The sequence below is a fragment of the Cynocephalus volans genome, chromosome 10, assembly GCF_027409185.1.
Source record: "Cynocephalus volans isolate mCynVol1 chromosome 10, mCynVol1.pri, whole genome shotgun sequence".
Lineage (NCBI taxonomy): Eukaryota > Metazoa > Chordata > Mammalia > Dermoptera > Cynocephalidae > Cynocephalus > Cynocephalus volans.
In genome coordinates this window covers 58,192,149-58,264,237 of record NC_084469.1, presented here as the reverse complement: position 1 = coordinate 58,264,237, position 72,089 = coordinate 58,192,149, and the positions used below count along the sequence as shown (strand labels likewise).

General features: G+C 44.0%; 1 protein-coding gene across 1 annotated transcript; it reads left to right on the top strand.

Annotated features, from left to right (window-relative positions):
- Window positions 1-35,732: 35,732 nt before the first annotated feature.
- LOC134386905 (cytochrome P450 2B4-like) lies at window positions 35,733-63,347 on the top strand. The gene is made up of 9 exons (XM_063109046.1): window positions 35,733-35,903; window positions 54,613-54,775; window positions 54,918-55,067; window positions 55,687-55,847; window positions 57,335-57,511; window positions 58,138-58,279; window positions 59,528-59,715; window positions 59,899-60,040; window positions 63,166-63,347. Exons 1-9 carry the CDS (start codon window positions 35,733-35,735, stop codon window positions 63,345-63,347), a joined length of 1,476 nt encoding a protein of 491 aa, XP_062965116.1.
- Window positions 63,348-72,089: the final 8,742 nt, after the last annotated feature.

Below are 72,089 nucleotides of genomic sequence, written 5' to 3'. Positions count from 1 at the left end.
CAATGTGGTTTTGATTTGCATTTCCCGGATGCTGAGTGATGTTGAGCATTTTTTCATACGTCTGTTGGCCATTTGTATATCTTCCTTAGAGAAATGCCTCCTTAGCTCTTTTGCCCATTTTTTAATTGGGTTGCTTCGTGACCACCGTTTTTAATCATTCACTACAGCATGGTCCTACAGTCTAATCACCTCTTCAAGGCCCCACCTTTCAATTACCATAATAGGATTTCCCACCCTCAACAGTTACAGTGGGGATTAAGTTTTGGGGGGACATTCAACCCAAGGCAAGCCCACAGCTCTTTGTGTGTTTAGAAATTTTCCATTCTTCCCATTTTCCCAGCCAGAACCCTAGTTTCGTCCTTGACTCACCTCCCTCCCCCAGTGCCCATCTGCAACCCATCCCCAAATCCCACTGATGTTATGTCCTAAATATCTCTTGAATGTGTCCATTTCTCTGCATCTCCACCCCGTTATACTGTGAATTGTGTCTCTCCCAAAAGACTTTGAAATATTAGCCATCAGTACCTGTGAATGTAACCATATTTGAAGGCAGGGTCTTTGCAGATGATCAAGTTAAGATGTGGTCATTAGCTAGACTCTAATCCAATACACTGTCTTTATAAAAAGGGGATATTTGGTGTTTTTTTTTTCTGAGTGTACTCATTCTTTTTATTTTATTTTATTGAATCATAATTGATTGTATATATCTGTGGGGTACTGCATTCAATATCAATACCTGTGTTCAATATGTGATGCTCAAATCAGGATAATTAGTATATTTAACATTATACAATGTTACTGTTTTTTGTGGCCCTTTATCAATTTCTCACTAACCTCCTTCCCCCTCCCCCTTTCCCATCTCTGGTAACCTCAGTTCTGTTCTCTCCTTTTGAAAGTTCAACATAGTATTGTGATTGTTATATTTGTCTTTCTTTTTCTAAATTTATTTATTTATTTTTTTTAGCTTCCACTTATGAGTGAGGACATGCAGTATTTCACTTTCTGTGCCTGGCTTATATCACTTACCCTAATTTTCTCTAAGTTCATCCATGTTTCTGCGAATGGCAGAATTTCATTCTTTTTTTTATGGCAGATTTGTACTCCATTGTGTATAAGTACTCCATTTTCCTTATCCAGTCATCCATCGATGGACAATTAGGTTGGTTCCAACTCTTAGCTATTATTGTAAATAGGGCTGTGATAAACATGGGGGTGCAGGTATCCCTTCGACATGATGATTTCCATTCCTTTGAGTATATACCCAGCAAGGGAATTGCTGAATCGTATGACAGTTCTATCTGTAGTTGTGTGAGGAAACTCCACACCGTTTTCCATAATGATTGCACTAATTTACATCCCACCAACTGTGTAGGAGGGTTCCAAAAGGAGAAATTTGGACCCAGAGACCTACACAGGGAGAACACCATATGAAGATGAAAGCAGAGGTTAGGTGATGTATCTACAAGCCAACAAACACCAGAGATTGGCAGCCAGAAGCTAGGAGAGAGGCATGGAGCAGATTCTTCTCCACAGCCCTCAGAAGGAACCAGCAGCCCTGCCAACACCTTGATCTTGGGCTTCTGGCCTACAGAAGTGTGAGACAATATACTTCTGTTGTTGAAGCCCTCAGGCTGTGGCACTTTGTTAGGGCAGTCCTAACAGACTCATACAATTACTGAAGTGTGGGCCCCTACCTGGCTCCCACACTGGTTTCCCACTTGTCCCACTCGTCACAGCAGCCACACGCCTCTCAATAAAACACAGGTCTTGGCTGGCTGGTTAGCTCAGTGGATTAGAGCATGGATTTGAAACATCAAGGTCAAGGGTTCGGGTCCCTGTACCAGCTAGGCACCCCTCCCCTCCCAAATACAGGCGTGATCATGTCCCCACCTTCTGCTCTTGGGATAAAAGTCCAAATTACGGACAGGTCACTGCTGGGTCTGCTTTCTTTCATGTCCAGTCTCCTGGCATTTTTCTGAGTCATGACCTTAGTGTCTCCAGGCTGCTGCTCACACATCATCCTCTGTCCTGACTGCCCAGCTAAAACAGCAGCCCCACCCTCTGTCTGTAGGGGAATTGTAGGGGAATTGTAGGGATTGTAGGGGGATTGTAGAAAAATGTAACTTTAATATACGCAGTTTTGTAACAAATGCTTGCTAAAAACATTTTAAGTAAAGCAGCTTCTAAGGGGCCATATAAAGGTCAGGCGAGCCCGAGCACACTAAACATTCCAGGAAGGGAATGACCCCCACCTGGTTCCAGGAACTGACTAGTTCCTTATCTAAAGGCCACCTGGCCAGACCCCGGGGAAGATAAATGATTGAGAAATGCACTGTTCCTTATCGGGGTACCAGCCTGCTAAAGCCCACCTGTAAATCTAAAAGCGCCACAAAATCTATCAGGGTACCAGCCTGCTGAAGTCTACCCATAAATCTAAAGGCGCCACAGATAACCAACAACTCATCCTGTCACTAAGGTCTGCCCAGAAAATCTGTATAAAAGGTGCTTGGGTTGTAAACTTGGGGTCGCTTCTGTCCAGAAGACTAAGTGACCCCAGCACGCTGGAATAAAACTCCTCTTGCCTGATTGCAGCGGTCTCTGTCTCATGGTCTTCGTGGAGTGGCCATCCCCATGTGTGTGGGATTTGTGCATGGTGCACGGGTCTTACATGTCCTCTTGCCCAGCTCTATTTTTCTTCATAGCACTTACTGCTCAACATGATGTTACATAGTTGTATTTTTATTTACTGAACTAGAACGCAAGCCCCAAGAGGGCAAGAAATGGATATCGATGTTTGTGGAATAAAGGAAGGAATGTACGGGTGAACTCAAGTGGCAATCTGTGAAGAGCCTCTGTGTTAGTCTGCCCTCTCTCTGTGTCCTCACATGATCCTCTCTCTGTGCACCTGCATCTCTGGTGTCTCTTCCTCTTCTTATAGGAACACCTGTCAGATTGGATTAGGGCCCATCCAAACAGCCTCATTTTAACATAATTACCTCTTTAAAGCCCCTATTGAAACAGAGACAAAAAAAAAAAGGGCCCTATCTCCAAATACAGTCACCTTGTGAGGTACTGGGAGTCAGGGCTTCAACATATGGATTTCAGGGGGACACCACCATTCAGTCCATAACACCAATCCTTCCTCTCCTCTCTTTTTCTCTCTAGTTTTTGCTGTGATTCCCCATTAGCCAAACACAACTGGAATCTAGGACTGAAACCGTCCATGCAGGCTGGCCTCCCGGGCCCTGAGCAGGTGGAGAGTCACCTTCTAGCTGAAGTACTTTGGAGGTTTGCAGTGGAGACAACAGCCCCAGGTAACACTGAGGACACAAAGGAATGTGCATTTGACCTCATAGCCTCCTTCCAAGAGGAATTTCTTCAGAGATGAAGGACTTGTTGTCCAGGGTGCTTATTTGCCTTCAAAGGAATGTTCAAACAAGGCCTACGCACGGGAATGTCAACTGAGAAGGGGTCTCTGGCATTGGCCCTTTTCTCTATGCCTTTTTTGGGTGAATTTGGCTGTACTTCTCTGAGGTGCTGGATTCTGGGGAGAGCTGGGGGTGCTGGGGTGGGCCAGAGCCATATGGAGAGATGCTCAGGGTAGTGGTTATTTGCCAACCAGCCTGGGAAGTACTTCAGTATTTCACCGATATTACAGTCATGCCAGCCTTGTCCCCCAGATCTTAAAATGCTGCAGTTCCATAATTTAAGGACTCTATAGCTCTATGTGTCCATGTAGCAATAACAGGTAAGAGCATGGACTTAAAATTCAAACAGACCCTGAATTCTGCCCCTGACCATTCCTTTACCTCATGGAGTGTTTGTTTTGCCATGTGTGAAATGAGGTGATACCTGACACGTCTGACCACAGGATTCGCACAAAGTAAATGATCATTAGGTGGGAATTGTTGCTGGGTTATTTGGGAGGCAAAGCAATCCTATGGTTAAAAACCTGAGCTCTGAGGTCAGACAGACCCTGTTCAAGTCTCAGGTTTGCTGCCTTCCAGTTACATGACCTTGAGAAAGAGCCTCCTTTATTTTTGTCTCTTATCACCAATTGTGATACTGTATATTTTGCTTGTTGGTTTATATTCTGTTTCCAAACAAACCTTGAGAGCAGCGCTTTTCATTTTTATTCACAGCTATGGTGCCAGGTATTATAGCGGGCACTGAGTATTTGTTGAGTGAGTGAGTAAGTGAATAAAACTGAAGTGGGGCTCATGTTACCTCTCCACAGGTTTGTCATAAAGCTTTAATAAGGTGGTCTGTGGAGGGGTCTTGATCCAGGGAACACTCAATAAATACCTGCTGCGATTATTATTAGAACAGAATACTAAATTGTCATGATTCTGACTGGAGAGACAGCAGTGTTGTGATGCAGGACATCATAAATCCTGACTCTCCCCACTTACCAGCTGATAACCTCTGTGCCTCAGTTTCCTCATCTGTAAAATGTAACTAACTGTACCTCCCTCTTAAAGTTGTGGAAAGATTAAATGAGCTACGAACTGCAAAATATTCACAACATTGTCTGGCACAGAGTAAGCAGTTAATAAAGGCCAGCTATTTTTGTTGTTTGAATAGTCCACAATTCTATCATTCACCCTATTTAGGATGTTATTTCCTGTTTGAAGATTAGAAATCCATTTTTTTTTTTTTGGAGATAACTGGACTGTAAAATCAAAGTGGATTGAAACTAGGAGACCATATAATTTACCATCCATACCGGGATTATTTTGAGAATTAAAGAGGTGCTGTTAGCGCACACCCAGAGCTGTGATGGAAGCCAGCCCCACACCTGGGGGGTCCTGGGAGCCCAGGGATGTGGGCCGTAGCTCTGCCCTTGCCAACGCAGCTGCACATCCAGGCCAGCAACAGAGACAGCCTGATGCCTGGAATCCTGAGAAACAGGGGCCAGGACAGCCCTGCCCCCGCCTGCAACCAGAGCCTGGAATGTACGGATTAACCACAGGTATTTCTCTGGGTGTGTGAATTTGCTCATGTCCTTCATCAAATTTCAGCTTAGATTTTTCTCGTTCATTTTCAAGAGTACTTTTTGCAATAAGGATATTAATCTTTGTGTGTTTAAAAAAAGAAAGTAGAGAATAGAATAATGGTTACCAGAGGCTGGGAGGAGTGGGGAGGTTGGGCGGAAGATAAGGGGTGAATTAATGGGGACAAAACTATGCTATCTGCCCTAAGTGAATCATTGTGCAAGATATGCAGGTATTAACACAACACACTGCACCCCACAAAAATAAATATAAATACAATTGAATTAAAAAATAAAAGTAAATAAAAAAAGAGTCAATTTAAAAAAAAAAAAAAAAAAGAGGTGCTGTTAATAATTAAGCCAGGACAAGAGGTGTCAATCAGTCTGAATCCAGCAGATCCGATCTAAACAATCATCTTTGCTATAAAGTCACCACTCCACAGGGTGCAGCAGACAGCAAGGTCCTGGGCTGATGTTACAAAACAGGGTTCTTTGAGTCACAAAGAGAGTTCTTATGTGCAAGTTCCCTTTGCATAATGGGCCTTACTCAAAGACTGGGAGTTATGCAAAAGCCAGGTGAAAGCACATGATCCCTCTCTCCCTTACATTCTGCAGCTCAGAGCCAAGAGTATGGGTGGGAACCCAGGCCTGGCAACCCGCTCTTGTGGGGACTGTGTGGTGGCAGGGGGGTGGGAAAAATGATCTCTGGGGCCCCTCCTCTGCCTCCATCTACCTCAGAGAAGACAACTGCCAGGGCCGAGATAGGTGTGCAGTTAGAGGAATCTTTTTAAAACATCAGTCAGATCAAGTCCCTTCTCTGTGCAAAGTCCTTCCATGAGTTTTGTCTCTATTATTTCTCTGTCCTCATGTCCCACAACTCACTGGCTTGCTCGTTCTGTGCCAACCACACTGGCCTCTTGCTTCTCCAAACTTCAGGCACATTCCTGACACAGGGCCTTTGCACTGGCTGTTCCCTATGCCTGAAGCTCTCTTCATTTAGACATCTGTGCCAAGCACTCTCTCATCTCCTTCAAGTTTCTGCTCAAATGTCTTGTTCTCAGTGAGATAGTCTCTAACCACCCTATTTAAAATTACAAATGGTCCCATCCTGCACTCCTGCGCCCCCTTACCCTGCACTGATTTTACTTTCCCATAGCTTTTATCACCTTCTGGCATCTGATACAATTTAGTCCTTTCTTATGTCTCTTGATAATTATTTATCCCCTACCCCCTGCCCTGCCACAAGTGAATGTCAGCTCCACAAGTGCAAGGAGTTTTGTCTGTTTGTTCCCTGTGGCATCTTCAACTCTAGAACAGTGCCTAGAACAAAGTAGGTGCTTGATAAAAATTTATTGAATGAAGACTAATAATGGTCCTATGAGGCAGGTAGTTTTATTAACCAATTTTATAAATGAGGAAACTGAGGATTGACCAAAGTCACACAGTTGGGTGTCAGAGCCAGGATTCATTTTAAAATTTCATTTATTCAGCAAATGTCTATTAAGCATCTACTGTGTGCCAGTTGCTATTCTAGAAACTGAGGATACAACAAGAAGTGTTTAAGGGAAGTTCCAAAGCAAAGGATCATACTTGGGGCCTACATGTGGACCCAATAAAACCTCCGTGTTGTGCACGTAGGGAAACCGAAGCTAGACCATGGAAGGATGGCTCAGGGTTATAGCCAGGTGATGGCTGATATTAGGGTGGGAGATGGGCTTGGGTCTGTAGGCACTCTCGTGGTTGCAGGATAGTTGGAAATGTTACCAACAGGTCAGGCTCGGCTTGCTCTCTCACCTTAAGCAAATGACCTGAAAGTCAAAAAGTTGATGCAAGGATTGGAAGGTTTATTTAGGTTATCGGTACTCAACTAAATGTCTAACCAAACAAAGAGAAAAGAGGAGCAGTGGGGTCCAGTTTAGCCTAGTCCCAATCGGTGGGGCCAACCTATTCCATTAACAGTAATTGATAAAAACAGTTCTCCTCACTGTTTTCAGCATAAAGAAGAAAATTACCGACTAGATTTAAATCAGAAAAGCACAGCATAGCCAGGAGCCCTCCAGGGTGCACCTATACAGAAGTGGATACAGTCCAACCAAAGAGAAGAAGGCTCAGAAAATCAGAGAAAGGTAAAGAGAGTAAAGCATTGCCTTGTCAGAATTTAGGCCAGGGACTCCAGGAGAGATCTACCAGCAGCAGAGACATGGGAGCAAAACAGTCCCAGTGGCCACTTGCCTCTTACATCTAGAGTCCTCTCTGGTGCCCAAAGCTTTCCAATTTTTGCCAGTGATTAAATTAGGCTCTCAGATTCCAAAGTCATACAAATGAACAATGTACCCAACAGTAAAGCAAGCAATGCTTTATTAAAAGAGGAGATAGACTTATGCATAAGGGGGTAGCAAGAGTAAAGCTAGCCCCCCGAAGGGAGCTGTTCAGGGTCTTTTACAGAGAAAGGAGTTAAAGGGTGGCAGGCCAGTGTCACTAGAGGTGGTCCATTCTGTTCTTCCTGGTTGCATCGTGGGCGCATTCTCAGTAGTTCCAAAATGGCAGTGGTATTCATCATTGTCACCCCAGGAGGGTCATTGTAGCAGTCACCTTGATGCTCTGTGCACAGGTGGGAATTCCTAAAGGGGTCTTAAGGTTAATCTGTAACTTTTACAATTATAGAAAACAAGCCTTGGGGAGGGTTTTTGCAATTCAGTAAATATCTGTTTCCTCTTTTATCTCAGTCTATTTTGTCAGGGCAGCCATGGGGTAATCATTTGCCCTGAGGGGTCTCATGACTGAGAAGTGGAGGGAAAATGGAGTCAGTTTGGTTCACAGGCCTAGCCTTACTCTGTTTCAGAAAAGCGCCGGTAGATTCCTGAAGCTGCTGTGCTGGGCTGCAGGTCTGGGCCTGCAGGAGGCAGTGGCGAGGTGGGTGAGAAGTTCTGTAGCACCCACATCAGGCAGAGAAAGAGCTCAGCATAGGCCATCTAGAGACTCTTGGGCATGCACGGCACCCTGGGGGAGTAGGAGATATAGAGATCAGTGATGAGGAGGGGAGATAGAGAAGGGGGTATTGAGATGAATCAGAGATGAGAAGAGACAGAAACAGAGAAGGATGAATTGGGGAGACAGAGATCAGAAACAAGGAGAGACAGAGACAGAGAGACAGGGGTGGGAGAGACAGACCAGAGATAAGGGGAGACCTAGAGAGAGAGAGATGGGGAGTGAGGGGGACAGATAGATCAGAGATTATCTCTGAGCCACTGATTATTTAACACTGTGTGATTTCAGCTAAATCTTTCTTGATTTCCCCCTTAAACAGATATTTTATCTTCCCATAAGCCGAGACACCATGCGTTCTTGTTTACTATGAGGGCAAGTATATCCTAGGGAGTCATCTTAGACAGTGTGGACAACTCCTTGTGAGAAGTGAAACTGCCCCTCAGTCCTGGGAGATAAATTGCAGGGCTTACAGTATCTTCCCAGAGTGACCAAGTTTGAAGTAGTGCTGTGGCTTTCAAAGATCCCGGAATCAACCCTATTTCAAATCTGCTGCAAGGATGGATTGGATACTATGGATTATTCCTACTTTAGATTGTCCTCAGGTATGTGTACTTTTGTCTTTTGATAACAGTCCATAAAATGGAGCAGTTGCTTGTTAAATGAATGTATGTGATACAGGAGTTGACACTGGAGCAAAGTGAAAAACTGGAAACAATCTAAATGCCCATCAGTATGGAAATGAGTGAATAAATTATGGCACATCAACTATGGAATGCCACACAGCCATTAAGGAGAATGAACTAGAGCCGCACATGCTGCAATCGAGCAATGTCCAAGGGGGGCGGCTGAATGAAAACAAAAGGGCTATAATGCAATGCTACGGTTACCTATTTTTGTAAAACATATATGTATATCCGTACTTATGCTTGCATTTGCTTAGACAAATCCTAGAAGGATACACATGAAACCATTAACTGTGTTGTTTACCTCTAGGTTATAGGATTTACAATCAAAGGAATAGGATAGAGAAGGGAGACTTTACTTTCACTTTATACTCTTGTCCTGCCTGATATTTACTTATTTATTTATTTTTTGGGGTGGCTGGCCTGTACAAGGATCTGAACCCTGTGGACTTATTTTTTACTGTTTGCCTGACACATATAATTAAAAACTAGTTTAACTAAAAATATTCGCCAGTGTTTGCATAGCTGTCTAAATTTTGGATACCTGTAATAAAAGTGATATTTAACCAGAATTTAGGGGAGTTCCAGTCAAGATGGTGGAATAGATAGTCCCCAGCATCACTCTCTCCCATAAATCAACCAATTTACAACTATAAAAATGTAACAACAGCCAAGCTGGGGCTGCTGGAGCTCAAGGGAAGAGGAGGAGAGACCTATGGAGTTCATGAAAGGGGAGAAGTCACATGAAGGAGGAGAGAAAGAAAAACTGCTTGGAGCATTTTGGGCCATGGCCACTTTAAGGCTGGAACTGCTGAGTGCACAGAGCAGGAGTCAGCAGAAGCTGCAGCTGTGCCCTTCATATGGAGTTACTTGGAGTCAGCAGGGGAGAAGAGGGCGTTGGTGGCCTCAGAACAGCAAGACCCCCCCGTGGACCCACGCAGGAGCGAGGAGCCAGAACAGCTGAAAAATGGAGCCATTCAGAGGCTGGTGAGTCATCACAAGGGACCAGTGCAGGGCCGTCCCATGGGAAGTGTCTGGAGCGTGGGTGGAGGGGGAGACAGGCACACCGGGAGAACACTGGGACACAGCAAGGACAGCTGATTTGCTCCCCAGTCAGCACAGGACCACTCAGAGGAGCCTGGTCAGGAATACAGAATCACATGGGGTGCAGTTTGATGAAACGATTCAGGCCCAGATCAGAGTTTGTCCACAGCCCAGGTACACTGGATCTCTGGAGAGCCAGAAGTACCTATAAGGTCAACCATTAAATCCTGAGCTGCACAAAAAGTCTTCCCTAGGGAAATAGCAGCAAAGCAGCAATTTAGCTCAACCACACAGCTCAAGTACTGGTTTCCACAGGAAGTTCCCCCATTTCAGAAGTAAGCAAAGTACAAAAACTTAGTTCCAGCTCAGGCACACCACCAGCACCTCGGGCCACCTGGGGACCAAAGGCATGGATCTGGGGACCGGACCCCCTGCTCACAACCAGGCACACAGCCAGTGCCAAGGAGCATGCCAAAAACATCACCTCCATGTGGGTGGCCCACCACAGCCACCGCAGTAACCACAGCTGCTGTGAAAGTGGCTAGACATCACAACTGCCACGCAGATGGTCCGCCAGCCACTGGAGAGCATTGACACAAGGAGAGTCACCAGCAGACACCAAAGAAAAGAAGAGGATGTCTCTCTCCACAAAGCCCATTCCAGAGTGACAGAAGAAGCATCTGCTCTATGATAATATTGGGGGACCTGATCACACCTCTCAGCATTGGACAGATCATCTTGGCAACAAATCAACAGAGTAACCATTACTCTTTCAGAGGGAGAGAAGAAATCTAGGGTTACAAGAGAGGGGAGGGAGAGGGGGATGGGGAGAGATTGGACAAGGGGAATAAAGAATAAGTACAATTTGTAACAATATATATACTAGTAATATTGATTTGATCAACATATGTCAATGTTGAATCCCCCAAATATGTATAATCAATCATGATTCAAGAAAAAAAAAAAAAAGATACAAAAGAAAAAATGGAATCAGAGTCTAGAGAGAGATAAGCTGCATGACAGAAAGCTAGAGCCTGTGGAGGGGCACGAAATAGTGAAAAATTCTCTATGGTAGTGAAATAATTGGGAATTTTCTAGGAAAAAATAAAAATAAAGGCAACAGCTCACTAAAAAAAAAAAAACTAAAGAAATGTAAATAAAGTATGGGCTTTAATAATAATGTATCAATATTGATTTATTAATTGCAACAAATGTACCAACTACCATATTAATAATAGGGGATACTGGGTGCTGAGGTTATGGGAACTCTATCTTCATAATTTTTTTGTAAAAATTATGTAAATCTAAAACTGTCCTAAAAAATAGTTTATTAAAAATATTTCTATGAAACAAAGAAAAAAATAGTACTGGTCTCATCATGCCCTTACCATTAAGAGAATTATAATTTTAATTTTTTCTATTTTAATAGGTGAAAAAATGTTATAATGGTATTGCTTTAATATGTATTTCTCTGATTTTACTAACATATATTTTGATTTACTGAGATTCAGCATTTATCCTTGCCTATTAGCTACTTATTTCTTTTTGTGAATTGTCTTTGCCATTATATGTGGGCTCTTTACATATTAAGAATATTAATTTGTAACATTTTCAATGTTGTAAATGATAGACATATTTTCCTCAAGACAACAATAACAACCCCCCCCCCCAGAATTTGGTATTTTGGGTTAAATGTGCTGTTTATCTAAAATTTGAAGGATTATGCTTATTTTTAGGTTTTTTTTAGCAAAAGGAAATTTCTTAGAAAACAAACTTATTTTGCGGGTGCTTTTCATAGGCCTGGCACAGCCTACTGTTCCACATGAACTGTGTGCTGTCAGGATTGAGTCTGGTTGGGGCAGATCTGTCCTCCTCTTCCTCCCTCCCTGCCTCACCTGAGCCTGGCTGTGGCATCTGTCTTCCCAACCAGCAGTCAAAAAAGCAGAAACTTTCCCCACCTGCTTATGTTAAATGAGGAGCAGAGAGGAAAGGCATCCTCTTTGGAGTCACACAGCATGGACACTGACCTGCAGAGAAGGGCAGAAAAGCATGGCTCCTCCAAATAATTCTGTTGGTGTCCAGGGACCTCTCAGGCTGGAAAGAGGCTGGGTCTCAGAACCGGTCAAGGTCATGGAGGACAGAGTGGACCAGTGGAAATACCATGGTGCCCTATGGAAGGAATCAGTCCGGATGTTCATGGCTACCCACCCAGGAAAGCACCCAGAAGTGGGCTTATAGCAGTCAGCCTTGGGGAACAGCAGGCTGGGGAGAGTGTGGTAGCTCTGCTACCACCCAGGTGGGTGACTTTGGACAAATGACTGAGGTTCTCTTTGAACCTCAGTATCTCCATCTGTAAAATGGGCATAATAATAGCATCTATTCAGAGGAGTCAATGAAAGAGAATGACTTGACACATAATAAACACTTAGTAAATGGTTATTATTTTTATTACTATTGTTATTAATTACAATTAACTTTTGATATTATTACTTAGGGCTATCACATGAGTAATAATAATACATGAGATTACAAAGACTGTGCCCTGCACTAGCAGGACTGAAATCTTGAGGGCAGAGGGACCCCTGATGGATCCGTGCCTGAGAGGCCCTCTGACCCTCCTGCAGCCACACCCATGAAATGGGGAAGGAGCCTGTGGGCCAAAGGTTGATGCTTTCCTGGTACCCCTGATGCTGCAGTGGACTTCCCTTTGCATACCTGGACTGCAGAATTCCCTGCTCACTTGCCTTAAGTAACCTGCCCAGCACCTAAGGGGCTTCCTCCTTAGGTCCATTCTCCAAGGGCAGCTTTGCCCTTGGTGTGTCCACATGTAGGTGTGAGGGATGGTCAAGGCATGGTTAAATGTGGATGTGGGCGAAGCTTTAAACACGTGGGCTGGGGTGACCACACATATGTGGGAGACCCCTCACCTTGTAGGATGGAGCTGGAGGCAGGAAGGAAAAGGGGGTGAGCCAGAGGCCTGGGCCTAGCTGTCCCTGAACTGTTGCATTCCTTTGAGGATCTCTGAGGAGCAGAATATTCAATTCAAACCTCGCTTTCCAGGTCATTGGGAAGGTCTCCTTGTCAGGGAGGGAGGAGAGGGCATGCTCTATTTGATGGTTGTTAGCTTGCTCTAACACTGCCAAATGCTTAGGGACAGGTGTGCAGGACTCCATGGGTATGTGCAGGATGCTGCCCTCCTCCTTCATAGCTGAGACACTCACTGCCAGCTCTTGGCAGAGTCTGCAGCTAAGGGCTCAGCTGATCCCTTTCTGAGAATTGCCTTTAGCCAAAGGGAGCTACCTTGCCCAAGTGGGTGCTCCTCCCCAAGGAAAGCCCATATCCACCCACTGGCTGATGCAGGAGTATAAAGCCAGCCCCTCACTCTAGTTTGGGACAGCTCTGCTGGGCATCACAGCCCCATAGCTCCCTGTGGAACTGACGAGGTCCTCGGTACAGCCACAGTCCACTGCCACCCTCTGCCCAAGCCAGCTGCCCTCACTCCCCAGTAGGTGTTGTTGCTTAGAGGCCTCCCTGATGAATCTCTCAGTCTGTTTCTATGGAGATCTGAGATGCTCTGCTCACAGATGGGGTGGACTTGGGGCTTCTCTCTCCAGGTATTACCATGGCCAAACAGTTTCCCTTGAGCCTTTCCTCTTCTTCATGGTGACACCCTGCCTTTTTACCACCCATTTCCTTTGACAGACATGAAAACCCTCCTTGGACCAAACCAGACAGACACTTCCCTGTAAATCATGAAACCAGTTGTTCATTTGTGAGCCAGGGAATGAAGGCTTCTTTGAGAAAGGGACGTCTGAACAATTTCTGAAGGAGAGGAGGCAGTGAGCCATGGAGATGTCTGAGGAAAGAGCACTCCAGGGAGAGGGAACAGCACTGTGCAAAGGTCCTGAGGTGGGAGAGGCCCTGGACTATGCAAAGATATTGAGGAGGCCAAGTATTCTGGAGTAAGCTAGGAAGACAGTACAGGAGACGAACTCAGAGAGGAGGGCTGGAGGCCAGATCATGTAGGGTGTTGTGGCCATTTGGCTTTTACTCCAAGTGAGATAGGAGCCATGGGGGAGTTCTGAGCAGAGAAAGGATGTGACCTAACGGATTTTATAAGATCATTCTGACTTTAGTATTGAAAATAGACATTTGGTTATAATAATAATCAAAATAGCTAAAATTTTTGAACATTTACTGTGTACCATCAACCCACTGGATCCTCAAAACCACATAGTGTAGGTAGAATCGTCATGCCCATTATATAAAAGTAGAGGCCTAAAGAGGTCAAGTCGCTTGCCCAGGGTCACATGGCTTGTAAGTGGAGGTGTTGGGATTCTAGGTGATTCCAGACCCATAGCTGTCAACTGTTGCACTATGATCCTCTGTCAGGGAGCTGGAAATCTCAGCCCTACTTAGGTTAAGGGAGGTGAGGTAGGGGTCAGGGACTAGAAGGACCCAGGAACCTAATACTGAGAGACAGAGTCTTGCAGCTCTACCTAGACACTTGACACTCCAAATGAACTGAAGGGACCCACAGTCAGCCTATACCTTGGGGATGCAGTACCCCCGGAATCAGGTGTCCTGAGTGACAGCACGGGGCATGCCCAGAGGCACGATGTCCAGAAACCTCTGAATCTCATGAGGGACAGCATTTGTATGTAGCATCTGGGCCCCGTCCCCAAGGCAGGGCGATGTCTGTAGCCCCAGTACTCAATCACTCTCTTGCTGTATGAGTCCTGCTCCACTCAGAAAAGGATTGGAAACAGAAAGTCCCAACCATGGGAAAGCTTATCGCTTTGGGCATCTTCTCCAACCTTCAGTTTCCTAGACTTCAAACCCAGAATTGGATTAACCATAGGATGTGTTCCCCACCCCCACCCCCCAGCAATGTGCTAGGAGTCCTCGGTCCTTGTTGCCAGCTTGATGATATCAGGTTGAGGAGAGAAAGGGCTGGTCCTAACCTGTGGGTTCCCACCTGTTACCTGTGGGCACTTCCCGAGGATCACGATCTGAGATCTGAGTGTGGTGCTGGTTGTCTCTGTACCGGCAAAAACGATGTCAAGAACAGAATTGAGCAAACTCTCTTGGTTGAATTCTATGTGTGGGTCCCATTGTTCCTACATATAAAAACACAGAATGTCAGAGTTAGAGAAGAGCTGAAAGAGCCCGTCTAGACCAGGGGTGGCAAATACGCAGTGCTCCTGCTTTCACGTCCTGATTCCTTGCCCCCTGGAGGCATTACCCATCAACCCCAGCACTCTTCAAGCTAAACCTCAGAATCCTTCCCAGATTCCCATTATCAAATGAACAAAGTGGACACATGAGATGAAGTCTATTTATAGTTGCAGGTCTAGATCAAAGGCTCCACTATCAGCACATCGATTTTACTGATAGAAATCTGAGACCCAGAGAAAACTGTACCTGGTCGCACAGAAAACTGAAAGGCAATGTGAGGATTTGGGACCCAAATTTTTGAGTCCCATCTGAGGATGTCCCTAAACTCTTATTCCTCAGAGACCCCAGAAAGGAATGAATCTTGCTCCAACTCTCACCGGCTGCACAAGAACGACAAGGTATCGGTGAAGTCCCGCTGCTGAGTTGTGTCGAGAGAGACCTCCTGCTTTCCCACTACCCAGGCCACAAACTCCTTCTGCTTCTCAAAGACCTCGAAGAGCCAATTGTGTAGACCAGGAAGGTGCCTCAGCAGAGTGAGGGAAAAGCCTTATGTCTAGGGAAAAAGGAGGCCCAGGAGAGAATGTGTCTTAGCACCCATTGTTCCCTCTGCCTTAAACACCATTTCCCATCCTTTTTCTCACTTTTGCTGCTTTACTGTTGTTCATCCCTTAGATGTCAACTTGGATGTAATCTCTTTCAGAGACCCTCCCTTGACCTCCAGATCATGTTGGGCAGTGCCTCTGTGCTGCCACAGCTGTCTGTGCCTCCTACCCGAGCTCCCACCCCTCTGCCTGTGTCTCCCCTGCCCTGGCCCTGACCCTTCTGTCTGTTTCTCCCCATCTGGGTCCCAACCCCTCTTCCCGTGCCTCTCCTACTCTGGCTCGGAACCCTCTGCCTGTGTCTCCCCATCCCCAACCCCTCTGCCCCTGTGTCTTCCCATCCCATTCCTGACCCCTCTGCCTGTGGCTCCCCAATCTTGGCCCCAACCTCTCTTTCTGTGCCTTTCCTACCCTGGCCCTGATTCCTTTGCCTGTGTCTTCCCATCTTAGCACTGTCCTTTCTGAGCTGTCACTGTCTGGCGACAGGTCTATCTCCACTCTAGAGTGAGAGTTTCATGAAGGTAGGTCCTGTGTTTGTCAACTGCCCTGGTCTCCTCCGTGTCCTCAGCATCACCTAGCACAGGCTGGCACGGAGTAGTGGTTTCAACGAACACTGGTTGACTAACTCTGTTAAATTTGTCATAGCCCTGACTATTCTGGGTCACCAGTGTCTGGTGATGGTCTGTCTACCCCACTGGACTGTGAGCCTCATGAGGAAAGGCTGGGGCTGTCTTGGCCACTGCTGTGCCTCTAGTACTGAGCAGACAGTTGGACACAACATAAGGGCTTATGGCGAACTTTGAATTGAGTGATGGTAACTTAGAGGAAGGACTGTGGCACAGCAGGTGTGGGGAGGGAAGAGAGTAGGATTCAAGTACCTGCACCAAAAACGTGTCCACCTGCTTCAGATTTTCAGCCAGCAGCCCTAGGAAGGTCTTGAAGTTCTCACTGGTAGTGAAAATGATGGCCAAAGACCACAGAGCAGATGATGTTAGAGACAGAGTGGAGAATCAGGAAGGTGGGATCACAGGGGATTCCTGTGCACAGGGCAGGAGGGGCCAACTGCTCTCCCTCCACCCTCCACATGGGAGCCCCCAGTCCACCCTCCACATGGGAGCCAGAGGGATCCCTCCCAAGTACATCTGATCATGTCATTCCCCTGCTCAAAATCATTCCATGGCTTCCCAGTGTCTCAAGACAGAGTTCAAGCTTTTAACATGAACAAAAGAGCCTCACATGTCTGGCCCCTGCTTGTCGTTCCAGCCTTGCCTCTCACCACTTCTTCCCACTCTATAGGCTCCAGAGAAAATGAACTTTTTTTGGTTTCTCCAGAGCACTGAACATTCTCATCTCTGGATCTTTACCCATGCTCTTTCCGCTGCCCTTCTCTTTTCTCCTCAAGTGTCAGGTCAGACATCTCCAGGAAGCCTTCTCTGAACCTCCCTTCTAGTCTTGGACAGGAGCCTCTTCTGGGCTTTCCTCATCATAGACCAGAGGTGTCTGTGCTGTGATGGGGGAAGCACAGGGCTCTTAGGAACCCAAAGGTGGCTCCTGACCTGGTCTTATGTGGGGTGGGGGGAGTGGTGGTCAGTGAAAGTTTCCTGGAAGAGTGATCATCTGAGCTGAGACCTGATTAGTAGCAGGAGATGTAGACAGCCAAGCTAAGAAAGGAGGAAAGCACATTCCAGTTCAAGGGTTTGGTCTACATGAAGGTCCTGAGGACCTATGTCAGGGAGGTTGTGCAAGTTGTGAACTGCACAAAGGTTCAGCATCTAAGGGGCACCAATTACACTGCAGACACCTGGATTTCAATATCTATTATTTAAATACCTATTATGACAACTCTTTGGCAGATGGCAGTCAGATGTCTTGACAAAGGGGCAACTTTTCTAATCCACAGAGGGGCACCATTTGGCCTGGGAGCCCTGCACTCAGAGGCTCTCAAAGGTTTTAAATTTAATATGTGTAATTTATTATTGAGTTGATGATTGATTAAGGAAAAGGAATGGGTGCAAATGCCAGTACTATTTTAAGGCTAGCGAGTCCAACTGCCCTTGTAAAGAGGGACTGAAGGCTCAGAGAGAGGAAGGGGCTGGTCTGAGGTCAAAAGATCATGTGGTGAGAAGAGCCGGGCTTGGACTAGTCTGAGCTTGATACCTGCACATGTGTGCCCACGCGTGTGTGACTCTCCCCTGGCCCCTGTCTCTCACCACATGTAGTGTGCATATTCTCCTCCAGGCAGCCCACTTCCTTCTGGATTCACTCTTCCAGGCTCTGCCTATCCATACCCAAGTCCCAGAGAGTGGTCAGGGCAAACCTCCTCGGAGGTCTTCACTGCTTGCTGAAGGCGATGCCTGCAGGGGCAGTGCCTGGGGCCGGAGAAACCCCAGATGAGAATCTGAGGGATGACCCCAGATTCTCACAGATGAGGAAAGGGAGGCACAGAAAGGTTAGATAACCTGCTGGCTGACTCACAGTGAGGAAGAGCCAGGCCCTCTGGCTCTAGCATCTGGGCACTTAACCACTGTGGTGCCTCTTGTAGAGAACCTCATGGTGTGAACAAACCCTGAGCCTGGGGCCTTTGTACCCCACTCCTTCCAGCCTCAGTAGCCCCTGCTGGTCTGCTCAGAAATGGCCATCTCTGCAGGCCCTCTGAAGGCGACCGCCTGTTCCTCTAGAGCCTTGCACTTCCTGGCTGCACAGCCCCACTGCAGGTGTCAGGCCCAGGTGAACACCAGCCCATAGTGAGCCCTCCGCTGCAGCAACAGGGTAGGTGGCCTTCAGCCCAGGGCCCGCCAGCTGTCCAGGTCTGTCTGTCCGTCCATGTCTGCACATCTCTCAGCAGATGGTCGTCTTCCTCTGCACATCGGTCTCTGTGACTGCACGTCCAAGTCTCCATCTCACTGTGGTTCTAGCTGTTCCTGGGTCTCTTTGGGTTGCTCTCTCTGTGTATTTCTCTATCTGATTCTGAGCGTCTCTGTCTCTTCATTTCTCCATGTCTGGGAGTCTGTTCCTCTGTGTTCCGCTGGTCTGTTTTCCTCTTGCTGCTTCTTTCAGGGCCACTCCCTCATGGTTCCCGCCCCCCCCCCCCCCGTATTTCTGCTCCTTTTGGTCTCTTTGTCCCAGAGTGTGTCTCTGTCTCTCTGTGACTCCCTGTCTGCATCTCTTGGTCTCTCTGCTCCACTCTTGCTTTCTTATTCTCTCCCTCTCTATGCCTCTTGCCCTCTCCCCAACCTCCCACCCCCACCCCATTTGCCCTGTCTCTGCATTTCCTTCTGTCTCATCTCTCTCTGTCACATTCTCAGTGTCTCTGTGTCTCTGTCTCTCCTTAAGTGTTTCTTTCCCTCTCCTTTTCTCTGTCTCTCCTACTCTCTATCTCTTGCTGTCTCTGGGTTTCTCCATGTTTCTGCCTCTGGGTGTTCCTGATCAGCTGTCTCCACCCCTTGCTGCCCCTGCCCCTGTTCCTACCATTATGTGCATCCAGGGAGAGGGGAGGGGGCTGCAGAGGGAGGCTGGGCTCACACACACCTGAGTCATGCCCTTCACGGCTTGCCCTGAACAGAGCCTGGAGAAAGGGCACACCCTTCAGCTGCAGGATGGTGCCCAACCCCAGGATGGGTGGTGTGCCTGGGGACAGGCCGGGATGGGTGGCTGGAACCTGGCTCCAGAGGGAAAGGCCCACAAGGAGGAGAAGGAGGAGGAAAGAGAGAAAAACCACTGGCAGGACCATGAGGCCTGGGCACTGAGAGCCTGGCTCTGGCCAGGAAAAGCAAGAGGGGGAGGCAACCCATGCAGCCTCCCTCAAGTCTGGGGAGGAGGTGTGGAGGGGCCTGGCCAGGTCTAGCTTTGATCCCTTGCACTGCTTTTCCTTCAGCCCCTCAGTCTGGCTCTAGTGCTTCCTAACTCTTGAGGCTCAAGGGTTTTTAGCACAACAAGTGAAGGACAAAGCTGAGGTTTATACTCAAATCTATCTGACTCCAAAACTTAGTGCTTTATTCTGACTCAGGAGCACTTCCCAGAGTGTGCCCCTCAGAGTCCTAGTTTTGGGATACAACACTGAGTGTGCCAGTGGAAAAGAAGGCTGAGAAGCCAAATAGGATGCGGAGCTGCTATCAGCCCCCTCGCTTCTGGGTGAGTCATTTTATAATGCCCAGTAGCATCCCAAGGGCCTTGAGAAGTCCTGCAGGTAAGAAACCTGTTTACTTTCATTTAACCCAGTTTCTCCTTTGCTATTATCCATAGAATCCCTTTCCCCGGAATTTATTCTTCTTTTCTGTCTTTCACTCCCTCTATCTCTTTATCTCTCTGCCTCTCACTCTCTGCCGTCTCTTTGTGTCTCCACATCTCTCTCAGAGATGCAGCATAATGATGTGGTTAAAATGGCAAGCTCTAGAACTAGACTGTCTTGGTTTGACCCCTGATTCTTTGTCCAACCTACTATGTGACCTTGGGCAAGGTCTCAGCCTTTCTTGCTTCACTCTCTCCATCTATAAAATGGGAATGACAAAGATACCTCTCTCAAAGGTTGAGGACTGAGTCGCTCTTTGTGAAACACTCCATGCCTTCTCATCAGTGCTTCCCGGGGCTGGAATGAGGACACAAGCTCAGTGTCAGGTCACCCAGCACAGCAGGAGTCAGGTCCTGGGGTTAGAAAAGTCCATGATGGCACCTGTCCAAGGTCAGGAAAGCACAGGTTGGACTTTGTCAATCCCCTGGGTCAGAGGAGTATAGGGTGAGGCGGGGCCTGGCAACTTTGACTTTGAGGCTCAAATAGAACATTGGCCTTGCCTCATCCCTCCCTGTGCATGAGTCAGTCACCTCTGTTCCCTAGATTAGGCTCTTCAGTGGTGGCAAGTGGTTTGTTTAGCTTTGCAAGAAAGATGCTGGTTCCCTATTTTAAACAAGAGAGAAAGAAAGAGTCAGGCAGAGAAAGCAGATGTTGATACATTCATACATCCATATGTTGACCCTGCCAGGGGCAGGGAGGGGACAGGTTTACCCTGACAGTGGGGGCAGACCTGAGCCCAATATACATCAAGCCAACTGGACCCAGTCTCTGTGCTCCTGGAGCTCAGAGTCTAGAGAAGGAAACAGATATACTGAAAAAGAGGGAGATAGCAAAGAGAGAGAGAGAGAAAGTGTGTGTGTGTGTTACAAGGGTCAGAAAAAGGCACAGAAGCAAAAGACAGGAAGAAAACTCCAGGCCATTCAGAGAGACACAAGGAGTTCAAGAGAGCCAGGCCTCTTAATGAACTGTATAGCAATGCTCTCAGATCACAATGTCTCTACCCTTCTCCACCTATTCTGTGCCTGTCTTTGGGTCTCACCAATTTTATCTTTCTCCATCCCCTTTGTCTCTGTGTGTCATCGACTCTGTGTCTATGGCCTGTCACAGAAAAGGAGAGGTGAAGGAGAAAAACACTGGACATCTGCACACCATGCAAAGACAGGGACCAGGATATGCACACACACACACACACACACACACACACACACACACACGAAGGATGAAAAATTCCCCAAATTTGGTGAAAATTATGGACACATAGATCCAAGAATCCTAAGGAAACTCAAGCATAAGAAACATGAAAAAAAGACACCATGATACACCATAATCAAATTGCTCAAAATCAGTGTAAAAAGAAAATCTAAAATGCATACAGAGAAAAAAGATACGTTATGTGAAGAGAAATAGAGATAAGAACGATAGCAGATGTCCCACCAGAAACAGTGCATGTAAGAAAACAGTGGAGCAACATCTTTAAAGTACTAAAACAACAAATCTATCCACCTAGAAATCTATTTCCAGCAAAAACATTTTCCAGGGCCGGCCCATGGCTCACTCGGGAGAGTGCGGTGTTGAGAACACCAAGGCCCCGGGTTCGGATCCCATATAGGGGGGATGGCCAGTTGGCTCACTGGCTCAGCGTGGTGCTGACAACACCAAGTCAAGGGTTAAGATCCCCTTACCGGTCATCTTTTCTTAAAAAAAAAAAAACATTTTCCAAAAACAAAACCGAAATAAAGATATTTTCAGATATACAAAAGTTTAAGGAATTCATCACCAGCAGAACTGCACTACAAGAAATGTTAAAGGTAGGATTTCAGGCAGAAGAAAAATGATACCAGGTGGAAATATGGGTCTACATAAAGGAATGGAGAGAACTGGAAATGGCAACTATACTGGTAAATATGTAAGATTTCCCCCTTATTATTTAAACCATTTAAAAAGGTAACTGACTTTAAACAAAAGTTGTAACACAGTGTGAAGTTTATAACATATGTAGAAGTAAAATGTATTATAACAATAACCCAGAGTTTCTTTTTTTGTTTGTTTTTTTGTGACCGGTGAGGGGATTGCAACCCTTGGCTTGGTGTCGCCCGCACCGGGCTCAGCCAGTGAGTGCACCGGCCATATCCTATATAGGATCCGAACCCGCACCCGCGGCAGGAGTACTGCTGCGCTCCCAAGCGCCGCACTCTCCCGAGTGCGCTACGGGGCCGGCCCTAACCCAGAGCTTCAAGACATACTGTATATTAAGGTTCATATACTCTGTGTGAAGTAACATAATATCACTTGAAGGTAGACTGTGATAAGTTAAAGATGTGTACTATGAACTAGAGCAAGCACAATAATAATAATAAAGCAAAGAGTTACAGCTAGTAAGTCAACAAAGGAAATAAAAATGAGTCATAAGAATATGTGATAAGTTAAAAATGTGTACTATGTACCCTAAAGTAACCACACAAAACAAAACAAAACAAGGAGTTAGAGCTAGTAAGACAGGAGACAAAATGGACCCATGAGAAATAACCCAAAAGAAGGTAGAAAAAGAGGGAAAGGAGATTGAAGAACAGATGGGACAAATAAGTAGCATATAGACTTATACCTAATGACATCTTTAATTACATTAAATGCAAACTGTATAAACACTCAAAAGTTGTTAGATTGGAGAAAAAGGAAAGCAATGCCCAACTATACGTTGTCTATAGGAAACACATTTAAATACAAAGATACAAATAACTTAAGACACAAATAAAACAGGATAGGAAAAGATATACCATGCTAGCACTAATCACAAGAACTATATATATATTTGACTATATACATACTTACACACACACACACACACACACACACACACACACACACACACACACACACACGTATATATGGAAAAGTGGCTATAATATCAGAAAAAGTAGATTTCAGAGAAAAGAATCTTACCAGGGATAAAAATGTCCATTTAATGATGATAGAAATCGGTTTATCAAGAGGACCTAACAACTCCAAACTTTTATACACCGGGCAACTGAGCTTCACAACACGTTAAGCAAAAACTGATAGAACTGCAAAGGGCAATAGACAAATCCCAGTTACACTCAAATACTTGAATACCTCTCTCCTGATAACTTAGGGAGCTACTAAGTAGAAACTTGCTAGTTTCTACTAAGGTAGAAACTCAGCAAGGATATAGTAGTAGTAAACAACATTAACAGCCAACTTGACCTGAGTGACATGTATATAGTACACTTCACCCACCAATGGCAGAGTACACATTCTGTTCAAGTGCAGAGAAAATAGTTACAAATACAGAACATATTCTGAGCCATATAACAAGTCTTGATGAATTTAAAGAGATTCAAGTCATGCAAGTGTGTTCTCTGATTATAATAGAATTAAATTAGGAATCAATTTCAGAAAGATCTCTGGAAAATCCTCAAATAGAAGGCAAATTACAACTTCTAAATAACCCACGGGTCAAAGAAGAAATGTAAAAGGAAATTAGAAAGTATTTTGGACTAAATGAAAATAAAAACATAACATATCAAAATATGTGAGCTACAGCTAAAGCAATACTTGGAGGAATTTTATTTTTTATTTTATTTATTTATTTTTAATTGACAAAAATTGCATATGTTTATGGTATACAACGTTTTTTTATACTTAAAAAAAATTTTTTTTTACTTTTTAAAAAATTTTACTTCTCAATATAGATTGTAGTTGATTTTCATGCCCCTTTACCTGTTCCTCTCCACCCCCTCCCCTCTGCAACATGGTTTTGAAATATGCAGACATTGTGAAATGAGTCAGTTGAGCTAATATATTCATTATGTCACATAATCACAATTTTTCTTTGTGGTGAGAACACTTAAAATCTTCTCCCTTAGCAATTTTCAAGTATACAATATGGTGTTACTAACTATAGATACCATGTTGTGTAGGTCTCTTGAACTTACTCCTCCCAACTGAAATTTTGTCTCCTTTGACCAACATCTCCACAACAGTGCTCAGCACGCCTGCGCCCACCCCTAGCCCCTGGTAACCGCCATTCTACTCTCTGTTTTTATGAGTTAGCCTTTTTTACACTCCACATATGAGTGAGATCACGCAGTATTTGTTTTACTGTGCCTGGATTATTTCACTTAACGTAACGTCCTCCAGATTCATCAGTGTTATCACAAATAACAATATTTCCTTTTTAGAGGCTGAATAGCATTCCATTGTGTAGCTATACTACATTTCTTTACCCATTCATCTGTTGATGAACACTTAGGTCGATTCCATGTCTTGACTATTGTGAGTAATGCTGCAATGAACCTGGGGATGCTGATATCTCATGGACGAATGATATGGTATTAAGCATTATTGGAAAAGAAGAACAATCTCAAATCAATGATCTTAGCTTCCACTTTAAGAAAATAGAGAAAAAGGGAAAATGAAACGTGAAGTAAGAAAAAGAAACAAAATTATGAAAATTAAAGAAGAAATTGATGAAACAGAAATCAGAAAAAATGATAGAGAAAATCAATGAAACAAAAAACTTGTTCTTTGCAAAGAACAGCAAAATTGATAAAGCTTTAGCCAAATTCATCAGGAAAAAACCAGAGAGGATGGTATTTACCAACCAGGAAAGAGAGGTGACATCGTCATATATTCTATAAATTTTTAAGGGATAATAAGGGAATATTATGAAAACATTATGCCACAAAATTTGATGATATGGACAAATTCCTCAGAAGGCACAAATCACCAAAGTTTACTAAGGGAGAAATAAATAACCTGAATAGTCCTATCGTTATCACAGAATTAAATTTGTAGTTTAAAAACTTTTCTACAAAGAAAACTTCAGGCCTATGTGGATTTGCTAGTGAATTCTATCAAACATTTAAGAAAGAAACATTATCTATTTTACACACTCAGAAAATTAAGAGGAGGCAATACTTCCTAATTCATTTTATCTGTTTTTGTTTGTTTGTTTTGTTTTTTTGCAACGAGTCAGTACAGGAATTGAACTCTGGACCTTGGTGTTATCAGTACCACACTCTAAGCAACTGAACGAACCAGCCGGCCACCAAGTCATTTTATGAGGCCAGTATTACACTGCTATAAAAACCAGACAAAGACATAACAGCAATAACAAAAAGACTAGAGACCAATACGCTCATAAACATAGATGCAAAAATTCTAAACAGCATTTAGCAAATGAAATCCAACAATATATAACCTGGATAATACATCATGGGGTAAACACAGTGGATGTGGGTCTAACCAGGAATGCGAGGTTGGTTTAATGTTTGACAATTAGTATAATTCATCATATTAACAAACAAATATACACACAAATGAACTGTATACATATGCATGTACTTATTACAATAGAGACATAAAAAGCATTTGATAAAAACCTAACATCCATTCCCAATTAAAAATTACTGGCAAACTAGAAATAAAGAAAATTCTTCAACCCAATGAAAGGTATCTAGAAAAAATCTTCAGCTAACATCATGCTTAATGGTGAAAGATTTAATTAATGCTTCCTTCTAAGCTTGGGAGTAAGTCAAGGATGTCTGCTCTTACTACTTCTACTCAAGATCGCAGTGGAAGTTCTAGCCTGTGCAATAAAAGGAATAAAAAGGTATCCAGATTGGAAACAAAGAAGTAAAACCTTCTTAGTCACAGATGACATGATTTTTTGTGTGTAGAAAATCTAATGAACTCTGTAAAAACAACTACTAGATAACAAGTGAGTTTAGCAAGGCTGCAGGATACAAAATCAATATAAAAAAAAATCAATTGTACTTCTGTATACTAGCAATGACCAGTCAGAAAAAGAACACAAGGAGGCTTCAAAAAGTTTATGGAAAAATGAAATTAAAAGATAAAAATCAAAAATATAAACTTTATTTCTCAACCTAAGCTCCATCAAATTCAAGACACTTTTAAAGATACAACCCCAGTCATTTACTCCCTCTTAAAAGAACTGAAGGTTCTGGGAATTCAACCACGTCAATGCATTCTTTTTCACACCGTTAACTGAAGGAAAATGGGTGCCCTTTCAAGATCTTTTAAGATTAGAAACAAAAGGGCCGGCCCGTGGCTCACTTGGGAGAGTGTGGTGCTGATAACACCAAGGCCACGGGTTCGGATCCTATATAGGGATGGCCGGTTAGCTCACTTGGGAGAGCCTGGTGCTGACAACACCAAGTCAAGGGTTAAGATCCCCTTACCGGTCATCTTTTTAAAAAAAAAAAAAAAAGATTAGAAACAAAAAGAAGTCAGGAGGAGCTAAACCAGGACTGTAAGGGGGATGCTTAATAATTTTTCATTGAAATTCTCACAAAATTGCCCTTGTTTCATGAGAGGAATGAGCAGAAGCACTGTCATGGTGCAGAATGACTCTCTGGTGAAGCTTTTCAGGCATTTTCCTTTTTTTAAAAAAAATTAAATTTAAAAAATTTTTAACATTTACTTGTACCGTAGTGGGATAGCTGGGTCTTAAGGTAGATCTATTTTCAGTTTTCTGAGGAACCACCAAACTGTTTCCCACAATAGCCATACCAGTTTAGTCCCACCATCAGTGCAGAAGGGTCCCCTTTTCTCCAAATCCTCGCCATCATTTGTTCTTTTCTGTCTTGTTGATAATAGCCATTCTGACTGGAGTGAGATGATATCTCATTGTGGTTTTAATTTACATTTTCCTGATGATTAGGGATGTTGAGCATTTTTTCCTGTTCCTCTTGGCCATTTGTATATCTTCTTTTGAGCAATGTCTGTTCAGGTCCATTGCCCATTTTTTAATTGGGTTATTTATGTTTTTGCTGTTCAGTTATTTGAGATCCATATATATTCTGGGTTTTAGCTCCCTGTCTGATGTGTAGTTTTCAAACACTTTCTCCCATTCTGTAGGTGCCTCTTCTCTTGCTTATGGTGGCCCTTGTTGTGCAGGAGCTTTTTAGTCTGATGTAATCCCATTTGTGTATTTTTGCTGTAGTTGCCTGTGCCTTTATAGTCTTGTCCCTAAAAGTGTTGCCCACTCCCATTTTATGTAGTGTTTCCCCTATGTTTTCTTTTACTAGTTTCATAGTTTTGGGTCTAAAATTTAGGCCTTTAGTCCATTTTGTGTTGGTTTTTGTGTGTGGTGAAAGATAAGGGTCTAGTTTCAACATTCTGCATATGGATATCCGGGCTTTCCAGCACTATTTATCAAAGAGGCTGTCCTTTCCACATGTATATTTTTGGCACCTTTGTCGAAAATCAGTTGGTTGTAAGTTCATGGGTTTATTTCTGGGCTTTATATTCTGTTTCATTGGTCTATTTGTCTGTTTATATTCTGGTACCATGCTGTATTGTTTATTACAGCTTTATAGTATATTTTGCAGTCAGGTGATATGGTGCCTCCAACTTTGCTCATTTTGTCCAAGATTGCTTTAGCTGTACGGGGTCTTTTGTGGTTCCACACAAATCTTAAGATCATTCTTTCTATTTCTGTGAAGAATGTCATTGGTATTTTGATAGGGATTGCGTTGGATGTATGGATTACTTTGTGTAATATGGACATTTTTCCAACCAATGAACATAAGATACCTTTTTATGTGTTTGTGTCCTTTTCAATTTCTTTTACCAACGTTTTATAGTTTTCATTGTACAGGTCTTTCATCTCTTTGGTTAAATTTACTCCTAGGTATTTCATGTTTTGTGGTAGCTGTTGAGGATGTGATTACGTTCTTGTTTTCTTCTTCAGCCATTTTGTTATTGGCATATAGGAAGCCTATAGATTTTTGTGTGTTGATTTTGTATCCTGCCAGCATACTGAATTCCTTTATTAGTTCTAGTAATTTTTGGGTGGAGTCTATAGGATTCTCTATGTATATGATCATGTCATTGGCAAGTGGAAATAGTTTGACTTTCTCCTTTCTGATGTGGATGCCCTTTATTGTTCTCTCTTGCCTTATTGCACTTCCAATACTATGTGGAATAAGAATCGGGAAAGTGGGCCTCCTTGTCTTGTTCCAAATTTTATAGGAAAGCCTCTAATTTTTGTCCATTCAGTATATTAGTTTGGGGCCTTCGTAGTGTTGAGGTACATATACCTGATTTGCATATATCGAACCATCCTTGCATCTCTGGGATGAATCACGATCACAGTGAATGATCTTTTTAATGTGTTGTTGGATTCTGTTTGCTAGTATTTTGTTGAGGATCTCTGCATCTGTGTTCATTAGGGATGTTGGTCTGTAGTTTTATTTTTTGTTGTGTCTTTTTCTGGTTTTGGTATGAGGGTAATGCTGGCTTACAGAATGAATTTGGAAGTATTCCCTCCTGTTCAATTTTTTGGAAGAATCTGAGAATTGATATTAGTTCTTCTTTAAATATTTGGTGGAACTCAGCAGTGAATCCATCTGGCCCTGGGGTTTTCTTTGTTGGAAGACTTTTCATTACTGCTTTAATTTCATTATTCATTATGGGTCTATTTAGATTTCCTAGTTCTTCATGATTCAATATTGGTAAGTTTTATGTGTCCAGGGATTTATCCACTTCTTCTGGGTTTTCCGGTTTGTTCACATGTAGTTGTTCATAGTAGTCTCTTATGATCCTTTTTATTTCTGTGGTATCAGTTGTAATGTCTCCTCTTTCATTTCTGATTTTATTGATTTAAGTCTTCTCTCTTTTTTTGACGTTAGTCTAGATAAAAGTTTCTTGATTTTGTTAATCTTTTCAAAAAGCCAACTCTTTGTTTCATTGATCTTTTGTGTCTTTAAAAAAATCTCTAATTCATTTATTTCCTCTCTGATCTTTGGTATCTCTTTTCTTCTACTGATTTTGGGTTTGGTTTTTTCTTATTTTTCTAGTTCCTTGAGGTGTAATGTCAGTTTGTTTATTTGAAGTCTTTCTTGTTTTTTGGTGTAGGCATTTATTGCTGTAAATTTCTGTGTTAGAACTGCTTCCCCTATATTCTATAGGTTCTGGTATGTTCTGTTTTCATTTTCATTTCTATTCAGGAATTTTGTGTGTGTGTGTGTGTGTGTGTGTGTGTGTGTGTGTGTGTGTGTGTGTGTGTGGCAGCTGGCCAGTACGAGTATCGAACACGGGACCTTGGTGTTGTCAGCATTGTGTTCTAACCAACTGAGCTAACAGGCCAGACTTTCTCCAGGAATTGTTAAATTTCCTTTTCAATTTCTTCTTTGACCCATCCATTGCTTAGGATGTTGTATAATTTCCACATATTTGTATAGTTTCCAGTGTCCCTTTTGTTGTTGGTTTCTAGTTTTATTCTGCTGTGGTCAGACAAGATAGTTGATGATTTCAATGTTTAAAATATGTTGAGTTCTTTTGTGACCTAATATATGGCCTATTCTGGATAATGTTTCATGTGCTGTTAAGAAGAATGTGTATTCTGCAGCTATTGGATGAAATGTTCTATAAATGTTCATTAGACCCATTGGTCTATAGTAGAAACTAATTCTGATGTTTACTGGTTCATTTTCTGTCTGGATGATATGTCCTTCACTGAAAGTTGCGTATTAAAGATCTCAACTATTACTGTGTTGCAGTTTATTTCTCCCATTAGGTCTAATAGTAATTACTTTGTAGATCTGGGTGCTCCAACGTTGGGTGTGGGTATATTTAGAACTGTTATATCCTCTTGTTGAATTGATCCCTTTCTAATTATATAATGACCTTCCTTAACTTTTTTCCTTCCTTAGCTTGAAGTCTATTTTATCTGATATAAGTATAGCTACTCCTGCTCTTTTTTGGCTTCCATTTATGTGAAATATTTTCCATTTACTTGCTTTTAGTCGATGTGTGTCTTTATAGATGTAGTGAGTTTCTTGTAGGCAGCACATGGTTGGTCCTTGTTTTATAATTCATTCAGCCACTCTGTCTCTTTTAATTGGGTAATTTAATCCATTTACATTTAGAGTTATTATATATATATATTATATAGGGACTTATTGATACCATTTTTTACCTTTTTTTGGTTGTTTCGTAGATCCTTTTTCCCTTTTTTCTAGTCTTATTGTCTTCTGTTGTGGTTGAGTGATTTTCTCTAGCAGTATATTTTGATTTCTCACTATTTAGTTTTAGTGTATCTCATAAGTTTTGTGTTAAGGTTACCATGAGGCTTACAAAAACATGTTATAGTTATAACAGATTATTTTAAACTACTAACAACTTAAGTTTAACATCTAAGAAAAAAGAAAAAACCAAAGCCAACTCTATTGTTTCTGTTCTTTGACATCATCTCCCCCCCACACATGCTTTTTGGCATTTTGTTGTTTCAAATTACCTCTTTTAATATTGCCTGACTCTTATTTGGTTGTTGTATTTGTTATTGTCTTGTTAGATGTTAGGATGTAAGTGGTTAATTCACCACCCTTACAACGTTGGAGTATTCTGAGGTTGTCTGTGTACTTACTTTGCTAGTGAGTTATGTACCTTCAAATGTTTTTTTATTTCTCTTCAGCATTGTCTTCTTTCAGATTGAAGAACTCCCTTTACCTTTAGCATTTCTTGTAAGGCGGGTCTAATATTGATGAATTCCTTTAGTCTTTGTTTGTCTGGGAAAGACCTTATTTTTCCTTCCTATTTGAAGGTTAATTTTGCTGGATTGAATTTGATTGGTGACATCTGAGCTTCCTGTACCTGGATGTTGTCAACTTTCTCCATACTTGAAAAATTTTCAGTCATTATTTCCTTAAATATGTTTTCTTGATCTTTTCTTTTTCCTTTTTATTTGGGTATGCCAATTATGTGGGGGTTATTTCACTTGAGGGAGTCTCATAATTACTATATTTCTGTTTTATCTTTCCTTATTCTTTTTTCTTTTTGTTCCTCTGTATAATTTTATATGTTCTGACTTCGAGCTCACTGGGGAGAGATTAGATAAGGGACATAAAGAATGAGTATGATTTGTAATAATGAATATGCTAATAATAATAATAAAAAAAGAGTAAGGGGCTCCAAGGCTGCAGCTGGGCGGGCTGGCCCCTCCCGTCCTGATCACTATCATGCCACCTGGCAGCTGGCTCACCTGGTTACTTTTGCCCTTTTGCAGACAGGCAAACTGGTTTTAGAAAGGTTGGGGTTTCTGGGCCAGGCTTACACAGCTAATCATTGGCAATGCCTGTACAAGAACCAAGTTGGACTGATTCTAAAACCTGCTCTTGAGCTTCTCAGTAGTTCAGCTTGACTTGCAGCAAGCCTGTTCCTAGGAAACGGGGGGAGGGGGTGGGGGCGGGGTCCTGGGTTGCCTCCCTGCTTATCAGAGTTGCAGTGAACACCTACTATCTGCCAAGCGTGTCTCTGCCAAGGAACTGGCACCTGAGAGGAAGCCAAGCTAAGAATTTCCGAGTACCCAGGTTGCGATGGGCAGCCTGGCTGAGTCACATGTGATCCTGTCCTTGGGTACCCACAGGGAGAGAGGGAAGGGCCTTCCCAGGCAGTGTGATGAGGGATGATAACACAGGCAGGTCTCCCTCACCTGGGGCCTCATTTCTCATAGGGGCTGAATACTACAGACATGGGACAGGTAGCCTGAGACTGGCTCACAGCTCAGTATCAGCATCTCCATCTGGCTACTTACCGTGGCTTCACCTTGGGCAGGGTGGAGAGGACCTGGACATCACTGGCTGCCTTTCTTACCAGACCCACTGCATGCTGTCTCCCAGCACTGCTGATGACCTGTGGGAGTCCTCCATCATCCATTCATTTATACAGCATACTCTTTTTCCTCCTTTCCCTCCCTCCTTGCATCCATCCATTAAAAAAAAAAAAAAAGATGTCAATCCCCTGTCTATTTAGTGCAATTCCAATAAAAATCCCAGCAGGCTTTTTGTGTGTGTGTGTGTGTGTGTGTGTGTGTGTGTGTGTGTGTGTGGAAAGTGACAAACTGATTATAAAATTTAAGTAGAAATGCAAAAGACTTCAAACAGCACAAACAGTTTTGAAAAAGAAGACCCAGGTTGGAGAACTACACTACTTAATCTTAAGAATTACTGTAAATCTGCATAAATCAAGATAGTTTGGTATTGGGATCAGAATCAACAAAATAGAGAATAGAAGTATAGAACATCCTGAAATTGACCCACATAGATGTTCAGCTGATTTTTGACAAAGGTGCCAAGGCAATTCAGTGGAGAAACGATATTTTTAAAAAACATTGCTGGAAAAATTGGATGTCCATATGCCAAAAAAGAAACTTTGATACATACCTGCCATGTCATGCAAAAGTTGACTCAAAGCGGATCATAGACCTAAATGAGGACCTCAAACTATAAAATTTATGGAGGAAATAGGATCAACGTTTGTGACCTTGGGTTCGGCAAAGATTTGACACTAAAAGCACAATCCATAAAAAGAGTGATAAATTGAACTTCCTCAGAATTAAAAACCTTAGCTCCTTAAAAGACAGTGTTAAAAAAAAATAAAAGCAAAGCCATAGACTGGATAAATTTGCAAATCATATATCTGACACAGGACTTCTATTCAGAATATATAAAGAACTCTCAAAACTCAATATTAAGAAAACAAACAACCCAACTTAAAAAAGGACGAACACTTTGGGATCAGACACTTTACTAACGATGACATGCATGGGGCAAATAACCATATACAAAGATACTCAGAAGTATTAGTTATGATGGAAATGCAAATTAAAATCATAATGAGGTATCACTACACGCCTATCAGAATGGCTAAAACTAAAAAGACTGACCATACCGAGTACTGACAAGGGTGTAGAGCAACTGGAACTCTCACGCAATTCTGGTGGGAATGTAAAATTTTACAACTGCTTTGGAAAACAGTTTGGCAGTTTTTTGTAAAGTTCATAGACCCTGTCATATAACCCAACCATTTCACAACTAGGTATTTATTTAGGAGAAATAAAATCATATGTGCATACGTGTGTAGTGATATCTGTCTCACAGAGTTATACAGTAATTTGTTGTTGACTGTAGTCTCCCCATATTGCTATAGAACACTAGATCTTACTCTTCCTGTCTCTCTACAATTTTGTATCCATTAACCACCCCCTCCCATTTCCCCTCCCCTTATCAGTCTCTAGTAGCCATTATTCTACTCTATTCCTGTGAGATCTACTTTTTTAGAGTCCACATATGAGAGAGAACATGTGGTATTTCTCTTTCTGTGCCTGGTTTATTTCACTTAACATATTTTTCTCCAAGCTTAACCAGGTTGTAGATGGCAGAATTTCATTTTTTTTTTAAATGTCAGAATAGTACGAGTTTTTTAAAAAGTCCATGGAAAGATTTGTATTATCTTTTAATTCTATTTTTCCATGAGCTTTTTGAAGTACCATCATACTTGTTACTGCTGTAACAAATCATTACTAATTTACCGGCTATAAACAACCCAATTTATTCTCTTACAGTTCTGGAGGTCAGAAGTCCAAAATTAAAATCACTGGGCTAAAGTCAGGTGTTGGCAGGGCTGCATTCCTCTGGAAGCTCTGAGGAGAGAGTCTGCCTCCTTGCCTTTTCCAGTTTCTGGAGGCCACCTGCATTCCTTGGCTTGTGGCCTCTTCTTTGCAACACTCCAACCTCCTGCTTCTCATCATCACACCTCCTATTGCTCACTTTGACATCTTGCCACCCTCTTATAAGGATCCTCGTGATTACATTATTGGACTAGTTAGATAATCTTCCCATGCCATGATTCTTAATTTGCTAACATCTGCAAGGTCCTTTTGCCGTATAAGCTAACGTTCACAGGTTATGGGGATTAGGACATGGACATATTTTGGAAGGCACTATTCAGCCTACCACAAATGTCAAAATAATAATGATGAGTGAAAGAAGGCAGACAAAAAAGAGTGCATACTGTATGATTTCATTTATGTGAAATTCTAGAAAATGCAAACTAATCTCTAGTGACAAAAAGCAGATTAGTGCTTGCCTGAGGAGGGGGTTTGCAATGCGGGGAGGAAAAGAGTTACAAAAGGGCATGAGGAAGCTTTTGGGGTGATGGATATATTCATTATCTTGATTGTGGTGAAAGTTTTATGGATGTAAAATATGTCAAAACTTATAAAATCACACACTTTACATGCCGTTTATTGCATGTCATTGACAGCTCAGTAAAGTCATTAAAATTGTAAGAAATAATACAAGCACATGTTCACATATAAAAACAAGCACTTTCACAGATGCCAGCCTCACCTGGGCCTCCTGCACATCCTTTAGCAGAACAGCAAGACTTGCAGGGTGGGTCAGGTGCAGAGCACAGTGGACACAAGCCTCCATGGGTCCCTCAGATGCAGGGATGGGGTGGGCAGCTTGAGTGCTGTGGGCCCCTCTGTCCCTGTCTTTTTGAGTCTCTTTCTCTCTCTTGCTCTCCTGTTTTCTCCCTCTCTGTGACTCCTGGCTCTTCTCTTTCTCTGCTTCCATCTCTATATTGTATCCCCTTGTCTTTTCTTTCAGTTTCTCCCAGTCTCTGGGTTTCTTCCTCTTTCTGCCTCTGCCTCTCATCATATCTTTTTTTCATAATGAGGCTTTGAAATCTGGTGTGTATTTTTGCACTTACAACACATCTTAATTGGGATCCTACATTTTCTTCAGAAATACTTGATCTGTGTTTAGATTTTATGAATTTAACAACTGAAAAAGAAGATTCATATACCCAAGTTGTTCCAAATATACTTAAAAGTTTTCCAATAACTGAATTGAGCATCAGATTTTAAATTTAAATTAAATTAGATTTTAATTTTAATTAGTCACACTACATTTAAAGTGCTTAATTAATGGCCATGAATGACAAGTGGCCACCGTATTGGACAATGTAGCTCTAACCCACTGTGTGACCTTGGGTAAGACTCTCCCCCTCTACGTGCTTCCCTCCCTCAATCTATAAAATGGGGATAACAACAATGGCTCCCGCAAGAGTTGAGGACTCTGTGTAATGCACTTCGTGCCTCCCCATCGGTGCTTCCCGGGCCTGGAATGAGGAACCAAGCTCAGTGCCAGATCACACAGCACAGCAGGAGTCTGGTCCTGGGTTCAGGAAAGTCCACAGTGGCATCTTTTCAAGGTCAGAAAAGTGCAGGTCCCACCCCTTAAAAACATCAGGATCGTCTGTCCCCTCTTCCTGAGTCACAGGAGGATTCAGCTGCTGGGGTCATGGTCCTGGGTCTAGCAAGGGGTTTGCTTAACATTGCAAAAGAGATGCTGTCTCGTGCCCAAAAGCCAGGCCTAGGCTGACACAGGTGGACAAGGACACATTCATTCCCATGTTCAGCAAATATGGACTGACCCTGCCAGAGGCTAGATGGGGGCAGGCTCACAGAAATGATGCAGACAGACTGGAATACAGTAGCCATCAATCAAACTAGATCCACGCTGCACTCCTGGAGCTTAGAGTCTAAAGGCAGAAACAGAGACACTGAGTAACACATCTTCACACGTGAGGCCATATACATACGTAGAAGCACCACCACAAGCAAGAACATACACATAAACACACCCAGACTCGTACACAGAAAGACACACTAGCACGTTCACAAAAATACAAACACCCCTTCACATATAAAATAGTAGAACCATACACACTGATGCAAGCAGGCATGGACAAATGCATGAAGCATAAACAAACAGGCAAAACTAAGGAGGCAAGTACATGCTCACCCACATTCATAAAAATAAACACACGTGTGCGCACACACACACAGACACACACACACTCACGCACCTGGACTTTGGTATCTGTACCACAGTATCCCTGACAACATTTAGGGAGGGGGTAAAGAAATAGGGAGTAAGCAGGTCACTGGGCTGCCCAGGCAGGAAGTGTGAGTCCCCTTGCACTTCTCTACTAAGTTCACACTCTCAATGATGACAGGGGAGGCGGGGAGTGGATTAAGTTGCATAACTGGGGTGGGGAGGCAGGCTCAGGATAAAAGGCCCCGCTCCAGGCTGCAGTGGGGTGGAAGGAGTCAGACCAGAACCATGGGGCTCAGTGTCCTCCTCCTCTTTGCTCTCTTCACCGGCCTCTTGCTTCTCCTGGTCAGGGGCCGCCCAAAGGGCCACAGACACCTCCCACCAGGTCCCCATCCTCTGCCTTTCTTGGGGAACGTTGCACAGATGGACAGAGGAGGCCTACTCAAATCCTTCCTGAGGGTGAGATGCAGATATACAGGGCCTGAGGGTGGGCTGGTCCCTGCCTCGGTATTTGGGGGTCACTCATCAGAAGGAGCGAGGCATCCTTCTGGGTTCTGGAGTGGGGTGGGAAAGGTTGGAGAGTGAGGGGCATAGAGCTGAAGCATGATGGATGGTGGTAAGATTGTCAGAGGATCCTTGCTCAATTGGAATTGCGTCGTTGGAGGGGGCAGGTGGGCATGGAGAGGCATCTGGGTGTGAGCCGTGGCTGTAGAATTTCACTCTTCCCTGCCACCTTCTGTTGCATCGTGGGGTGCCTGCTGGCTACTGGCTACCGAAATAGAGGAAAAGGGGCTGTGGCACCAATCAAATAGATTTTGCTTCTGACAACAAGAGAGCAAAGATCGTCCTCCCCCTCCCTGTCAGTGTCCAGTGCCAGAACAGTGGAGGAGGGAGGGAGAGCAGGAAAGGAGGCTGGGTGGGGAATGCTTACCAGCAATAAACGTAATACACTATAACCGTAGCTGACACTTGTGCGGTGTATGCCGCGCTCTGAAACACTGCTTTCCCTGTATCGTTTCATGTTTAATTATCTACTTATTTATTAATAACTAACAGCCATGAACCCATGACCCAATGGGACAATTAGAACTCTAACAGTAACTTCCAGCTCCTCCACCCACTTCCTCCCCACCAAGGTGACCACACTCCTGAATCTTGGGCTTGTTATCCCATTAATAGAATCTTGGGCTTGTTATATCTTTTAATAGAGTTTTTATTTCTGATCAATGGTCTATTTATTGATACCATTGTCTTTTAATAAGGAAAAGATTTCAAAGGACGAAGTACATATGCCAATATTGCTTTGAACTTAAAAATTATTTGCTTAGAAAGTATATATGTATAACTAAATGATGAATGATTATAATGTATGGGTATATGAGGGGTCTTTAAAAAGTTCATGGAAAGATTTGTATTATCTTTTAATTTCATTTACTTCTTGAAGTACACTTAGTCTATGTTTATCATAGACACTTAGTCTTTCATTGTTAGTTAGACACTGTCCTCTTTACCTGTGAGATGGAAGGTGACTAGGTCACAGACTCTCAAATTATGGAACATTTAGATTTCTCAGGAAAGTTACATGAAAGAGGTAAGGAATCTCATAATTAGATAAGATGTCGTTTGGGTAGGATCATCCCTGGGCAGCACTCAAAATCGTCTACACAGTGAGGAGTGACAAAATTTGGGAAAGTGGGTATAGATCCTGGCCAAAGGCATTCTGTCTTACATAATTCACTGACCCTCCTTTTTTTAAAAAATTTTAATTTAAAAAATTAATCAGTTAATTATTATTTTACATTCTCAGATCTTGTTGTGGAGTAACTGGGGTGGAGGGGGAGAGACGAAAGGAGACGGGGTTAGGGTGGAAGGACGAGGAAGGGGGGAGGAGCATGGTTGAGGCCCATGGCACCCCCTTCATCCCAGCAGAGGAGCCCAGGGGACTTCCAGTGGTACCTTGGTCACAGCTGGGCTGGACGTGGACATCAGGGAGATGTGGCTGAGGCCCTCGGTCCCCCCACCCCCACCTCAGCTTGGGAGCCTGGGGCCCTTCTGGCAGGGGCCTGCTGGTCATTGCTGGGCTGGATGTGGATGTTGGGGGGCGTGACTGAGGACCTCAGCCTTCTCCCCACTCCAGCTTGGGAGCCCGGGGGCTTCTTGTCCTTCTGGGTTTTATTGGTGTTCTTTGGTGATGCTGAAATAGAGCTCCCTACACCCTCATAACGTACGCTATCTGCTTCTGTAGAATTGCTTGCTTAACCTAAGTAACTCCATTTTGCCCCCTGCCTGACCTGCAGAGTACCTCCCATTCTGCATGAGAAACCATTGACTTTCTCATAGAAACAAAAAGCAACTGCATAGAAACAGGAGCCGTACACAGTGAACTATTACATGGGAACAGGATCCATACACAATGAAAACTTGTATGCTTGGTTGCTCGAATGGCTCCTTCTTGGCCTCTGTGACCTAGCTCCCTAGCTTGCTCTGTGCACCTGGACAAACCCGTGTGCCGACGGGATGTAGTTTTTATCTTTAAAAACCCTACAAGACCAAAACCCAATGCTGTTCTTCCTTGGTTGCACCTTGGGAGATGGATGTTGGCCAGCTGGAGTGAATAAACTGCACTTTTCTGCACGAGTGGCGTGTAAGTGCATTTCACAACATTTTGGAGGCCCCAGCGAGATTCTTTCTCTCGTGAGTATATCGCCCCTGCACTTATCTCCTGGGAGAAGATAGAGAAGCTGTTCCTCTTCTTCTCCCTGGAGGCAGACGGGACACTTTATTCACTCCCCAGGTTGGTGAGATCGCAGTAAGGGACTGTGCACCAATGGGTGGACTGAGTGGGAGGCTGGATGCAGCAGTAACTCCCCTAGTCCTTGGGCTCCCAAGACATCGCTGGGCCCAGTGGTAACTTGGATTTGGGACCTGCAAGTCAATAGGAATTATGTTTCTGTGTTTCTTGTTCATCTTTGTCATTGTGACTGTTGTGTCTGTGAATATCTTAGAGTAATTTTGGACATGGCCACTTGTCTGTCTTTTGTGTGTGCCAGTTGTGTGTTTTTGTGTGTCATTAACTGTGGTCTTATATAACAAATGGGATGAATTTCTCCAAACAGGTCTCTGGGACAACCCCGTTACATACAGGTTTGGATTGATATAATCTCTGACAAGCCGTCATGACTAAAAAGGTGCCTTAAAAATGTCCCAAGGTGAATAGAAATAGAACACCATCTGTGCTTTTAACTAAGCCTTCTCTTCCAGCTTCTCCGAAGAAGAGCGCCTCCCCCACCCGATCTCTCCCTCCGCAGCATACTCGGAGCGGCACTGCTATCAGTCTCTCCCTGCCGTTCCTCCAACCCCCACTCTCGCTCCCCCACCTGATCCCAGAACGTCTTTCTCAGAAAAACCTCAGGGCCTCATCTGAAGAACGCAAGTGGATCCGGAGGGAAGCCCTGAAAACTGTTATCGGTCACGATGGCTGACCCTCCGATGACCCCATCTGCCTTGAACACGTGTTCCCCTCTAACAGACATGGGTGGGACCCAAACACGGACCAAGGTAAGGGGGCTCTCGACCTGTATCGCCAGACTCTCCTTAGCAGACTCCGCACAGCAGCCCAGAATCCCATTAATCTGTCAAAAGTAAGTGAAACTATTCAGGGACAAAATGAACCCCACGCCACTTTCCTGGAACACCTTATGGAGGCTCACAGGACCTACACTCCTGTGGGCCCTGAGACCCCAGAAAACTGGCGGACGATAAATATTGCCTTTGTTACCCATTCAGCCCCAGACATGAGGAGAAAGCTTCAAAGACAGGAAGGATTTAAAGGAAAATTGTTATCTGAGCTGTTTGAAATTGCCCAGAGGGTCTTTAACAACAGAGATAGTCCAGAAAAGAAACAAACCAAAAAGCTAGATCTGAAAGATGCCTTCTTCAGCCTCCCCCTGGCCAAAGTAATCCAGCCTTTGAATAGACTGACCCTGGGGGAGGATTCTCTGGACAATTAATGAACTCACCTCCCCCAAGAATTTAAAAATCCCCCAACCTTATTTGATGAAGCTCTTCACCCTGTTTGTTGCCGAGATGTGAGGCATTGCCAAGGGGGTGCTCACCCAAGCCCTGGGACCATGGAAGAGGCCTGTCACCTACCTCTCCAAGAGGTTGAACAGTGTAGCCGGAGGATGGCCAACCTGTCTCCGATCCATAATGGCAACTGCTCTACTGGTAAAAGAGGCCAGCAAGACAGATGCTTAGTGGCCCCTCACTCTCTGTACAGACTCTCTTACAAAGTGCACCTGAACATTGGCTCACTGTTTTAGTCCGTTTTGTGTTGCTATAACAGAAATACCTGAGACTGGGTAATTTATAAAGGAAAGAGTTTTATTTGGCTTATGATTCTTGGACAGCTGCATCTGTCACGGGCCTAAGGCTGCTTCTACTCATGGTGGAAAGTGGCAGGCAGCTGGCGTGTACAAGCAGATCACCTGGCAAGAGGAAGCAAGAGAGAGGAAGCAAGAGAGAAGGTGCCAGGGTCTTTTCAAGCAACAAGCTCTCGTGGGAACTAGTAGAGCGAGAACTCACTCATTAATCCCCCCTCCCCCAGGGAGAGCATTAATCCATTCATGAGGGATCTGTCCCCATGACTCAGTTTCCAACACTGCCACATTGGAGATCAAATTGCCACATGAGTTTTGGAGGGGGCAACACATCCAAACTCCATCATTCTGCCCCTGAACCCCAAAACTCATGTCACTCTCACATACAAAATACAATCATTCTATCCCAACAGTCCCAAAAATCTTATCTTGCTCCAGCACCAACTTAAAAGTCCAAAGTCCAAAGTCTCCTCTGAGACCAAAAGCCAAAGTCCTTCCAGCTTTGAACCTGTAAAAGTCAAAACCAAATTTATTTACTTTCAAAATACAATGGTGGAACAGGCATTGGGTACACATTCCCATTCTAAAAGGGAGAAATAGGCCAGAAGAAAGGAAAAACAGGCCCCAACAAGTCTGAAACCCAGCAGGGCAGACATTATGTCTTAAAGCTCCAAAATAATGTTCTTTGACTCCAAGTCCTGCATCCTGGGCACAATTGGGCATCTGGGCCCCCAAAGCCTTGGGCACCCTTGCTCCCACAGCTCTGCCAGGCTTAGCCTTGCCTGCAGCTTTTCCAGGCCTGTGTTGCATATTACCAGTGGCCCTGCAGTTTTGGGGTCCTGGTGGCAGCCCTGCTGCTTTGGCTCTACTAGATGTTTCCGTGGTGGGGGCTTTCTGTGGGGGCTCTTTCCTGCTTGGCATTGCTCTAGTAGATGTCCTCTGCAGTGCCTCTGCCCCTGCAGCAGGTCTCTGCCTGGGCCCCCAGGCTTTTCCATACATCCTCTGGAATCTGGGTGGAGGCTGCCACACCTCCACTGCTCGCATGTCCTGCTGGCCTGCAGACTTAACACAATGTGGACACCACTGAGGTTTTGGGCCTCTACTCTCCAGGGCTGCTGCACAAACCACACTTGGGGCTGCTCCAGCTGGAGCAGCTGGGATGTAGGGAGCAGGATCCCAAGGGCAGCTGCACTCCAGGTCTGTCCTCCAGGATAACTCAGCCCTTCTAGGCCTCAGGGCCTGTGATGGGTGGGGCACCCTTCCAGACTTCTCAAATGCCTGCAGGGCTTTCCTCTCATTTTCTCCACTATTAGCATCTGGCTGCCTCACCCCCAAGATAATGTCTTTAGCAACCAGTTTATCTGCTTCACCCTTGCGTTGTTCTCTGGCTCTCTGCTTCTTACCACATGGCCAGGCTGCAAAGTTTCCAAATCTTTACGCTCTTCTTCCATTTTAAATTCTGGCTTTACATCATGCCTTTGCCTACATAACTCAGAGTAGGCTGTTAGAAGTAGCCATGCAGTGTTCTTAATGCTTTGCTGCTTGGAAGTTTCTTCAGCCAAATGCTCCGGTTCACAACTCTTAAGTCCCACCTTCCACAAAGTCCAGGGGCACAGACACAATGCGGCCAAGTTCCTTGCTATTGTGTAGCAAGGGTGATCTTCTGTCCAATTCCCAATAAGTTCCTCATTTCTATCTGAGACCTCATCATCCACATGGCCTTTACTGCCCACATTTCTATCAGCATTCTGCTCACCACCACATAAGTTTCTAAGACATTCCAAACTTTCCCTCATCTTTTTCTCTTCTTCTAAGTCCTCCAAACTCCTCCAACCTTTGCCCATTACCCAGCTCCAAAGATGCATCCACATTTTCAGGTATCTGTACAGCAACACCCCACTCCTGGTGCCAATTTTCTGTTTTAGTCCATTTTGTGTTGCTCCAACTGCATCAAGCAACCCACCTGGGAGCTACCAACCTTGCTGAACTGTTACACCATTCTTATTATATTTAAAATCTTGATAAATTAACCAAAAGCATAACCTATAAATGTGAAGTCTGCCCACAGGTTAATCCAAACAAATCTGCCCCTAAAATATCCGGAGCCAAGAGTCGTGGATCACTGCCAGGTGAACAATGGGAAATAGACTACACAGAGGTAAAACCTGGCCAATATGGATATAAATATCTCTTAGTCTTTGTGGACACTTTTTCTAGATGGGTAGAAGCCTTTCCTACCAAAACGAAAACCGCTCAAATAATACTAAAAAAATTGTTACAAAAAATTGTCCCCAGATTCAGCCTACCTGTGACCTTGGGGTCTGACAATGGCCCAGCTTTCACAGCCCAAACTTCCCAATGATTAGCTAAAACATTAAAAACAAATTAAAATTTGCATTGTATTTATAGGCCACAAAGTTCAGGACACGTAGAACAAATAAATCGGACTTTAAAAGAAACACTTAGCAAATTAAACTAGAGACTGGCGAGAACTGGGTGAGCCTCCTTCCCTTTGCCCTCCTAAGGGTTAAATGCACCCCCTGCATACAAGGAATTTTACCCTCTCTGTTGCCTTACCTCAGAGATGATAAACTTGCTGAAATCACTAACCATAACCTTCTTCAGTCTATGCCAGATTCACCCCTTGGTCAGAGAGGCCTACCCACCGACAGAAGCAATCAATCAATTCTCCAAAAAGGCCTCCTGGAATTTGAGAGGGGTTACATTGAATCTATCAATCAATTTGGGAAAAATTGACATCTTAACAATATTGTCTTCTAGTCCAGGAACATAAAATGTCTCTGCATTTATTTAGATTGTCTTTAATTTCTATTAGCAGTATTTTGTAGTTTTCAACAGACAAGTCTTGCATGCTTTTGTTAAATTTGTTCGCAAACATTTTATTCTCTTCAATGCTATTGTGAATGAAATTGTTAAGTTCATTTTCAGACTGTTTATTGCTAGTATATAGAAGTTCAATTGCTTTTTTCCAAACATGTTTAGCTTTTGGTATGGATTCCTCTGTATTTTCTAAACACAGGACTATACCATCTATGGATAAAGACAGTTTTACTTGTTCCTTTCCAATCTGGACCTCCTTCTTTGTCATAAACAGACTGGCTATCATACAATGTTACATAAAAATGGCAAAAATGGGCATGCTTGCCTTATTCCTCAGTTTGTAAAAAAAGCACCCAGTTTTTCACCATTAAGTATGATGTTAGCTGTGGGCTTTTTATAGATGCACTTTATTAGATTCAGAAAGGTGCTTTCTATTCCTAGTTTATTAAGAGTCTTTCCAATTAAATAACAATTTCAAAATGTAAAGTGCTTTGATAAAAAGATTTACACCAAATGGTTAATCTGACAATGCTGTAAAAAGTTAATTTTTTCCTCTTTGCTGTGGTCATTGTGCCCTACACAGAGGCTGGACCTATCTGAATGCACAGCAGTAGCTGCACCCATATATAATCCACGCAATCAGACTAACAAGGTGGATTATATATGGCTCTAGGGAAACCTGGTGTTTCTATACCAACCATTCAGGTGTTATTAGAGACAGCCTTGCATTAGTCAAAAAATACATTTAAAAAAAAACAGTCATTTAGTAATAACAAAAATTGGTTTAAAGATCTTTTTCCTGGTCACCTTGGTTAACAACCTTAATAACAGCCATCTCTGGTCCCCTAGTCCTCCTTTTCCTCCTAGTTACTGTTGGACTCTGCCTAATTTCCTGACTCACTAGCTACATTCAAAAATGAGTACAATCAGTCAAACTCCTTGTCTTGTGTACTAAGTACAACAAATTAAGTACCAATGAATCAATGATTTGATTCCTTCCTAAAGAGGGGTTGGGAATGAAATAGAACTCCCTACACCCTCATAACGTACGCTATCTGCTTCTGTAGAATTGCTTGCTTAACCTAAGTAACTCCATTTTGCCCCCTGCCTGACCTGCAGAGTACCCCCTGTTCTGCATGAGAAACCACTGACTTTCTCATAGAAGTAAAAAACAATTGCATAGAAACAGGAGCCATACACAGTGAATTATTACATGGGAACAGGAACCATACACAATGAAAACTTGTATGCGTGGTTGCTCGAATGGCTCCTTCTAGACCTCGGTGACCTAGCCCCCTAGCTTGCTTTGTGCACCTGGACAAACCCGTGTGCCAACGAAATATAGTTTTTATCTTTAAAAACCCTACAAGACCAAAGCCCAACGCTGTTCCTCCTTGGTTTCACCTTGGGAGACGGACACTGGCCAGCTAGAGTGAATAAACAGCCCTTTTCTGCACGAGTGGCGTGTAAGTGCATTTCTTGTGGGAGGAGCCTCACAACAATGCTAGACCTTTACTGGTTAATATCAAAATTTTGTCTCTGATCTGTGGGTTTCTGTTTTTCTTTCAGTTCCGTGTTGAATTATTAGCTACCACCACCTCCTAAACTCTTCATTGGAACTGATTTGTTGTCCTTTGCTTACTTCTAAAGTGGGGGAACTTCCTGTGGGGACCAGTACTTGAGCCCTGTGGTTGAGCTAAATTGCTGCTTTGCTGCTGATTTTCTGGGGAAGGCTTTCTGTGCAGCTCAGGTTTTAATTGTTAACCTTGTAAGCACTTTCAGGTCTTGTGAGGTCTGGTACACCTAGGTTGTCTGGAAACTCTGGTCTGGGCCTGAGTTTTTTCAGCAAACTGCACCCCCTGCCATTCTATATTACTGACCAGTCTCCACTGAGTGATCCTGCGCTAATTGGGGGGCAGATCAGCTGTCTGTGCTGTGCATCAATATTCTCCCGATGGGCCTGTCTCCCCCATTGCCTGAACTCTAAATACTTCCCATAGGACAGGCAATGTGCTGGCCCCTTACCAGAACTCATCAGCCTCTGAGCAGCTCCTTTTTTCAGTTGTCTGTGTACCCTTGCTCCTATGTGGGATCACGGGAACCCTGTTAGTGGTCTAGATGGTCTGGGTGGTTACCATGGCCCTCTTCTCCCCTGCAGCCTCCAAGCTACTTCATATGAAGGGCACAGCATGGCTTTTGCCAGCTCTCATTCTGTGTGCTCACCAGAGTGAGCCTTGAAGTTGACCCTCCTCTTTAAGAGAATTTTGCAAACCCTGCAGAGGTGAACAGGGCACCAACCATGTGCCCACTTGCAGAATTTGCAGATCACTCTAGGTCTTGGTATCTACTGCCCCTTTCTTCATGAGTGCTGGTGTGGTCATTGATAATCACAGTATTTTACAAACTCTAAAACAAGTGAAACGGACAAGAGAATTCATATGTGCATAAAATGAAGTTTTTTAAAGGATCCTCATGGCTATCTTGTTAGATTATAGAAAGGTGAGGCTTGTCAGAAATGGTATTGAATAAATTTTTGTACTGGGTGAGGAAAGATTATTCTGGCTGATTTCTAAAGTCCCTTTTCATTGTAAGATTCTATGATTCTAGGTGTTCTGTATATTTTATGGAACAGTCCAGAGTATCTATGAGTGTTTTACTTATTACTTATTTAAAAAAGAAATTTTGTTGTGTATATTTGAGATTTTCAACATGGTATTATTGGATATATATAGACAGTAAAATGGTTACTATAGCGAAGCAGATTAACATATCTACCCTCTCACAGTTACTTTTTTTGTGCAACAGAGCAGCTAAAATCTACTTATTTAACAAAAATCCTTAATACAATTTTATTAACTTAGTTCTCATGTTGAATATTAGATCCCTAGATTTGTCCATCCTACATATCTGCAATTTTGTGTTCTCTGACCTACATCTTTTCCATTTCCTCCCCTCCTACCCACCTGTGGTAAACAATGTTTCACTCTCTCTCTATGTATTTGAGCTCCTTTTAAAAAATACTCCACATGTAAGTGAGATCGTGTGATATTTTTCTTTCCGTGTCTGGCTTATTTCATTTAGCATATTGTCCTCTACGTCCATCCATGTCGTGGCAAATGGCAGGATCTCCTTTTTAAGGCTGAACAATGTCCCATTGTGTGTGTGTGCATCACATTTTCTGTATCCATTTGTCTTTCGGTGGACATTTAGATTGTTTTCATATCTTGGCTACTGTGAATAATGCTGCAATGAATATGGGAATACAGTTGTTTTTATTAGTTGGTATACCTCGGAAAGGTGTTAACTTTGGGTATGTACCTGGAAAGGGGATTGCTGGGTCATACAGTAGTTCTATTTTTAATTTTTTAAGGAACCTCCATTTTATGTTTTCCATAATAGCTATACTAATCTACATTCCTTCCAACAATGTACTAGGGTTCCCTTTTCTCCACACCTTTGCCAACATTTGTCACCTCTTGTCTTTTTGATCAGAGCCATCCTTATGGGTGTGGGGTGATTTCTCTTAGTGCTTTTAATTTGCATTTCCCTGATGATTAGTGATGTTGAGCACCTTTTCATTACCTGTTGGCCATTTTTATATCTTCTTTGGAGAAATGTCTCTTCAGGTCCTTTGCCCATTTTTTAATTGGGTTATTTGCTTTTCTGTTATTGAGTTATGTGATTTTTAAAATAAATTTTGGATGATTGGATAGAGAAAATGTGGTATATATACACAATGGAATACTCCTCAGCCATAAAAAAGAATGAAATTCTGCCATCTGCAACAGTGTGAATGAACCTGGAGAAATTTATGTTAAGTAAAATAAGCCAGGTACAGAAAGAAAAATACCATATGTTCGCTCTCATATGTGGAAGCTAAAAAAGTTGATTGGACAAGCAGCATAAAGAATAATTACTATTTGAAACAATATATGTGTTAGCAATATTGATTTGATCAACGTATCTCAACGTTGAACCCCCAAAATATGTATAATCAATTTTGATTCAATAAAAAAAAATTTTTTTTAATAAATAGATAAATAAATAAATAAATCTCCCTCTCAGAAGTAGAGAGTGGAATAGTGGTTACTAGAGACTGGTAAGGGGAGGCAAAGGAGGAGATAGGGAGAAGGTGGTCAATGGATACAAAATTGTAGCAAGATAGGAAGAATAAGACCTAGTGTTCCATAGCACTGTAGGGAGACTACAGACAACAACAAATTACTATATAACTCCAAACAGCGAGTAGAGAGAATTTTGAATGTTCCCAACATAAAGACATGATAAATGTTTGAGGTGATGGACATGCTAATTATCCTGATATGCTCATTGCATACTGTATAAGTGTACCCAAATGTCACATTGTACTCCATAAATCTATGCAATTAACATGGGCCAATTAAGAAAAAATAAATTAAAAGGAAAAACATTTCAGAGACAGAAGTAGATTAGAGGTTACTAGAAACTAGGAGGGAAGGAGTAATGGAAGTTATTGCTTAATGGATACAGAGTTTATGTTTAGAATGACAAAGAAGTTTTGGAAGATAAAGATGATAATCTCATAGCATTTGGAATGTAATTAACTGTATGTTTAAAAATGGTTATAATGGCAAATGTTTTGTTACGTATTTTTTTATCACTACAAAAGAAGGATCATGAATTATTTTGCCAATTTCATTGAATTGCTCATCTGTATTCTTTTATATCTTACTGCATTTCCTTAAGGTTACTATTTTGAATTCCTTTTCAGGTAATTCATAAATTTTCATTTCTTTGGGGTTACTGGAGAATCATTGTGTTCCTTTGGTGGTGTCATGTTTTCTTGCTTTTTCATGTTGCTTGTGTCCCTGCACTGATATGTGCACATCTAGTGGAACAGTCACTTCTTCTAATTCTATATAGTGGCTTTTGTAGGGAAAGACTTTTACTTGCAGAGGAGTCCTAAGGTGTTGTTTGAGTAGGGTGCATTGACTTTGGTTCTGGGTGAGCACAGTAGCGTAGTCTCCATGCAGTCTCTTCAGCTGTAATCAATGTCAGTGATGACTGTGGGTGCCTCAGTGGTCTAGGCTGCAGGAGTTTGTGGCAATGGTGGTGACAAAGTAGATTGTTAGGGTTCTTGTGGCAAGGGCTTTAGGGATCCTCCTATTTGTGTTTTCTCCACAATGGGGAGACTTAGCTGATGGGATCCCACTTGCTGTTGAGTCTAACATGGCCCATAGGAAGCCATGGAAGCCCTGTTTCAGGGCACAGGTGCTCAGAGCAGGTGTGGAGTTTGGGTCCTGGGCTCAGTGTCTCATTGAATTTTTGTGGCACCTGTGATGTGAGAGCAAGTTTTCTCTCTTAGGCATGGGATGCAGCTGTCCTACCAAGTTGCAGACTGTGACTATGAGGTACTCCCCAGTAGGTTGGGCCCAGGGTACACGGATGTGGCTGTGACTCTGATCTTGGGGGTAAGGGCACAGCACTGGCATGGCTCTCAGAGGGAAAGGTGTTCCAGAGGCTCAAGCTCTGGAAAGTAGAAAACAGCTGTAATTCAGGTGCCCAAGCCAACAGGGCACAGTCATAACTCAGGCAACAGGAGAGAAGGTACTACATAGTGGTGACTCTGAGCTCTGGAGTGGTGGGACAGTAGTGGCCCAGGCTCTGTGAGGACATGTATAGTGGCAGAAAGGATCAAAGAATGATGGGGCACAGCTGTGGCTTTGTCTCTGTGGGGCAGGGAGCCACAATGTTGGCTTCTCTCCCCAGGCAGACAGCACACCTCAGCAGTGCTGACTTCAGAGAACTGGTCCAGATCTGGGTGGCAGGGGGCACTGTAGCTCTTCAGCCCAGAGTGCATGGTAATACAGATCAGCTAAGGTTATGTTTCCCTGTGGGGCCAGGACTCAAATGGGCTTGAGCAGCAGTGTTGCATCTGCTCAAAAGTCCAATTCTCTGGGGCAGAGGTGCCAAGTTGGTTCAACACTGAAGGGACGTGGCTGCTCCACCAGCTCAGGCATGGCTTCTCTGCTGGGCCAGAGTGTCTGGTCTCTGAGTGGAGGGGCACCATGGTGGTGGCTGCTCTACAGGGCTAAAACTCCAATTACCTGGGGCTGAGGCACTAGGCTAGTTCACCTGCCAAAGAGATATGGTTGATCCACCAGATAGGGTATGGCTTCATCACTGGGCTGGACCACTGTTACACTTCTCACTGCATAATGGAGATGAAAAAAGATTACTCAAAGCAACATGAATGCAATGAGAAGCCCAAAGGGACTGCACCTCAGCAACTCCTCTGTTAGAAGGAGAGACTGGGTATAGCCCTGATTCAAAGTTATCTTCTGTTTTTATTGTAAAGACAAGGAAGTTTCACAAGAAAAATCGGTTGATTCAATCATTTCAAAAGGACACAAAGACATTGGTAATGTGACAAAAGTTATCTATGGCCAAGTATAGCTTAAACAATGGAAACTAGTAACATCATTTAAATTAACAACGTGACCTTTCGAAGTACAATTTGTGAAAAGCTAAGTTGATCTAACTGTGATCATTATCCAATCTAAAATATAACCTCTTCTTAAATGATTTAAGCAAGAGTTGCATTCTTATGATTAAATCTAAGTATAATTGTCTCTAAAGTTTCCATCAACAAACAGCTTGCCCACAGCAAACATTTTTTCATATTTTTCCCTACAGCAATTCTTTCAATATCATTTAACAACAATCAGTATGTTAAATAATCAAAGTATATAATCCCATCCCTAAACAGTGATTAGAACTGATTAGATGGGCTGTTTCCCCCTAGCTGTGGGCTATTGCCCCCTAACCAAGGACTTTTGTCCCATACATGCATTACCTAAAATCCCTATTCTAAAAATCGAACAAGAATCAAGATTTTTAACCCTCTACAGACCACTCATTCCTTAGGTGTCAAGGCACTGCATGAGCTTGGGTGCTGGGGTCATGGCTGTTTTGCTGGACCTAAACTCTGAGTGCCTGGGGTGGAGTAGAGCAGCAACTGGGATGGAGGAGACAGAGTGCCTCCTAGGTAGCTTGTTCCCAGGGAGGAGGGAGCTGCAGCAGCTTAGCTGGGAAATGGCCCACTGTGCAATGATGGCAGAGCCTCAGGAATGGAGACATGCAGTGGCTACTAGCTCCCTGAGCAGGACACATTCTAGCAGTGGATTTAGTTTCAAAATGGTACAGCATGGTAGCAGCTTGGGCCCGGGGGTTGGGAGGACAACGTGGGGACAATGTGGGAGTATTGCATCTGTGTCAACTCTGGGCAGCTTCCTAAAGTGAACTCAGAGTCTTTGAGGACTGAGGGATTCTCCAGTGGCAAAGACTGCAGGTGTCTGCAGTGGTAATGGGGGCTGCTGGGGGCTTCCTGCTGACCTTTTCTCAGAAGAGAGTTCCTCCTGAGTTTCTGTGCTTTACAAGATTTTCACCACTTTCTTGTACTTCAGTACTCTCTTGTCACTCTGGTCATAATGCAGCATTTGTTCATTGTTTTGGTCCTTTTCTGTAGGGGAGCCAGGCATTAGGCACCTCTAGTCAGACACCTTGCTCATGCTTTCTATCCACAAGTGTTTTAAACATGTGTGTTTCATATGTTGGAAAGGCCAAGTTAATATCCTGTCCTAATAACACAAGAATGTTGCATCATCCCGGTCTTTGCAGTGACAGTGTCCTGGAGAAAATAAGTAAAAGAGGTTGCCAGGGGTTAGACAGGAAATAGCCAGCGCCTGCTCTGAGGAGATGGTCTGGTTGCCCTCTCACCTGTAACAACTGCAATTAAGGATTATTCAGAACTTAGTTCCATGGTATATTAGGCACAGTGGCAGATTCAGGAAAATAACTGTGGTCTCTGCCTTCGAGGAGATGACAATTTGATTGGAGAGATAGAATAAATATACAAAAATTAATTAAATAACAATTAAGTTCTTGCCTGGGTGACACTGAACACAGGTGAAGAAATAGGAGTTTTAAGATCATCCGAGGGTCCAAAAAGTGTTTATTTAAGAGGAGACTTAAACTAAACCTTGAAGACTGGACCAGGTAAGGATGAGGGAGGAGGAGAAGACATTCCTGAGGGGTTCTGGGGAAGTAGCGAGGAAGGAGTAAACCAGGTGAGTGACAGCACATGACATGTTTGGGGGTAGGATGGCAAGAGACTGGCCTGGCTGAAGCCAAGTGGAGAAATAAGGAATAATGGGGTCTGCCTGGGCCGGCAAGATGGCGTTGCATGGCCTTGAAAGTCAGAGAGAAGGCTCTGAAAGCCTAGTGGGGGTGCTTGCCAGTGGTGGTCCAGAAACCAGCATGGACCTCTCAGGCGCCTTGTGTGTGATTCCTGTGGGCCATTTCTAATAGAGAGCACTGTCCGTGTGGGTCACCGGCGTGCAGACAGGCCTGGGGCTTGCTCACATGTGCTTCAGAATATTCTCTGGAGCTGCTGTTCATGGCCCGGGAAGCCTAGGGCTCTCTCCCAGGCACTGCAGTGTCCGGGATGTCATTGCGTGGGCTTTTGTCCAGATGTGGGTGTTAGCAAGGTCGTGGTCTTCAGCGTGGTGAGATTCAATTGGTTGGCGGTAGAAGAACAAAGACAAACTATAACCTCTCACAATTCTTAACATTTGGATTTAAAAATCAACTTTCTAGCTTTAATTACAACTGCATAATAATGTTTGAGCATTTCTAGTCAGATTCACAAGTTTATGTATTAAGATGCTGCCCTATTTTTGAATTGATTATTTCAGTGTAATTTAAAAAAATCGTGTTGACACAAAACATTTCTTGGAGCCTTATGCAGTCTTCTTTTGAGGAGGATGTTGAGAATTTTTTGCTTTGAAACTTGATTGATTTTTTAAATGTTTTTCTACTCTCTTTTGCATTTTCTCTCGGGTGACCTGTTATTCCCACTCTTGCATCAATTACTTCACGTCTGTTCAGAGAATCTGGATTTAGGCATCTTTGATCCCCATTCTTCATTGTAGCGAAGATTTCAGTTTTCTTACAGGAAGAACTCAGAGAAAATTATTTGAGATTTTCTAAGGATTGTGAGTCGATTGTCCCTCGGCTAGTGTTGAAGGAACAGTGTCCATTCCTCATTACTGGGGGTTTTATAGATGCAGACAATCAGCATTTCCCCTGGAAAGACCTCCCTGATCTCAGATGTGGTCAGATTCCCCACCATAAGTCCTCAGGAGCCACTTTCTTGTCTTCATTGAGCTGATGTTCATGGCAATGCTATGTTTATCTGTGATCTTGTGGTTAAGATCTCTCTCGCACTGCTAGACAAGGAAGGCCTGTGAGGGTGCCTGAGCACAGTGCTGAACATAGTGCCTGTACACAGTAGGGCTCAGTAAATATGTGTACATAAGCACGTGAAGGTGTCAGTGAATGAAAGCTCTGAGCCTGGCTTGGTAGGTGGGGCAGTCGAAGAGCTGCCCAGCTCCAGAGGCCACAGACCCAGTGATCTTCCCCCTTAACAGAGTTTTATCACATAGGCAGATACCCCAAGTGCATATCATTTCATTTAGTTGTTTTCTATATGTCACAAGGGTACCATGCTGTCGTGTAAACTCCTGGGCTTAGTTTCCTCACTCAGAGTTGTGTGGCTAGGGTTTATCTGTGTTGCCATGGGACTTAATCAGGTGTCATTTACCACTACCTAGTGGTCTAGGTGAGATGCTGCCCCCATGTTAGAGGTAAGGACGGCGAGGCTTGGCATGAGGATGGCACTTGTCCACAGGCACACAGCTGGTAAGAGGGGACGCTGGGATCCAACAGGAGATCTCTTTGTCTTCAAAGCCCTCCTAGACTAAAGTCATTTAATAATTTGGGAATCACTATATCCTCTGAGAATTTGATGAAAGCTTTGGGCCTCTCCTCTCCAAATATGGAATTTTGAAGGTTTACAGACCCCCTAAAGTTCTTCCATGGATCCTCTAGGTGTCCATGATCTTTCATTAGGATTACATCTTTCATTGGGGTTGGGGAGAGTGGATGGGTCAAGATGGGAAGGGCTGGGGAGGGTTACACCAGGCCTTCTCCATTCCCCAATAAGCTCCCAAATCCTTTTGGAGTCAGAGATGTGAGCTTGTGTCCCAGATCCAACTCCTAGTCTTTGAGTCTCAGTTTTCCCTTCTGTAAAATAAGATGTGACAACAAGAATGCGTGCCTCCTAAGGTTGTTGTGAAGATTAAATAGGATATTGCATAGAGCTGGTGTATAATAAGTGCTCATTAAATGACAGCTACCTTAATCTACTCATTCATTTGTTCACTAATTCAGTAATAATTTACTGGGTACCTTGTATGTGCCAGGGAATATTCTAGGTATTGATAATGTGGCATCTCAGGCCAGGCATACAAGGTCACTATGCTCATGGACATTTCATTGGGAGAGACAAACAAAAATAAACAAATAAAAAAATGTTAGGTAGACAAGAGCTATGATTAAAATGAAGCAGAGTGATATTTTAGAAAGTGATGGGAACTACTTTGAATTGAGTCAGGGAAAGACTCCGTCCTGCTTTATTTCTGAGCAGAGACCCTGAAAGATGTAGGTAGACAGCACCAGAGAGAGGCAGGTTTGCTAGATCCTTGAGCAGGAATAAACTCAGGGAACAACATGGAGGCTGGATCAGATTGAGCCAAGGGGCAAATGGGAGGAAAAGTCAGAAAGTAATGGGACCACATCACGCAGGGCCCTATGGACCACAGTGGAGACTTCGGATCTTATTCTCAGCATAGTGGGAGCATTGGAAGGCTTGGAGAGGGTTAGGGATAATAAGTAGCTCATATTTTAATAGGATTATTCTGTCTTGGGGCCAGTGAAATGATTGTAGGGGGTATAAGAATGGAAGCAGTGAGGGAGGCTTTGTAGAGACCAGTGAGAGGCATTTTAAAATAAGAGCAACCATTTTTATAATTTTTGTGTCAAGTTTTTATTGAAGTTGACTATCACTCCGAAAAGTACACAGCTCAGTGATTATTCACAAACGGGACACACTCATATGATTGACATGCAGATCGAGTAACAACATGGCTGATTTCCTAAAACCCCCTCTCGTCCTCTTCCAGTCACTACCCCCCCATCTTAACACCATAGGCTGGTTTATCTGTTTGAACTTCATATAAATAGAATTATGATGTATAGATTCTTTTGCGTCTAGCTGCTTTTGCTCAGCATTATGACTGTGAGTTTCATCTATATTTGGGGGGGTGTAGCTGTATTTTGTTCTTTTCATTGCTGTATAGTATTCCATTTTCATTGCTGTATAGTATTCCATTTTCATTGCTGTATAGTATTCCATTGTATGAATCCCTCACTGTTTATTTATCCTATATCCATGTTGATAAGCATTTTATTAATAAGGCTTCTATGAATATCCTTGTTAATTTTGTTTGGTGAATACACATACACCTTTTCATTGGCTTGTATCTGGGAGGGAAGTTGCTGGGTTACTGACAACACCTGTGTTCAGCTTCAGTAAACACTGCCCCGCGGCTTCTCAAGTGGCTGCACTGAGAGTATGATTTTGTCAGATTTCGTGATCACTGCCCAAGGGCCATCACTTTCTCTTCTTGTCTCCCAAGTGGGTGGTTCAGGGCAGTTCTCTTGGGAAATCGTTAGGAGGCAAAAAGATTGAAATTGGGCTACAACAAGGATGATTCTTTGGTTGAGACGTGAGGGAGATCTGGGCAGACTCAAGGGTATGGGCAGGGGTGATATTGGAAATATTTAACCATTTGTACTGCTTAGGGCATCAACCACCAGGGCAGGCCTTGGCTGGGCCATGGGTTAATCCTTTAGTTTCTGGGTCCTGGGAAGGGGGAAGGGCATCCTGCAAGAAGGGTCTTAGGGAAGGTGGCTACTTAACAATCTGGTATGTAAGTATTTTAATAGTTTAACAACTGAGATGTATATTGACTAATAGCAACCCTGGGTGTGGGTGTGCTTGGCAGCTCCGAAAGCAATATGGGGATGTCTTCACGGTGTACCTGGGACGGAGGCCCGTGGTCATTCTGTGTGGGATGGAAGCCATACGGGAGGCCCTGGTCGACCAAGCGGAGGCCTTCTCTGGCCGGGGGATAGTCGCCATGGTCGATCCAATCTTCCAGGGATATGGTGAGAGCCTCAAAGGCACTGGGAAGGGGTGGGTGAAAGATGGGAGTCAGGGAGGATGAGATTGGAAGGGAAGAGGAAGGGTGGAGAGGGACAGAGCTCCTCCTAACTTCCTCTGCAACCCATGCCTCCCCTGAACCCCCAGGTGTGATCTTTGCCAACGGGGATCGCTGGAAGACCCTTCGACGATTCTCTCTGGTCACCATGAGAGACTTTGGGATGGGAAAGCGGAGCGTGGAGGAGCGGATTCAGGAGGAGGCTCAGTGTCTGGTGAAGGAGCTGAAGAAATCTCAAGGTGAGTCCCAAGTAGGAAAGAAAGACAGTGAAACAGAGAGAGATGCACAGCAGAAAGACAGAGAAGTATATGTGGGCAGGGAGAGACAGAGACAGAGAGACGGAAAAGAGGGAGAGTGGAGGCAGTAGAGACAAGCAGAGGTGGGTAGGAGAGAAACACAGAGCCAGGGAAGGGGAGAGATGCGAGGCGCACAGTGTCCAAGAATGACTGAAAGTCATACACTTAGTGATTTGCATCCTATCTACTTGTGTTCAGGGAAACCAATTCATGTATTAATTGTATCTATCAAAGGCAAAAACAAAACGTATAAAAGAAAGCAAAGAGAGCAAAGGAAAAGCTACAGCTGTGTAACCTTGGTCAGATTACTTAAGCTCTCCGTCTGTCCGTCTATCAAATGGGGATAAAAGAATTGCATCTTCCTCACAATATTGTGGTGAGAATTAAATAAAATAATATGTGAAGTGCTTATAATACGGCCTGGCACATAATATGTGCTAGTGAGTACTCGCTGTTATTGTCATTACTGAGCGATGGTGGCAGTCACACAGACACAAGATGGAAGGCAAATGTTCCCAAGTTCCTGAGTTGTGTCCCGTGACCTGCTGCCTCCTCCTCCTAGGAGCCCTCCTGGACCCCACCTTCCTCTTGCAGTGCATCACTGCCAACATCATCTGCTCTATTGTCTTTGGAGAACGCTTTGACTACAAAGATGAAGTGTTCCTGCGGCTGTTGGACATGTTCTACCAGACTTTCTCGCTCGTCAGCTCTTTCTTCGGCCAGGTTGGGGAGAGGGAAGACGGGCAGGAGATGAACATTCAGGATGGGAGAAAAGGATGACCTGCTCTGGGGCCCATAAATGCAGCTTAGGGCTGGACAAAGGGCAGAGACAACACACAGAGGCGGGGATACTGAGACCTGGAGGGAGGGCGAGACTGAGAGAAAGAAAGGGGGTGATGGGGATGCAAAAACAGAGAGTCAGAGACAGACTAAGAAAATGAGGGCTTGGGAGAAAGAAAAGAGAAGACAAGAGAAAACAAGACAAAGAAGGCAGAGATAAAGAGATCCTGAGAGACAGGTGATAAAGGGGGGGGGGAGAGAGAGAGAGAGAGAGAGAGAGAGAGTCTGCAAAAGAGAGACTGCACGAACCAGACTCTCAGGCTCTCTGCTCTTCCCCCCCTGATGCTTCTGTATCTTTGTCTTTCTGTCTTTCTAAGTCCCTCACCTGAAGAAATTCAAGGATACATGACAATGAGGGGACACATTTCATCATTTTTTCCCATTTCTTCTCCCTCTTTCAGCTTTAAAAAAAAAAAGTTTCCCCAGATTATAAAGTAATATGCTGCTCTTTTAAAACAAAATAATGAAGTGTCTTTTTTTTTAAAACCTAGAAATATGCCTATTTCATATTTAGTTTAAAATAAACGGCAGAATAGCATAGCTATAGTTCTTAACCAAGGGCGTATGTCAGATTCATATGTGGGATTGTCACAAATATGGATTCCCAGGATCTCTTATTAGAGGATCTGATCCTGAAAGTCTGAGATGGGACCTGAGGTGAGCACCTGTGAGGAGTCCAACAGGCAGTTCCAGTGTTCTCCTCCCACTGAGAGCTGTGGAGAAAGAAAAGTCTGGAAGGAGACCTCCGCAAGCAGTTAACAGTGGTTATCTCTGGAAGGAAGGATGAAGAAGGAATTTTACATCTCATTAGATACATTTTTGCATTTTTTGGAATTAGTTTAAACAAGCTAGGTATCTCATTTATCATCAGACAAAGCAGTTGAAATATGCCCCCAAATAAATAAATAGTCCTAAGCAGTTGAGAGGCTCGTCTTTTGTAAGCATCATTTTATCAATGCCGGACACGGCAAGGCAGATGAGGAGAGGTGGGAAGAGGCCGAGAGAAGCGTGGTGAAGAACAGGTGAACAGGCTGAGGGCGACAACCAGAGGCACAGAGAGACAGTAAGAAAGTGAGACACACAGAGATAAAGAGAAGTGGAAGGGAGAAATACAGGGAGATGGGGCAGAGACCCAAGAAAAGAGACAATGAGGGAGTAAGATGCACATAAATAGGAGAATAACAGATCACAGGAGACAGTTAGCGGGAGAGGGGCTCAGATGGACGCACAGAGAGACAAGAGACGGAGAGACAGAGATGGAAAGTCACAGATTCCCCTCGGAGTGTTGGTGCCCAGAAGGGCTGCTCCTCTCAGGGAGTGACCTGCCAGCTCAGGCCCAGGCATATCTCACTGCCCCGTCTTTCTTGCAGGTGTTTGAACTCTTTTCGGACTTCTTGAAGTACTTTCCCGGCACACACAGGCAAGTCTACAAAAACCTGCAGGAAATCAATGCCTTTATTGGCCGCAGTGTGGAGAAGCACCTTAAGACCCTGGACCCCAGCGCCCCCCGGGACTACATCGACACCTACCTGCTCCGCATGGACAAAGTGGGTTCTGGGAATGGGGAAGGGAAGGGGAGGGGGAGACGGGGAGGGGAGGGGGAGATGGGGAGGGGAGGGAGGGCTGGGGAGGGGAGGGAGGGCTGGGGAGGGGAGGGAGGGCTGGGGAGGGGAGAAAAAGGGACGGAAAGATGGGGAGGAAAGAAGAGGAGGGAAGGAAGAACAGAGGGGGGAGGGGAGAGTAGGAAGCAGGAGGAGAGGAGATGTGGGAGGGAAAGGAAGATGAAGTGAAAGGAAGGAGAAAGTGGGAGGAGAAAATGAGATGAAGAGAGAGAGAAGAGAGAGAAGGGGGCTGGCTGAGGAAGAAACACATGGCAATGGACAAAAATTCAGCCACAGGAGAAAAGACCCACAGAGGCAGAAAGAGAGCGGGAGACAAGAAGAGAAAACACACCAAAGAGATGGAGAAAGAGATAGAAGCAGAGCCAGACAGAGTAAAGTGAGGCTGAGAGAGGTACAGATAGAGACACGTGGTTGGACATGCAGAGTATAGAGAAGCAAGACAGGCCAGATAGCGTGGAAACAGAGGGCAGGCTCTCAGGGAGACAGGCACGTGCGCGCAGCGAGGCTGCCATTCCCCTGACCCTCCCCTGCCTTCCCCTCCTCCGACCCAGGAGAACTCCAACCCGAACACCGAGTTCCACCATCAGAACCTCATCACCACGGCGCTCTCGCTCTTCTTTGCTGGCACCGAGACCACCAGCACCACTCTCCGCTATGGCTTCCTGCTCATGCTGAAATACCCCCATGTCACAGGTGGGCCAGGGGACCCCTTTTGAGCTGCAGAAGTGGAGATAGGGGTCCTATGTGGATGAGAGAGGCAACTCTGGCCTCTTATTCCAGCAGCACTTTGGACCATTTCCCAACCAAGCCAGTTCTGTTGGTGGATGGATGAATGAAGAATTTGTCATCTGTTCTCCCACTGTTTTCCCCCATCACTTTATTGACTTTTTCACGCAGTCATCCATTCAACTGTCCATCCTTTTATTCATTCATTCATTTGTATGTATACTCACTGGTTTTTCATCTATGATTCATCCAAAGACATATACTTTCACTTATTTATTTGGATTAATAGATTCACGAGTTAATCATTTGAAACAGTAACATGCTGAACAAATTATTTGTCCTTAATTCATTGGCATATTCGTTCATGCATACATGGACCCTTCTATTAACTAGCTTTTATTCCTTAATCCTTCCATCAATCCGTCTTTCAATTCATCTTTCATTCATTCATCCATTTAATAATTCACTCATTTAGTGAATTATTATCCCTGGTTTATTTATCATTCAATCTGCCCATCTATTTATTCCTTTATTTAGTCATTCCTTCACCAATTTATTCATCCACTTATTCCTCCATAAATCTAGCCATCCTTCCATTCATGTGATTGCTGATTAGTCAGGTTTATTGATTTATTTGTCTAGGACCATTTATTAATTAATGGATCCATCTCTTGTTTGATAAGTTAATACACATCCATTCTTTGGTTCATTCATTCATTCATTCATCTTTCCATTCATGAATTGATCTATACATTGATGGGCTGATTGATGTATTTATTTATTTATTCGGTTGTTCATGGATTAAGCTATTGATTTATTCCACTGTTATATTCTTGAGGACCTAGCATAGTATCTCACCTATAATACACAAACAATAAATGTTAGTTCATTTCCTACTTATCTTAGAGTGGGAGTTTTGACAGGTTCATAGTCTGAAGTTCTTAATCTGAAATTCCATGCAAAATTGTGGGGTGTGTGCGTGTGTGTGTAGCTGTGCGTGTAGGAGGGAGAGAATCTATAACATTAGATTTCAAAGGTTGAGAGTTCTTATTGCTTCCTCCCTCCTTCCTTCACCCCAAGCTGATTGCTCTGAGGGCCGTTAATGATCTAATCCTTTATTATATGCTTTTCCTGGATCATTGGCTCATAGAAAGCACTATGCTTGCTGAAATGCCTCTTTAAAATGGGGTTAACTGGTCCTTTTTTTCTGTGCAGAGAGAGTCCAGAAGGAGATTGAACAGGTGATTGGCTCACATCGCCCTCCTGCCCTTGACGACCGTGCCAAAATGCCATACACCGATGCAGTCATCCATGAGATTCAGAGATTTGCGGACCTCCTCCCCATTGGTGTGCCCCACATGGTCACCAAAGACACTCATTTCCGAGGGTACATCATCCCTAAGGTAAGTCCAGCTGGGCTCCCACATCTCTCCGGTGTGGACATCCTGTGTTCTCTTAGCCCCCAAACTCAACCTCTTGTTGGTTTTATCACTAGGGTCCCCTAGTTTTTGTGTGTGTGTGTTTTCTGGTGTGTGTGTGGGGCCAGGGAATGACAATATCTTTTGCTCTTGTGACCCCCCTCTTAGAACACTGAAGTATTTCCCATCTTGAGCTCTGTTCTCCATGACCCACATTACTTTGAAGAGCCAGACACCTTCAACCCTGACCACTTTCTGGATGCCAACGGGGCATTAAAGAAGACTGAAGCTTTTATCCCCTTCAGTATAGGTAAGCTGGACCCATGATCCCCTTCCCTGACACCAGAATGAAGGTCCCATCCCCTCCTTGAGACAGAAAATAATAGGTACTTGCTTATTCAGCACCTAGTATATTCCAGTTACTTTACCAGCATTATCCCGTTCCATCTTCACTACAATCCCACAAGGGGGCTTGAGATGTGAGATTATGTCCTAAAGTCAAGCAGAACCTTGTGCAAGTATTTTAACCTATCTAAATCTCAGTGAAGTAATTTTCGTTAAAAAAGAAAAAATCTATTGAGCACTACTCTGAGTCCAGCGCTCTATTGGGAGCTGAAGATAATGCATCAAATGAGTCACAAAGAGACAAAGTTCCTGCCCCAGGAAACTTACAGCCCAGCAGAGGAGGTGGGCATTCATCATACAATCACAAAATAATGACTTACTTAAATGAATTAATGCCTGCAATGTGCTTAGAACTATCTGGCACAAAGTAAATGCTCACAGGAGAAATTATTATTATAATTAATCACAGTCATGAGAAGTGTTCTAAACGGGGCTTTGGGAGCACAAAATAGGAAATGCTGACACATTTTGGTGGGTTGGTGAGGAAAAGCTTACCCAAGGAATGGGCTTCTAAGCTGGGGCCTCATGGGCAAATATCAATCGGACACTGGAAGAGTGTTCCAGGCAGAGGAAACAGCAAGGGCAAAGCCTGAAGGTGGCAAGAGCATGGCACATTAGAGAAACTATAAGAAGCCCAGTGATCCCGGGATGTAGATTCTAGGAGGGGGTAAGGGTGAAGTGTTCAGCTGGGCAGGGAAGGCTTGGGGAGGAGTTTGCATTTATCCTCCAGCACTGGGGAATTGGGGAAGAGCTTGACATGCTCTGACTTGTACCTATTTCCATTTTCCACTCTTTGGCTTGTTAAAAGAAACACTTTAAGCAAATTATATTTGGCAGAATTTATTTGAGCAAAGAAACAATTCATGAATTAGGCAGCACTCTGAACCGATAAAGATTCAGAAAGCTCCACTCAACAACATGGGCAGCCAGTATTTATTTATTTATTTATTTTTGGCAGGTGGCCAGTATGGTGACCTGTACCCTTGACCTTGGTGTTATAACACCGTGCTATAACCAACTGAGCTAACTGGGCAACCAGTATTTATAGGTAGAAAAAAGAAGTGATATATGGAAACAGCCTAATTGGTTACAACTCAGTGTTTGCATTATTTGGATATGTCTGAGCAGTTTGCAGCCTGTGATTGGCTGAAGCTCGGCTGCTATGATAAGCCAAGACTCTGCTACTTGTTACAAGAACATACTCTCAAGTTAGGTCACAGTTCGTTTACATATTGAGTTAGGTTGCAGTTTGCTACATACAGAGGCAGATTTAGGCCAAATTTAATTTGGCCAAATTTAATATGGAAATCATATTAAACCATGGGAACCAACCTAAATGTCCATCAACGGACGACTGGATAAGGAAAATGCGGTATACATACACAATGGAATACCACTCAGCCATAACAATGAATGAAATTCTGCCATTTGCAGCAACATGGATGAGTCTGGAGAAAATTATGTTAAGTGAAATAAGCCAGGCAAGGAAAGAGAAATACTGCATGTTCTCACTTATAACTGGGAGTTAAGAAAGAAAGAAAAGATCTGAACAATTCCTTGAACTTTCATAATACTAGAGATGGGGGTGGGGCGTTGGGGAGGGATAGGCTGGGTAAAGGGCATAAAGAAAAATCATGATTTGTAGTAATAACATGTTTATAATAAATAATATTTTTTAAAAGAGATGGAAAAAAGAGAGTGACAGAAGTAGAGAGGAAGAAACAGAAGGAACGAGAAAGACAAAATATCTTTAGAGGGAAATGAAAAATGAGAGAGAGAGAGAGAAACAGATCCAAATAGACAGAGAGAGAGAGTTAAACAAGATGGAGGACAGAATAAATAAGAAGAAAAGAAAAGAGAACCCGAGAACAGTGCCCGATAGGTATAGACGGAGAAAAAGACAGAGGCAGACTGCCATGGGCAGAAAGACAGACAAACCGAGCCAGAAGGATGTTGGAGCCAAAGAGATACCAAACGGAGTCCCAATGGACAGCTCCACATAGGGAGGGGGTGTGTTGGGAGGGAGATAACAGGCATCAGGCTGTTCTGAAAAAAATGTGGGTCACAGAACCAGTTGCAGGAAAAGAACCAGCCTGGAGACCTGACCTGAGAATTTCTAAGCTCATATGTCCTAAATTCTGGCTGTGCCAAAAACACGTGGCCGCTTCCCCAGATACCTCTACACAGGCACAATTGCCCAGCAACTTGAAAGGCATAGGGAATGTCTCGAAACCCACACTTGACATGGCCTTTCCTAGGCTGACAGTTTATAGATTAAGAAATACCATAAGTAAAGAGAGAGGCTGTGTTTCTGCCTGGCTTCCTATATTCTCCTTTCTCCATAAGCCTGTAGTTGATAACCTGTTGGGGGTTCCTTACACTTCTGAGACTCCGATGGAAGCTATAGACTCCCTCCTCATGTGCATTAGTCCCATTCACAATTTTATGTACAATTTGGGTTCTTTGTTTCGTTTTGTTTGGTTTTTAGAATTCTTGAAGCCTGTGGATCTCAGGCTGAGATCAACAATCCAGAGATAGCACACACAGTGCCAGAAACATCTCCCCCGACAGGAACAAACACAAAATGATAATTACACGAATAGAATTCTTCATATGAATCAGGAGCTGTTCTAAGAATTTTTTACAAATATTAACTTCTTTCATCTCACAGTAGTCTTATGAGATAAGCACTATTCTCCCCATATGAGAGATGAACACTAAAAATCAGTCCTACATATGCAGAGGTACACATGTGCACACACACACACACACATCTAACCAGGACTGGGTTCTTATACCCTGTGGGGCCACTGAACCCGTTGGAAATAGAAGCTACAAACTCTCTCCTAGAAAAATAAACATGGCACATCCACCCAAAGATTTTCACCCAAGTTTCAGAGGGTTTGGAAATTCCCCCAAACTGAATTGTAGGTTAAAGTTCAATCCCATGCAAATCTATTGCAATGGACACAGGTTTCTGGGCTTAGGTGTCCCCCCCATGCCCACACTGATGATCTTCTGTGCCCACAGGGAAGCGCATTTGTCTTGGCGAAGGCATTGCCCGCAACGAGTTGTTCCTCTTCTTCACCACCATCCTCCAAAACTTCTCTGTGGCCAGCCCTGTTGCTCCTGAGGACATTGACCTCACACCCCAGAAGAGTGGGATGGGCAGAGTACCCCCAACATACCAAATCAGCTTCGTGCCCCGCTGAAGGGGCTGAGGGAAGAGGGTTAAAGGATTCCAGGGTCATTAAGAGTTCCCACCTCTGTAAAGGATGGCCCCTGACTCCCTCCACATCTTCCTGCCAGTGACAGACCTGCTGCAAGCCAGTATCCTCCCACCATGGCATCAGTTGACTGAGGTCACATTGCTAGTGACTGGAGGAGCAAGATGCACACTCTGCCTCTAGAACCCAAACTCTTTATCACAGCTGCTTTTTTTCATACTTCTATTTTTAAGCTAAAATAAAATTTCACATAACATAAAATTAACCATTTTAAAGTGTATGATTTAGTGGAATGTAGTTCATTCACAATGTTGTACAACCAGCACCATCTGGTCCCAAACATTTTCATCACCTCCCTAAAAAACCCCGTACCACTCCCCACTCAACCTTCCCCCCAGCCCCCAGCAATCTGCTTTCTGTCTCTATGAATTTAGCTGTTCTAAATATTTCCCATAAATGGAATCATACGATAGGTGATCTTTTGTGTCTGGTTTCTTTCATTTTGCTCACTATTTTTGAGGTGCATCCACATTGCAGACCACAGTTGGAGGTTGCCACAGTCCTCCCTCATCCTCATCCTCAGCTGCCTCTCCGATTCTTTCCTCTATGAAAGGGCCTCGTCAGCCTGTGTCCCCTGAGCTGTCTCATTCTACACTGGCAACTTGGGATCCCTTCAAATCCCCTGAGAACCAAATAAACATCCAAAGCCTTACCTCTCTGGGTCAGGAGGTGATTTGTGCCATTTTGTGTGTGACATATTTATTGTCAGGTTCCTAGAGATCTTTCCAGAAGGACTTCTGGTGAGAACTTCTCTCTCACCTCAATGCCATCTCTCTGAAGGGCCAACCTGTTGTCTTGTTCATTACTGTATTCTCAGCACCTGGAGCAGAGTGTGGCATGACAGGTGTTCAAAATATTTGCTCAGGAATGAATAAATAAATGAATAAATGGCTAAATCAGCCCCCCCCCACCCAAAGTGAACCAGGCTTCCTCCATCAGTCCATGATGCCTTCTCCATATCTCACTCTCTTCTGATATCCAGAATAAATTCCCATCCCCAAAGGGCGCAGGATGCCCCCAATTCCACCTGCCAGCTACTCTTGATGCCTCATGCTGCAATGCCACACTCTGACAAAACTGGCGAAGAGCAACCCTTGCACTGAAACCACACTAAACATTCCAACAGCTGGCACCACCACCCTTTCTTGAGGGAGGTGCTGTACGTTCAAGCACATTGCCCATGAAGATACCTCCAGCAAGTTAGTGGCCAGTGGGAAGCTGGGTTTGGGACTCAACCCTGAGATGCTAAACTTTCGGCTTCTGCAGTACCTGCCATCTTGGGCTCCCTGGAGCCTCTGAAGAGTCACCAGGAACTCTGCCAAGGTAGATTCCTGGCAACCCCCCCTACCAACCACAGAAATAAAACAACAAACAGAGCAACCTGCCTTTTTTTTTTTTTTTTTTTTTTTTAAAGATGACTGGTAATGGGATCTCAACCCTTGGCTTGGTGTTGTCAGCACCACGCTCAGCCAGTGAGCAAACCGGCCATCCCTATATAGGATCCGAACCCGTGGCCTTGGTGTTATCAGCACTGCACTCTACCGAGTGAGCCACAGGCCGGCCTGCAACCTGCCTTTTAAGAGGAAGAACAGAATGGAAGGCAAGTGGAGTGAGGACCATGGTGCCTTCAGCCTTCCTGCTCCTCATTGCCCTCACTGTCCTCTTGCTACTCTGGATCTGGGGCTGCCCCACATTCCAGGGCCACCTCCCTGCTGGCTCCTGGTCCCTGCCTTTCCTGGGGAACATTTTGCAAATAGACCACAAGGGCTCTCTAAAGTTCTTCCAGGCAGTGAGATGGGGAGGGGAGCAGGGTGAAAGGCAAACAGGCCACAGGCAGCAAGGCAGTTGGGGGTCAAACTTTGGGTGGGACTCTGCAGAACAGCTTGGGAATCCTCTTCTTCCAGGCATGATCTGGCCCAATATGCCCACTAGAGAAGCTTCTGGAATTCCCGTGACTTGAAATGGAGGAGAGGTACTGGAGATGGTGTGTGAGGAGTCTGTGTAGTTCCTAAAATTCAGGACCGAGCCCGTGGCGCACTCGGGAGAATGCGGCGCTGGGAGCGCAGCGATGCTCCTGCCACGGGTTCAGATCCCCTATAGGAATGGCCGGTGCACTCACTGGCTGAGTGCCGGTCACGAGAAAGACACACACACACACACACACACACACACACACATACACATTCAAATCTGGGAAGTTATTGGAAAAGCCGAGAGACAAGGACACTTGGGTCTAAGGTTGGGGGAGGGGGGGACGACTTGAATCCATGAAGTTCAAGTCCCCATTCTTCCCTGATGAGGCTGCAGCCATTGGGGTTTAGGCAACACTGCAAGGTGTGGCCCAGCAGTGAGAGTGGAAGATCCTTCTCTTGAGTGAGGTAGTGAGATCTGGACCCTGCTTCTGAAGCTGTGGGAGAAATATGGGGACGTCTTCACGGTCTACCTGGGGCCTGCCATCATCCTGTGTGGATATGAGGTGATGCAGGAGGCCCTGGTGGGTCAGGCTGGGGCTTTCTCTGGCCAAGGGAAAATCACCGTCATGGACTCCATCTTCTGGGGAGTCTACATTTATCAGTTTGCAATTTGTGTCTATAGTGTGGTATAACTTCTTCCAAACCTGTCTTTATTTTACCAACATACTTTGCAACTTTTGTATTTTGTGTGTCTGTGTGGCTTTCTATTTATAATTGAACAGCTGGAGACACATCTTTAGATCATTGTCTATGGTTCTAACATTTTCCCCCCACGGTTGCATATGCTTCTGATTATGGATGTAGCTAGGGATGATATTCACAATATTTAGGCATCCAGTGCACAGACTCAGAGGGTTAGATTCTGGACCTAGGGCTGGAGTCAGGTCCTCGGAGGACGCTGCTGAGCCAGATGTGAACTTTTTTGTTGATGGGTCACAGAGAAGTTCAAAGGGACTTGGGAAAGAGGGGTCAGGGTGGCCAGCAGGGATGCCCAGAGGGCTCAGGAAACAACTGTTAACCAAACGGGGCAGAATTATTATATTTTTATCTTCCAACTTCAGAGCCATACACTGGGTAAAGCTCACTATCAACCGTGGATGTGCCATAATTGATTCAGCCACTGCCTGTTGATGGCCGTTTGGGTCCTCCTGGGTTTGACATCCTCTTAGGGCGCTGCTGTGTCCGTGCCATCGTGAGCTCTGCCCAGGGCCCTCACCACTCTGAGAAGCCAGGCACTTTGGAAAGCTGGCCACTCCCTGGAAGCAGAGGGCAACTGCAGGAAGCGGAGGGACTTTATCCCATTCCCCGAGGGTGAGCTGTGCCCTCCCACCCTGCGAGGACGCCTGCTCGCCCCCTCTCCTGTGTGACTGTTTCCCTTTATCCACCTCAAACACTGGGTGAATGCTTTTGAAAAAGGTGAGGATTCTGAAGGAAAGAGAAAGCAAGACATGTACGGAGACAAAGATAGTGTGAAGAGGAAAGAAAGAGAGGAGGAATGAGGGGGGAGAAAGATGGAGACGAAGTGAAACACAAAGACGGAAACACACACACGCACGTTCACGCACACGCACGCGCACGTTCACACGCACGTACACGCACATGCACGTTCACACACGCACGCGCACGTTCACACACGCACGCGCACGTTCACACGCACGTACACGCACATGCACGTTCACACACACGCACACGCACGTTCACACACACGCACGTTCACACACGCGCACACGCCAGCAACAGATAAAGGGTCCATTACTGAGAACCTGCTATGTGCTAAGAGTGGGAAAGACACTTTCTCCCCCTCAAAGTAAAAATAACTTCAGAATTTTTCCTAATTTTTCTTTAAACAAGGAAATAATAAGAGTTGAAATTGAAAATCCCCTGTTATTCGCCACTAAAAGCAGACGTTAATATTACAGATGAGGTCCTTCCAATTTTTTTTTATTGCAACATAACTGATTGTACATACGTGTGGGGTGCAGAGATGACTGTCAGGATTTGTGTATGATACGTGATAATCGAATCAAGATTATTAGCTAAACGTGTGCACACATACAAAGGTAGGTGATGGATAGATATATAGATATTAGGGAGGTAGGTGGAAGAAAGATCATACGGAAGAAAGAAAGGGAATGGAAGAAAAGGGAAGAACCAGAAAAATATATTCATTTATTTTTTTGTTAGCCAGTTGCTTAAATCTGAGCTTAGTCCAGAGTGAGGCCTGTGGGGACCTTCTGAGCTCCTCCCTGCTCATCCTTCTCTATGGAAAGTCCTTTCTGTAGTCTATCCTTATTCCAGCCTGCTGTAGTCTCCATCCATCCCCAAATGGCCTTCACAGCTTACTGAAGATACAATCTTCGGGGCTCAAGGCCAAGAAATACATTCGATAACTTAGTGTTACCACCACCCCTAGCAATTGAGAAAACTGAGACACAAACAAGGGAAATATTCAGACCTAGGATCATACAGGAGGACAGCAGCAGCAGAGTCAGGTGCTCTGCCTCCTTCCCTTGTCCCCATGCACACCACACATCCCCTCTCTTCTTTCCTTCTGTGACATGAAAAAGCCAGTTCAGCCCTCCACCTCTGTGCTGTGTGACTCCAGAACATCTCGGTAACCTTTCTGATCTTAGCCTTCCAAAACCACTGAGATCAAAATAAAGTTCTACTTTTTTTGAACCAAATGGCTCTCTGTACTGCCTTCCTTTTTTGGGGGGGGAGGCAAAATTCACACAACATAAAATTAATTATTAACCATTTAAAATGTACCCCCCCAAAAGCAAGGCAGCATAGATAGCCATTCACCATGTTTTTTAACCATCACCTCTATCTAGTTCCAAAACATTTTCATCACCTCAAAAGTCTGGAACCACTAAGAAGCCAGTCCCCATTCTCCCCACCCTGCGGCCCCTGGCATCCACGAGTATGCTTCTGTCTCTATGGATTCACCTATTCTGGAAGTTTCATATTCATGGAATAGATGAAATGTAAATTGAATCATGTGACCTCTGTGTCTGGCTTCTTTCACTTTTCAAGTTTCACCCAACTTGTAGCATGCTATGAGTTCTTCATTCCTTTTCATGGTTTGAATAATATTTCATTGTATGGATAGACCACATTTTGTTTATCCATTCATCGGTTGATGGACATTTGGGTTGTTTCCACCTTTTGGCCATGGTGAATAATGCTGTTATGAACATTTATGTACAGCATTGCCCTTCTTTTGTTTTACTCATCATTGGAGTAATAGAAGCGTGTTCTTCAGTCTCCACCTTCCGAGCTAAGGCTCTGGAAGGATGAGGTCAGACCTCCCCTCTCAGGTGCTCTTTATAAGTGGATATGAAGATTACATGAGATGATCCTGAAAGAGTTGATAGAATAGTACTTGATACCACGTAAGTATTATTTAAGTGAGTGATAAATAAATAAATTCTCATCTTAGAGCTGAGGCTTCGAGAGGTGAAGTTGCTGGCCTGAGCTCAGAGCCTAACTCACACCTGATGACTCTCAAGCCTGAGCTCTTAAACATGGAAGTCACAGGCCCGTAGGCAGGAATGTTGGAATTCCCTGGAGAGGTGGCCTTTCCCATCAGAACTGTCCCTTGGTTTTCTCCTGTCCAATGCTGAGGAGGCAGTCATGGCATGTCTGGAGAGAGGCTGTTTCATAGAGAAGGGTGGAAGAGAGAGCTATGTCCTACATCTGGGAGGATGGGTGGGGAATGGGGGCTTCCAAACAGCCAAATACCCTCCTCCACTGTCCTGTTCCATTCGTCTCTGCCTCAACTCAAGGCAGGCACATTCCTTGCTGGACTTCAGTGCTCAGGAGAAGAGAGGCTGGGGACTAGGTGGGGATGAGGGGCTTACTGAATCTCAGATTATGGGTCCTCAGGGAGCCTGGGCTACATCTTCACAACTGAGGGAAGGGGACTTGCTTGAGGTCACACATGGAGCTAAAGAAGATTCTTTTTCTTCCCAGTGGGGGCCACAAAAAGCAGGGTTTAGGCTCAACAGGAGGAGGTGGTCCAAAGGAGAGTTGTGAAAGCTACGCCACTACTTTAGAAGAAAAACAGGGGGCTGCTCCTTCTGCCAAAGGTTCTGGCTTGTGATTGTGCTGTGTGGGACTGAGATTGTTCAGGAAAAGTTGATGAAACAGTCAAGGGATTCTCCAAAAGGAATGAGATTAAGATGCTCGAATCAGTCTCATGGGGAGTCAATGAGTGGAGGGTCGATCAGGGATTAAACAAAGGTTGTAGGAGGAGGAGACATCTTCTTCATCCATCTTTCTCTCCCTCCCCTCCCTCTGCTGACAGTGGCCCACCATGCAAGACAAGAGTGGGGAGGACTGGGTGGCATTCTTCTATATTCATGATAATCTGTTTTGGCCATAAAAAAAGGAAGGAGGGAGTTTAGAATGGGAAGGGTGCAAAGAGAACAAACTCCAAAAGGTGACTATACCTGGTGAAGCCGACTTGGACATCTTCCAGGATTAACTGAGAAGAAGACAGAAATAGGAATAATGAAGCCTAATCCAAGAGAGAGGCAGATAGATACAGAATGAGTCAGAGACAGAAAAATTTAGAGACATGAAGACAAGAAGAGAGAGACACAGGCAAAGGAACAAACAGAAACAGAGACATATACAGAGTCAAAGACAGAAAGGGATGGAGAAACAGAAACAGAGAGAGAGAGAGAGGACACAGGAGAAACAGAAAAGCAGCATGCGGTAGGCATGAAGAGAGACAGACAGAAACAAAGACAAAGGAATAGGAACAGAGAGACTGAGTCAGATGTGGAGAGATGGAGATAGAGACAGAGAAACACAGAACAGAAAGACAAAAGGAGAATAATCATGAGACTCTCAGTCATAGAGAAAGACAAAGAGATGCAGAAACAGATGATCAAGAGATGAAGAAATAATGAGAGAGGGGAAAATCAAAACAAATATAAACACACCTAAAGAGTTACACAAAATTCAGAGGTAAAGACACCAGCTTCTTGCGCCCCACCTCAACTCACACTGGCTTAAGCAAAGACAGGAGAACGTGTTTGTTCATTCATTCTTGTGATAGGCAGAATTCTAAGGTGGCCCCCTAAGATCTCCCTCCCTAATCCCCAGGACTGTGAATATGGCAAGACATCATGCCAGTGATTACGTGATGTTACATAGCAAAAGGGATTGTGTCGATGTAATGAAAGTACTAATCAGTTGACTTTTAACCAAAAGGGAGGTTATCCAAGTGAGCCTAACCTAATCACATGATCCCTTTAAAAGTGGAGGCTTCTTCAGCTCATCACAGAAGGGAAAGCCAGAGAGATTCAAGGTAGAAGTATTTGACATGCTGCTGCTGGTTTGAAGATGGAGGGGGCCACATGCAAGGCTGGAGAGTGGCCTCTAGGAGCTGGAAGTGCCAAGGAAACAGGGTCCTCAGTCCTATAACCACAAAGAAACAGATTCCACAACAACCTGAATGAGTCTGGAAGCAAATTCTTCCCCAGATCCTCCAGATAAGAGCCCAGCCCACACCTTGAAATTTTGGCCTTGAAAGGGGACTTCTGATCCATGGACCTGGGAGAGAATAAATGGGCATTTCATAGACCACTTAGTTTGTGGTAATGATATTCTTATGCAACAATAGAAGATAAACACAACTCTCTAACTGCGTGAGCATCAGGCTGAGTTCTGACTTGGGGTCTACTCTGATCACTGTTCTTCCATTGCTGCCTAGGACTTCTACCCATATAAGCTTTGTCAAGGCCATTCATTTGAGAGAAGTGCGAGGAGAATCACGGTACAAACGCCTTTGCTCACTAGCCCAAAACACCACCCACAGATCCTTTAAGAAAAGGAAGGAGTAAGAGAGTTAAAAAAAAGGCCTTGCTTTGGGCAGCAATGAGATGGAAGGTGACTAGACTGAGAATCATGGAATATAATACCTGTGTCTGTAAGAAGGGGCTAGGTTATGCTGCTGTAACAAATAAGTCCAAAATCTTAAAGGCTTTCAAACACAAAGACATACTTCTCTTATACTACATGTCTGGTGTGGGTCACCTGGGAGCTATGCTCATTGTTGCCACCCAGGGCCATAAACGGATGGAGGCTCCATGTCCACATGACCTCCGTGACACCATGGCAAGGGAAAGAGTGTGTCATATTCAGTGTTGGCTCTTGAAGCTTCTGCCAGGTTGTGACACCTGTTACTCCCACTCACATTTCACTGGCCAAAGTCTCACGAACTTGCCTAATTTCAAAGGGTCTGGGAAAGTGCCACCCTATCCTATGCCTGAATGGAGGAGAGGCAAAAGCATCTGGTGGCCAGTGTTGGTGGCTACACCTCTTTCTTGCCTTCCTCATCTTCCTCCTATTTTAGGACCTCTCTGGTTTCCAGGGCTGCTTGCTTCTGGGGCCCCGGCTCGTGGCCTTTCTGGGGAATCCCTATACAATCCCAGTAAGGATTCCTGATAACCTTCTTGGTCATGAGATGACGACAAGGCTGAGAGTGGGCTGAGAGAGGGGTGGGGGGTTCATTTTAGGTGCAGATCTTTTATCTCTAGAATCAGCTGTAGCATAGTGGTTAGGAGCATAGAGCCACTAGAATGTTATTTCAAAGGGGTAGGGATTTCTGTTAGTTCATTTATTATAGTATCTTAGACAATAGAGCAGGCGCTCAATACACTAGTAGTAACTCAGTAAATAT

What these genes read in the sequence shown, in the direction of transcription:
- LOC134386905 (XM_063109046.1), top strand. Translation starts at nt 35,733, where the DNA reads ATGGGGCTCAGTGTCCTCCTCCTCTTTGCTCTCTTCACCGGCCTCTTG. An exon ending in TACTCAAATCCTTCCTGAGG is followed by an intron (nt 35,904 to 54,612) that starts GTGAGATGCAGA and finishes TGTGCTTGGCAG; the next exon opens with CTCCGAAAGCAATATGGGGA. An exon ending in GGAGCTGAAGAAATCTCAAG is followed by an intron (nt 55,068 to 55,686) that starts GTGAGTCCCAAG and finishes TCCTCCTCCTAG; the next exon opens with GAGCCCTCCTGGACCCCACC.